Source organism: Homalodisca vitripennis, chromosome 2, assembly GCF_021130785.1.
Source record: "Homalodisca vitripennis isolate AUS2020 chromosome 2, UT_GWSS_2.1, whole genome shotgun sequence".
In the NCBI taxonomy this organism is placed as follows: domain Eukaryota; kingdom Metazoa; phylum Arthropoda; class Insecta; order Hemiptera; family Cicadellidae; genus Homalodisca; species Homalodisca vitripennis.
Window position 1 is genome coordinate 12,984,506 of NC_060208.1, and position 72,089 is coordinate 13,056,594.

At 33.7% G+C, this 72,089-nt stretch overlaps 1 protein-coding gene across 1 annotated transcript; it reads right to left on the bottom strand.

The window, feature by feature from the left end:
* Window positions 1-7,973: 7,973 nt before the first annotated feature.
* Window positions 7,974-57,148, bottom strand: LOC124353570. The gene is made up of 14 exons (XM_046803468.1): window positions 57,039-57,148; window positions 43,459-43,621; window positions 38,613-38,758; window positions 37,664-37,832; window positions 34,671-34,913; window positions 31,679-32,057; window positions 28,982-29,150; window positions 26,784-26,946; window positions 23,924-24,069; window positions 20,473-20,641; window positions 15,319-15,537; window positions 14,560-14,932; window positions 14,228-14,393; window positions 7,974-8,393 (listed from the first exon to the last, which is right to left on the bottom strand). Exons 1-14 carry the CDS (start codon window positions 57,088-57,090, stop codon window positions 8,032-8,034), a joined length of 2,919 nt encoding a protein of 972 aa, XP_046659424.1. The 5' UTR covers window positions 57,091-57,148; the 3' UTR covers window positions 7,974-8,031.
* Between the last annotated feature and the right edge of the window lie 14,941 nt (window positions 57,149-72,089).

Below are 72,089 nucleotides of genomic sequence, written 5' to 3' on the forward strand. Positions count from 1 at the left end.
GGCGAAGTTGAGCAGCTCGCACCTCGACGACAGAAAGAGGACCCACATGATGTTCTTGCCGGGCGGCTATGAGAGACGAACCGGAGGAGATACGCCAACACATGGAGCAGCTTGGTCCAGGTAGGAGAAACGAGTGAGTAGATCCCCAAGGAGGCTGGGAGGCTGCAACGAAGACGGACAGCGGAACGGGCTTCAACTCGTCCAAGGAAGAATCATCGAGCGGAGAAAAACTGGAAGTGGGCCAATCTGGAGGAGGTAGTTGCAGCCACAAGGGTCCGTGCCACCAAAGAGTGTGATGAACAAGTTTCCGAAGGGAGGATCCCACGAGAAGCACAGTCTGCCAGGGTTGTCAGCACTAGACACATGACGCCAAGAAGAGGGAGGAATTGAGCTCTTGGATTTGAGCTACACGATTCGCTACATAACGTTTTTGAGGCGGTAAGGGAGAGTATGTATCCAGGACAGAGTCACAGTCGAATCACACCACAAAGTTGTAGAGTCAATACTTAATACACTGGAATACTGAGACTGTACATAATGAACTAAATTAGCCAGGAGGTGAGCCGCGCACAACTCTAATCGCGGCAAAGTTACTCGTTTTAGCGGGGCAGCACGAGTTTTTGAAATTATTTGGGTCACACTCACTTCACTATCAGTGTTTATGCACCTTATATACACAACAGCGGCGTAACCGGTTCTCGGATGCGTCCGAGAAACCATGTAGTTCACATGAGCTAGAGGGGGTGGCCATTATCGGCCGAGGGATCGACACTTCAAACAATGTTTTTTAAGTCGATCACAAAGTCTCGCCATTTTAGCGCGAGGTCCGGAGACAAGGGTTCATCCCAAGATACACCGGAAGTCCACAACACTTGCATGAAGCGCTTTGCTATCATTATGCAAGGGGACAAAAAACCGCACGGGTCGTAAATCCGAGCGATCAGACTTAGCACTTTCCGCTTAGTCGGGGCATCACATGTGAAGTTGAGGTTATATTTAAAACAGTCTGTCACAGGTGACCAATGGATACCTAAGATGGAGAACAGAGGGTCCGACGAAGGTTGAAGAAACACAGGGGATTCTTGATGAGAGGCAGGCAATGGTTGAAGTAATTTTGGGCAATTAGAAACCCATTTCCTCAGTTCAAAGCCGCCTAAGCGGAGAAGCTCGATCAGCTGATGTTGATGTTGGAGAGCTTCGTCTTCAGTGGACGCTCCGGCTATCAAATCGTCCACATAGCTATGGTGTTTCAGAATGTGAGCTGCCTGAGGGAAATTGGAACCTTCATCTTGTGTCAATTGTCGGAGAGTTTTTATGGCGAGGTAGGGTGAACAGTTCATACCATACGTCACCGTGGTCAGCTGGTAAGTAGAGAGCGGAAGGGAGGGGTTTTCACGCCAAAGGATGAGCTGAAAACCTTTGGTCGTCTGGATGAATCTTAATTTGGCGGTACATCTGCCGGATGTCGCACGAAAAAACAAAAATTTTTCAGCCGGAAGTGGAGAAGGATATCACAAATATTATTTTGTAACTTTGGACCGGTGAGAAGTACGTCGTTGAGGGATAGGCCTGAGCCGGTCCTTGGCACTGGCGTCAAAAAACAACACGAAGCTTGGTAGTGCTACTATACTCTTTCACTACCCCATGATGTGGGAGGAAAATAATGCGGAGCAGATAAATCAGGATGGGGAAGACATTTCATGTGTCCGAGCGCCTCGTACTCGGTCATGAACTCGATATAGAGCGCTTCAGGGGGGAGTTATTTCTGGCGTGGATCCGCCTCTCCATAGACTCCAGGCGATGAGCGGCGGTTGACCTTGACGTTTCCCAATTTAGTGTGGGCGAGGTTGTCAACAAAGGGAAGCTTGACTACATAGCGACCTTCCGAGTCACGTGTATGCGATGTCTCAAACAGTTTATCACACGCGATTTCTTCTTCCGATTTTTTACTACAGATCGGAAGTTCTTCCTGTGTCCAAAATCGTTGAAGGGAGGAGTGGAGGTCAGTATCTGTGGTCGAGAGGAGAGAGATGGCGAGATTTAGAGGTTCTTTGCGCGGTAGAGAGACACGGCGCACTTCCAACAATCACATATCCAAAAATAGTGCCAAGAGCAGAAGGCATATTCGCCCCGAGAGAGTGTCGCTCATTGGTAAGCAGTTGAGGGAAGAGAGAGTTGCCGATGAGGACATCGATTGGACCAGGCTTGCCAAAAGGTCGGGTCCGCGAGAACAAAAGATTTTGTTCGCAATGAGTACTTCCGGGTTAAGTTCTACCCGCGGAAGTTCGAGAGAGATTTTTTCCAGTACATGGAAGGAATGGTTTTGGGCAATTAAGTGTCCCGATAATGTTTCAAGATTGAGATCTAGTGACCCTCTGGTGTTAGTCATGTTTTGGGCTAAACCCAATGACAGTGAGGTTAGAAGGCTGGCGACGTGAGCCTAACAGCTGAGCAGCACGCTCAGAAACAAAGTCGGACATACTGCCAGAATCCAATAAGGCGCGGAAAATATATGACTGGCCATTGTGGGCAGTGAGTTTGGACCAGTGCCTGTACAGAGCAGCACGGTGCTTGTTTCAGTGAGAGAGGTGGAGCGCGCGGCACAAGTCAGTGTTGTGTTGACAGCTAGCGGGGGGGGGGGGGGGGTAGAGGCGCAGTGGCGGAAGAGCTTAGGCCTATCGGCGCTGTTATTAAAGTGCAGAAGCGAATGGTGTTTCCTGTGGCAAGTCGAACATGTGTTCTTGGATCTGCACTCTTTAATCGGATGATTTCCCAAGCATGAAATGCACCGCTGGTTACCTTTAACGAGGTTGTACCGCTCATTAGGAGACTTGTCCTTAGACAGAGGACATTGGTAAATTTTGTGCCCAGATTTCCGGCAACAAAAAACAAAGAGCTTCGTAGTTTGAATTAATTTTAGCGTCAGTAGCTAACAAATTCATTTGCTTGGGGGAGGCGAACTGAACACGCTTTTCAACCCTCGGTCTGGAAGAGGTAGACAGTATTTTCGTCTCAGAGTGGGTGTGAAGGCTAGCGTCTTCAATCTGGGAGCATTCCAGATTTAAAAATGTTATAATCTCCGTGACCTTGGGGAGGGAATGCGGAGCGGCGCCAGGCTCTCTTTGGGACTCACGATACTGTTCCAATTTCTGGACAGTTTTGCTGTCAAGTTTGCGCAACAAGTGAGCTGACAATAGAGGATTATCAGAGGCGATATCACAGTCCAGGGCTTTCAAGGACTCTGAATGTTCATAAAATGTTGTTATGAACGCTCTAAGTTGTTTAGCATTGTTGCTAGCGACTGCGGGCATGTCAAGTATATTAATTTAGATGGAGAGTAGTGAGGCGGCGTATGTTATGATATCTGTCCCGCAACAACTGATAAGCAATGAGGTAATTGGCGGGGGTGAGATTGAGCGACTTCACTAAGTTCAGAGGTTCGCCTTCCAATATGCTCAGTAAATACTGGAACTTAGCGACGTTAGAGAGTGAAGCACTGCGGTGTACTGTAGTGTCAAACAGGTTGATAAATGAAATCCATTTCATAGGAGAACCATCAAACGTCTGTAAGTTTAATTTAGGCAACTTGACTCCAGTTACCGTCGTGGGGAACAACGCGGGATGATCAGAATGTGATGAGGACGCGGGAGTTGTGGGTCTCAGTGACAAGATGAACCTCGATCAAGCTAGAAATAGCGACATATAGGTCGTTAACCTCATCCTGATCTTTGGAAAGAGTATCTTGATCCGCTGCTTCACTGTCACCTTCGATGACACGTTGAAGGTTAAGTTCAAAGTCCGCGCGTTTCTCTTCTTTAGTTCCGCGAACACTGTGTTTAATTGTCTGATTTGAACTGGTGTCAAAGGTGGAGCGCTGGTAGTGATTTTCGTGACGGTTTCGTTAAGAGAAGCAAAACGAGATTTTGATAAGATCTGTTGATTTACGATAAGTTTCGTATTTGAATTCCTTGGGAGCCATTGTGATATCGAAAGGGGCAAAGCAGTTTTACAAATGAGAATTACCAAAGGTTTCCCGATAGTGCCACAAAACAATAAAAATGAGACAATTAACAAAGATAATTTTAAAAAAACAATGGAGGGATACCGTAATGTAAACAAATCAATGTAAGCGAAAGGGGGGAACAAGTTAAGTTGAGATAAGACAAAATTAGATTACATTAAGTGCCGGTATGTCCACCTAAGCTACCTTAATAGCTAATCTAAGTACCAATGTTATGTAACCCTAAGGCGAGAAAATATTTTAAATGGAGCAATTATTAGTAAAAATAATATAAGAGAGACAGTGATAATTGTTATTAAACAATTAAGTAACCCGTGAGAGATATCCTAAGTTAATCAGGTTGATTAAAGAGACACAATGTAGAGAACGGTGAATGAACCTTTTAAAATAAAATTGACAAAATACAATGGAGTGTAGAGAAATAAGTAGCTAATATGTAGGTTAGAGATAAGAAATGTTGCTTTCAATAATTTGGCAAGAGTACACCATAGAATTGACCTACAAATCACCAATACTATCGATCAGAGAGTTTAATCTAACACTTCTTAACATAATTTACGCTAGAACATGAAAACAACAATGATATAATTGAAATGAAAAGGAGAGCAAATCAGTTCAAGTTAAATCTTAAATTGACATGAGAACTTAGAATGGCAATTAATTGGTTGCTTATTTAACAAGTAAATTACAATGGAACAAAGCGAAATGTTATTCAATAGCAAATTGAATAGTGAGCAATATATTGCTTTAGAAAACAATTACAAGGAACAATTAAATTTCCACTAGCACAAAGTTACATTAATGGAATGGAGAATTATTGTGAGTTAATTAATACTATCAAAGAAAGAGTGGTCAATTAACTAAACCAGATATTGCCCTGTTGTTAACTAAATACATTACTAGTATATTACTAATGTGAGAGAGAGTATGGGTGGACTCGTGTCCGAGTCTCTATTCAGAGATATAAACAGAGTTCCGTTACGGCGAGAGAAATGCAGTATCAAAAACCGGTACAGCTGACTGCAGCGGAGGGCCGTGCATTCAAGTATCGATCGGGCCATCAGCTGTTGAGGGGCGGTCGTAAAATTAGACTGCCTACGGACAATTACGTAATAGTTGTTGACGTCAACGATCCAGTTGCGCGAGAGAAGAAACAATGTTACCAGTACAACACGTTCGCAGCGCCACCATACAAGCAGGTAGCGTCGGTACGGCAGATTTCAAAATGGCGTAACGACGCCTGTTACAATTAATTAATTACAAAACACAAATTACTGTAATCTACAGGACTGATTCACAATAATCCGGCCCGGAGGACCAAAAATGTACGGGGGCAGAAGTTAAAAATTAATAATCGGAGGACCAATTATGAAAATAAAAATAAAACAATGTGCAGAATGGCGGGAAAGTGGGCAGGTAACAAGAGGGTGAGAGGAGAATACAACACAAGTGATGGAGTTTTAACAGTACCTTGGAAAACTCGCTGTGTGTAGAGATCCACAGGGGGAAGCAGCAACGACAGGAGTGCTTAGGCGCGACGTAATTGGCGCGTAGCGAACGGGCGTCACCGCTGGCGGCCGCGGTTTAGAACGACGAATAATCCGCACTGGACACTGTCTTCTCCACTAATACCCTGAAATTACCTCCAAAGGAGTGTGGGAGGAGGATGGTAATGCACATTAAAGAAAAACACTTGAAAACAAAAGTCAATACGAAAGGGTCGAGCACAAAGAGTGACCCACGAACTGTAGAGCTACATGGTCTCCGGCCGATGATTCCACTCAGAATGCCGGGAAGCGGCTCGCTCCAGGGGACGCTATCGCCCTGGTTGGTTAGAGGGGTATCTGCTATTCGCCCGAACGGGCAGCAGTCGCAAAGCGGAAGAGCGCCCAGAATACTTCCAAGGACAGGACCCTTTAAGATATCAGGGGGTGTGGCGCTGATTGGAACAGCGGGACGACTGATTTTGGGACCACGCTCCCTCTCTTCTCTTATACCTAAATGCGTCTGGGCTAGATTATGCTTATCTATATTAAATTAAATATTGAACACATCCATTTTATTAATAAGTTATTGGGAAGGATTGGAACCATGAGGAAGGCAGTCAACTCTCAGGCAGTATCATTTTTTATTTGTGTTACTAGCATATTGAGAATACTCGGTTTTGGTGACTCCCACACATTTTATATGGAACCATCCCTGGCGGGCAGAGTCGCACTGGAGACCATCCTCGGTGTCCAACACTTTCTTCATACAGACTTTGCATGTTTTAGTGTCAACTGTGGTATAAGAGTTCATGTCACCAGGTTATATGATGTGTAAGAATGTGATATCTGTGACTGAACAGAAGAATATCTTATATTGTATGCAAGGTATAGTAAGTCCATGAATTCAAATCTGAGGCTACTCAATCCACCTCAAAGTTGAAACACCAACAACACCACCCACCAGACGAACATACACCGCGTATTTATATCGTACAAGCAGCAGTGACGAAGAGCGATACGGAAGGCCGTGCCAAAAAGGTTGCGCAAGTCTCGTCTGCAGTCTGTCTGTAGTGCTGACACAGGTGAGTGACAGAGACGTGACGTAGGTTATTTACAACACAGGTTGAATAATGGTGTTATTTATTCCGGTAGCAATTGGTTATTGAATTGTCCAGTATTTAACTATTCGTCCAAACAAAGTGGAACACATACATACATTCTACTCACAGATCAGTGTCAATAAAGAGTATCATGCAAATAAGAGTCCATGAGATTAATATAACTAGTGATAACGTAATTTCGCCAGAGCAACCAAAGACACAACCAAGCATTCAGCCATCGAACATACCAAAAAAAAGCAAAACATATTCAAATCATGTTTTGCCCAACCTATTTACAACCGAACAAACAAGTTCTGCAAGAAGTTTATCCATTTCTTTCTTTTTGGGGAGTTATGAGAGAGTAATTGAATGTCGATCATTTGTTACACCAATGTATGTTACAAAACTAAAGCACTATTTTAGAGGTTTATAAAATATTCTCATCAACAGGTGTCAAAAACGCATCGTGTATAAAGTTAAGCATGCACAAAACTTTAATATCTATAGGTAAACCGCTTACAAAAAAACACTGTGCGATTTTAGTTCACGCATGATGGGGTAAATAACCCTTCGCCTCCTAGTATCTCCCAGTATCCCCACCATTTCTCGGCACTCGCCCGCTCGCTCTATCCCCTGACCTGGCCACTACCACTTAGCGGCTAACCTCACCCAAAAACGCAATTTTACTGGATAAGTCTGTGGCTACATTAGTATGTTCAATTAATATTTTACCCTTGTATAGGCCCACAAAACATATACAATATACTTATAGAATAGGTAAGTAGCTGCAGTGTAACCAAAATGGCACAAGCACCCAGTTGATAAAACAAACGAGGAGATGTTTTTCCCACTCACCACCACTGGAGCGGGGCTCCTCCCCGACAGTTGCACAGTAAAAGTAAATACGTGCTTTAAACGTCGTTTAAAATTCTATGACATAACATAATCCTGCTTAAAAATTGTTCATCTGTGCCCATTTCAACTTTAAATGTAATCAATAAGTCAAATCTACTTAAATTATTACGTGATAAATCGTGTTGGAACAAAATTTCAAATTGTAAATCACTGATAAATTAATAATGTCTAAACACGTATGTAATATATTTAAAAACCCCATTTTTACATTTTCGTCCACCATTTTGAAAAGGTTATACGTTTTAGAAACAAAATTTTTACCAACATATTTTGGTGAACAAAAGGATGATAATAATAATAATATTATTATTATTATTGTGTCAGCTCTAATCGTTTGCCCATTATGTCTGGACCACATACCAAGGCACATTTGTCCTGGGTGACTAAATCTGAGAGCACCGTTTTCTATAGTTGAAATCTGGAGGACTGGGGATATAAAATGAACTATACTATTTCTGAACAATATTATTATTGTCGATGACTTCAGTTTACAATCACTTTTAACCTATTAATTAGAAACATTGTCAAATGCTGCTACATTCGAGTGAGTCAGTTCCAGCTGTGAATTCTGTGCGTAGCTATTCCCTAAGTTCGGGATTAATTCGTGTTTAGTTCTCCACACGACAAACAACAGCAAACAAACTACCGCCAAGATTCCTACCACACACGTTACAAAGACAGGCAGTCTATCGCTGGTCTCATTGCTTGTGTCGACGTTAGACGGTGGAGTAGCTTTGGTGTATTCCTGAGGAAGTTCTTCGTGCACAACTGCGGCGGAAGGAGTCGAAATCAAAAAGTGTGGGAAAGATGCTGTAACCTTGGAAGTCTCCGACTGCTCCACAGATGTTGGGTTGGTTGTAGATGTAATGTCTGAAAGCATCCAATGACAAATGAGTTATATTTACACCTTGACGTAAGAGAAACTAGATGAAGATACGAGAGGAAAGGAACAATTATAATGTATTACTAACTTACCTCGAGCAGCTACCTCAGCAAAAGTAAAAATTTATTCGTAAGCATGGTACGATGCAATTGAATTATAGTAAAAGTAATAAACAGTCCCACTTGCATGGTTTCGGAGATGCAAACGAACAGCTGGTTAATGGAAGACGCATGTTTCATACGATTGTATAGTGATTGGCAATTCTAGAGCTGCACTCTTTAAAACGTATTTAAATATATAAGATGTGTTGCTAATAGGTTTAATTTTTCCTACAAATGAATATTTTATTGCATTCCTACAGGTACTTAGGAAGATAAAAACGATAAAATAAGTAGAGTTTGCAATTTTATCATAATTTTTAATTAAATAACCAATAATCATTACTATTTCAAGACAGATATGAAAATTATATATTTAAAATGATAAATATCAGAAAATAATAAAATGTAACAATGTATTTATATACAGGGTGATTCATGAAGTTCTCCCCCCACTTCTACAGCACATTGTACTAGTAAAAATAATGAAAAAATGTTATATAAACATAGGTCCGAAAACGCTTCGTTAGCGAGTTACAGTTGGCGAAAAATTTCGCCTGAATTCCTGGGTAAAGAGTAAAATAAAAGCCGTACTGAACTTTTGGAAAGGTTAATTAAGTAAGAAATATCGTGGATTCTTATGTATTTTTACCTGATAAAAGCTAATAAAATAGGTTTCAGAACTGTACCTGTAGTAAGTTTTTGAGGGATTCAGGGTTAAATGCAAAAAATTGGGGCACGAAACAATGTTTTTTTTAAATTTGATGTACAATAACTTTGTTAAAATTGGTAATAAATACATAAAATCAACAAAACATTAATTGTAGAGAATTTAATTCTGAGAAAATTGATATAATCAAAGTCTAAAATAAAACAGAAATAAGTACCAAAAAATCGATTTTATTCAGTATAATACATTACTAGCTGTAAAGAAATACCGTAACGGTATTTAGTTAAAATAAAACAAAAAACAAAATGTTTGTTCCTTAATGATGAGATAAATTGAGAAAACAAGATTAACTGTTAAATAAATTTGTTTGTAAATAAAAATATCATGTTTTATTACGTTGTATTTTTTTTTAATAAAAATTTACATCAAATGTTCGAAAATAAATGAAGCAAACATTTTCCCATTATTGTTTACTAATCATCGAAATGCAGTTTTTTGTTTTATTAATTTCTAAGTTGGTAACGCACGAATAACAGCTGATCAACAGTGGTATTCTGTACTGTTACGTTAGAAACTGTGTATTAGTGGTGTTTTGCAAGTTACAGCAGGAGATCGGGTTCTGTGAATCGTGTTATTAAATGAAATGTTTCTGTGAGTTATAATTCGATTGTTTATTCAGCGAAAAAAATGCCTTACTTATTTACATCAGAGGAATACGCTGATATGGTTTTTATTTTGGGTTACTGTAATGGTAATGCTAGAGCTGCTGTAGAAGAATATGAACTACGTTACCCTAATAGGAGGATTCCAGATACCAAAACAATTTCAGGAACTTTTCGTACTCTTCGGGAAACAGGATCACTAACCAAGTACTAGAACCAATTATGAACGAGCTGTCCAACTTGATGATGATATTGTTATTAATGCTGTTCATCGCAGTCCAGGTGTAAGTACACGACGTATTTCTAGGCGGATAGGAGTTTCGCAGTCAAACGGTGTGGAGGTCACTTAATCGAAAACAAATTTTATCCGTTTCATAAACAAAAAAGGATCAACATCTAAAGCTAGGGGATGGTCCGCTTCGCTTGGAGTTTTGCAACTTTTTGAATATTAATAATCCACTCTACAAGCGTATTTTGTTTACGGATGAGGCACAATTCACTCGGGCGGGGTGTCAATAACGTGCACAATGAACACTCACGGGCAGAAGAAAATCCACATGAGGTAGTGGAACAGAACTTTCAACACCGATTTAGCGTCAATGTCTGGTGTGGCCTTTTTTGCACAATCGGCTGATTGGACCTTTCATATTACCTGGACGCCTAAATGCTGAGTTATATTTGCATTTCCTTCAAGAAGAGTTTGCCGCAGCTGTTAGAGAATGTTCCTTTTACATCTCAGACAAAATTTGTACTTTCCAGCATGACGGAGCACCTCCCCACTTTTCACGTGCCGTTTCTGCTTACTTAAAAAAATCAATTTCCTGGACACTGGATTGGTCGTGGAGGGCCTCACCCTTGGCCACCAAGATCACCAGATCTATCTCCATTGGATTATTGCATCTGGGGATGGATGAAAGACATTGTATACAAGACAAAAATGAATTCTCGTGATGAATTAATTGCCGTATTATGGATTCGGCTGTGCAGATACAGGGAAGTCCTGAAAAATTAAGAAACGCAACAAAAGCAATACACAAACGTGCTGCAAAATGTATTGATAATGATGGCCTCATTTTCGAACAACTATTATAAAAAGGTGCGTACGGTTGGCCCAAACCTGATTAATTTTTGCTTAAAACTAGTAATGTATTATACTGAATATAATCGATTTTTTGGTACTTATTTCTGTTTTATTTTTAAGACTTTGATTTATATCAATTTTCTCAGAATTAAATTCTCTACAATTAATGTTTGTTGATTTTATGTATTTATTACCAATTTAACAAAGTTATTGTACAAACAAATTTAAAAAAACATTGTTTCGTGCCCCCAATTTTTTTGCATTTAACCCTGAATCCCTCAAAAACTACTACAGGTACAGTTCTGAAACCTATTTTATTAGCTTTATCAGGTAAAAATACATAAGAATCCACGATATTTCTTACTTAATTAACCTTTCCAAAAGTTCAGTATGGCTTTATTTTACTCTTTACCCAGGAATTCAGGCGAAATCTTTCGCTAGCTGTAACTCGCTAAAGAAGCGTTTTCAGACCTATGTTTATATGACATTTTTTTCATTATTTTTTACTAGTACAATGTGCTGTAGAAGTGGGGGGAGAACTTCATGAATCACCCTGTATATCGTATATATGTATAACAAAAAAACAAAAACACATATATATATTTTTTTTATTTTAATTTGATATTTTTTGAATGTTTATATATGTATCAATATTATATTTCATTTCAATACACATTGAATCGCAAAAAGTACTTGCTCCGCCGGGACTCGAACCCGGATCTCTCAATTACCGGGTGAATGTGCTACCATTACGCCACAGAGCCCTCACTTTTTAAGATTCAGTTATCTTGTATTTTGCCGTATCTGTCCCATATGCGTTTAAATAACCAAACTAACATATGATCGGAAGACCAAATACCTGTCAAATGAGTTTTATTTTCATTCAATTTGTGTAAATGGCAATAGCGTCATTTAATTTTAATACACATTTAATCGCAAAAAGTACTATGTATATGTGTATAGAACACTTTTATGAAACGGAGTAAAAAGAGTCAAATTATATTTCTTACATTCACCAACACGTTGTACTCAAAATTTGTAATATTGATTGTAATATATTTAATAAATACGCATTATAATGTCTTTAAACTTAAGACAAATGGTTGCTGATTTTCATGCATCAATTATAATTTTCTTAAGCTCCACATTTTTGTTACAAGTATTTCTTTATCTATTACAATCCCTATTACGTAATTTAGTTCAAGATGGGATGCGTTATGTACCACATTAGATGTAGAATAAATTTTGTACTATTTTTCATCAGTTTTAAAAGCGAGTTTTATATTTTCGGTAAATTTTACCTATTAGTGTTTTAGATAAATTAGCATCAGATACATTACGAATTCTTTACTTGTGATGGAACAAAAAAATAGTTTTTCAAAACATTTTTCTACTGTGTTACATGTAGGCCAAGTACAGCTTATATCTTTCAAATTTATATATAAGAATTTAATATAAGAATTTTACCACAAAATCAAGAAATCATTATGGCAAAAATTCTTTAAATCTCAATAGTAACAAAACCTTATATTGAAATTAAACGGTTACAAGTCCGTTGGCTCTACAGACAATGGATAACAATGAATGTACGCCATGTTTACACAAATTATTGGTAAATTACTACTTTAACTTACAACATATATTTATATATTTTACAAAATATAGAAGTTCGATACATCTAATGCCAGTATTTCTCTCGTGTATAGAAAATTTATTTTCCATGTAGTAGAAGCAACAATTTAATGCGTGATTTTTATTCTTATAAACTAAATATCTTAAATCACCTTAAGATATACATACATGGAACTGATGGAATTCTGAGGTTTTCCAAATATTCACTTTCAAACCTTACACAAACTGACAATAATACTTAAAGAAGGTCGTAATAACAACGCAGTTATGCAGTTGCTACTTAGATAATGTATGAACAGTTTGTTCGCTCAGTAAGAATAGCCTGGATAAATTTTACGAGCAGCACATATCTTGCATCCAAATATAATATAAGTTTTCATAAACGTTGTAAACAAAAGGATTGTATCATTTTTTTAATAATTATGATAACGTTAAAATTAGACGATAGTGTAGGACATTCGCTATACAGGAAACCAATATACACAAACATCTGAAGTCTCAGACTCGTGCACGCCAACACATTAAGATATTCATAAATTAATGGAACGATGGAATGCAGATAAGTTAAAATAATTATTTTAAAAATGCGGTAAGAAAAAGGTGTATCTAAGTATGAATTCTTAATCGGAATTAACAAAATAATACACTGGCCCGAAGGATAAAATGGGCGAAGGATAAAACAGGTGGTATATTTAAGACAACACGTTACCGTAATACCAAAACGATTTCAAATTGCCTAAAGGTTTAAACCATTGTTTGAGATTAGTAAAGGCGCAAATTTTATTGAGTCAGTCAGTTGTCTACTGAACTGCAAAAAGTTGAGGGTCAGTTTACACTGAAGAAACATTTATTATCAAAACTAGTCAGTGAATCGCTAAACATGAAAATATGTAATAAAAACAAAAGTATATTTCATATTACTATCTGGGGATAATAAGAGAAACCTTAGATTACGAATGTTTAACCAAGATAGGAACTAAGTCCAACAAAGATTGTAGCGTTGAATTAATAAGCTGGTAACCTGTGAGAATGAAGCCGTATCACTCGCTGTTTGGTCATTGGATAGTTTCCACCAACCACGATACAGTTCCAGCCCCTTCCTTCCTGTATAACCAGATGTGTACTAATAGCAGTATTAATATTCTGTTCATTACTCTCATAGCAAGGCAATAAAATAATGAAAAGTTATATTTTTATAACAATCACCTTGGTGTGACAAACTTAACATCATAATACCGGTCGCATAATCCTACGGAATAAAAAGACAAGGAAAATGTAAGAAAGTTATCAAACCGAAGTGTTTTCAACGATGTAATAAAACCTAGCTTTGAAAAATCAATAATTCAGATGATACTTAAATATATGAACATCAGCGGTGTAATTAGCTTTGAGAAAACAATAATTGAGGTGATACTTAATTACGAACGTCAGTGGTGTAACTTAGTTTAGAGAAAATTATTCATACGATACCTTAATTTGTGAGCATCAGTTCAGGGATGTAAGTTACTCTAGCTTTGAGCAAACAATGAGTCAAATGAATTTCAGCTCAGCCACTAAATGTAACTGGATGACATACTAGAATAAATTATAACATCAGGATTATTTATTATAACAGCAAGTTGTGTTATAATAAATAATATTAATAAATGTTACACATATATTTAAAATGGAGTAATACCTTGGCAAGTGACGTTATCGGAAGACAGCGACATCCCATCTGGACAAGTACAGCTGACCTGATCCTGAGTTACAGAACAGTTGTGTGAACACTGGAGTCTTGAGCAGAGGTACATAGCATTGTGAGGCTGCTTATCTGGGTGGTATATTTTAATGTCATGGATGGACTGAAAATTAAGATGACATTAAAATATCCTGTTTTGTAAGTTAAAAACAATTAAATTATTTTGTTTGAATGTTAAAGAATTCCCAAGATGTTGATAAAAATTCATAACGTAATTAGAAAGCGGTTGTTTGTTTAGAGTAGTAAGTCACATGTGTTCCGGTATTTACCTCGCTGGACCGATAGAGACGCTGTATATTGTCTTTCAGACATCTCGGAGTAAGCTCGCATCTGTAGACGAAGAAACCATCATCGGAGTTTAATCCCCAAATCACATCTTGCTTTACGACATCCAGAGAAATCGGGTCAGTGAGAAGATCTCCGCAATATAACACTCTCATCTGTTTGAACTCGTAGTCGGTTCTGATCAAACAGTGATTTTCATCATTTTCAATCCCTATCAGGTAAACAAACTTGAGTTCTACGTCAAGAGAAATTTTCAGCACCTTTTTTAAATGCAGTTTTTCGTAATCATATTCAATACGCAGATCCTCATCAATCGAGCGACGACCCAGTCGTCCATTCTCCACAAAAAAGAGTTGTCTGAAATACAAAATACACGTTTTATGTAAAGGATGAGTATTTATTTGGTTTAATACCATGATCTACCTATTATTAAAACAAATCTAACATGGTTTACAAATGGTAATATCTATTTAATAATGCATGTTTATTTTATTCTTGCCGAATCATAAACATTAAATCACTATTAGTCATTAAACATTAATTATTAATCATTGTTATTGTGACTGCAACATCAAATGATACATTCAAATTGTTCATTACTATATCCAATTAAAATTGTTTCATATTTTGATCACAAAAAACGAACTATCCTACTAGACTTAAGCGTTCCTCAATACCGTATTTCTCAGTATTGATGCCACAACAGCTGTTACTCATTCATTTATTCTATATTAACAAAGTACCTTGCAAATGGATCCACTTCCAATTCCTGTAAATCGTAATGGAATGACATTACTTCTCTGGGTGGTTTTTGACGAGTCCAATCAATTTCATACAAATATGAATTTCCCTGTCTCCTGCAATAGATGTACTTGTTTATCCAATCTATAGCCATGGAGGAATCACATTCGAATACAAGAGTTGACTCAATGTACATGTCCGAGAAAGGGCTGTAGTAGAACCTACGTCAAAAGATACATATATACATTTCTAACAATATTCAAGCATGTACAATACCACTCTGTAGATTATGAATATGTTAACTGTGTTAGTGAGTAACTCTTACGGTGATAATAAGGTTTGTAAAATGATAGAGACGCGTTACATAGTTAAATAATTCTGTCATGTTTACACATTGTAATAGTTAAATACATTTTAGAAGTTGTATCAAGTGTTCCCCATGAAGTTTATACAAATTTACTATCTACAGACAATATATTTATCATACCAATCACGTTCCCCACATTTTTACTCCCGGGAATTTAAACATTTTAATAGATTTAATCATGACCACTTCTAATAAAGACGCCACCGATACAAAATGGTATTTTACTGTATTATTTTCTTTAAAGCCCAAGGCTTTTTTTAATACTAAACCAACAATTCAGTTTTCAAAAGTCATATAATTCGAATCTAACTCTCAAGTTATAAACTTGATTTAGTTACATGAGACGGAGTTAAAAGAAACTAAAATACGGAATGAAACTGTTATATAAACTTTGTGTATATAAACTATACGCGGACTGTCTAGTGACAAAACATCTCACAAGTTTATAAAATATAACCAAAAGGTCATCGTCTAAAATAACCTCTCAGTGAAACCAAATTGAAATGAAAAGGTCAACAAAAATAAGATTTATTGAATTATATAGTTTATTATTTTAAATGTTCAAAATTTATTTTTAATCAGCCATCAAACAGCAAAAATACTTAAATAAATACTTGGCAATGCATCTTTACTTATATGGTGTCAACTGTAAATTAGGTTTATGCCATGAGCAACCCCAAGATAAAACGTGAAATTTACAAACAATCAGTAAGTATCTAATTGTGTATACACATAAATAGTTGGCAATGAATCTTTAATTATATAGTGTCAACTGAGAAGTGAGTTTAGCCCATGAACAAAACTCTCAACCCTGAGATAAAAAGGAAAATTTACACACAATAAAAACGTATCTAATTGTTTATACACATAAATTATATGTTGTCAACTGAGAAGTGAGTTTTCTTGTTACGCTTGATGTCAAGAATGCCTTCAACTCGGCGAGATGGGTCGATATGTTGGATGCACTTCGTGACACCTTCCGAATTCCAACGTATCTGTTGCGGCTCATCGAGGACTACCTCCGTTCTAGGCGTCTGATATATGACACTCGAGACGGAGCGCGGACGGTGGAAGTCACCTCTGGTGCCGCGCAGGGTTCAATACTCGGCCCGGATCTCTGGAATATCGCTTATGACAGCCTCCTGAGATCCGAGATGCCAGAGGAAACCGTCTTGGTTGGGTACGCCGATGACGTTGCGGCTCTCATCGCCGCACGCAACGTTGAGCTGGCCCAGCTAAAGTTGAACCAGGTCATGCGAGTGGTCAACGCCTGGATGTCCGATCACGGTCTTTCGCTTGCTCTGAGCAAGACGGAGATCGTGATTCTCACAAAGAAAAGAATTGACACCGTCGTCCCGCTGCGAGTGGGAAGGGAAGTGGTCCAGTCAACGCGTGCCGCCAAGTACCTCGGAGTCATGGTGGACAATAAGTTTAGCTGGAGAGACCAGATCTTCCGTTCGGCGGACAAGGCTGCTAAGGTGGTCTCTTATCTTAGTAAGCTGATGGCCAATGTTGGGGGTCCTCGGTCCAGCAAAAGACGGTTATTGATGTCCGCAGTCCAGTCCGTACTCCTTTATGGGGCAGAGGTGTGGGCAGACGCTCTTACCAAGGAATGTTATAGGTTGCGACTCGCCCGGGTTCAGCGTCAAGCTGCGCTCCGGGTGTGTTCCGCCTATCGGACAGTATCCGAGCCTGCCGTCCTGGTGGTTGCCGGAGTCATCCCTGTCAAGCTCTTGGCAGGGGAGAGGAAGGCGATTTATCAGAGACAAGGCGAGATCGGCAAGGACGCAGCAAGATCCGAAGAGCGTGCCCGAACCTTCCAGCAGTGGCAACACAGCTGGGAGCACGAAACCCGAGGACGATGGACTGCGCGACTCATCGAGCAGGTTCAACCATGGGTCGAAAGGCGGCATGGCGAGGTGGATTACTACCTCACGCAGTTCCTGACAGGTCACGGCTATTTCAAGTCGTACCTGAACCGGATGGGCAAGACCGATTCACCGGATTGCATCTACTGCCCGGGCGTTCCCGTCCGCGTTGGGAAAGGCCCCGCCTGGAGGCCACAAGAAAACTCGGGGTTTTTTTCGGTGGATACGGTCTGCGAAAAGATAATGGAGGATGAGGGGAACTGGGATTGTTTGTCACAGTTCGTCCGGGGCATCCTCCTGGAAAAGAGACCCGATCTGGACCGCGAAGTGGCCCAGATCCCTTGACCGAGCGGCTGGATAAGGAGCGAGCCCCACGGGCTTAAGCCAAATTTAGGCCTAGCCTGAAGTAATGTGATAAACAATCCCAGGTTAGAATCCTAAAGAGTAGAGGAGGTTTTTTAGTGGGTAAACCCGTTTTTTAGGGGAGTCCCACACTACAGGCTGGCCACCTGTGTGCGTAATTGCATTTTGCCTGCCTCTCCCTCAAAAAAAAAAAAAAAAAAAAAAAAAAAACTGAGAAGTGAGTTTAGCCCATGAACAAAACTCTCAACCCCGAGATAAAAAGAGAAATTTACACACAGTAAAATGTATCTAATTATATACACATAAATATAAATACATACAAGTAGTGTATATAAATAAATAAATTTCTACAATAAACATAAGAAATTAATAATTAAACATTTCATTACTAAATGTGTTATTAAAGTTAAGTTTATGTCAATTGTAACACTAAGATTGAAAAGGTAGTAGAGCATCATAAGGTTGAACCTAAGAACTATACAAGACTTACAATGCAGCAGGTTGACAATAAAATGAGATACACGAATGATGGGTGGAGATGATTGTTAGCCTTTGCTCAGGCAAGAGCAATACAAGGCTCTGAGCTAAGAGACGAGAGTAGTGTGATTTCTAGTTCCAAGACGCCATTCGCTCTCCGCTAACCTCATAAAGTTGGTATGAGAAAGTGATGGCCGTTTTAACTGTAGGAAAGGTAATGTGTAAGAACTCACTAAAGCTCTGTTTCTTTGTACAAGGATAAAGTACATGAATTTGAGCTTCCAAAAGTATTGACCTACGTTATCTATGACCAATTTTAGTTGATGGCCTGTAAACGTTACTCAGGCCCTGGATTTAACGAACAATGACTCGTTTATGTTTCGTATACACGTTGCTTCTGAGCTTATGTCAGAGTTTATTATTAACATTGGAACTATGACTGCGTACCGATACCTCTGATACTTATTTTTTGTGTGTTTTTTTTATCTAAGGACAAGCTTATACATTGCACTTGGTCCTATATGGATCTTAGAGCTCCTTCCGGAGTGACAGGATAATCAGTATAGATTAGGTGATAGGGAGGCCACCTTCTATCGATATCCAGTAGTAAGATTTAGGGCACTAATCTCAAAGTAATTTCAACCCGAAAAACGGGGAGGCCACCTCTGAACCAACCTTTCCAGTCAAAGCAAACAGGGAGTGGCACACCTGTTAAGGCTAGCAAGAACCTGTCATACGGAACGAACCCCACCGACTCCCGCAGTAGACTAGACCTATCGAATTACTCTTGCATACCAGGATCTCGACATTTGCGGTTAGTGATGTGCCGCTCCTGGACATCCATAACTAGGAAAACTAGTTATTTGGAATGACAAAAGTTGTCATTTTAAGGCTAGAATAGTTATTTGTATAAACGGAGTAATGTACTATCTAAAACTACCAGACCCTCCGGTTAGAAACGTAAAGTTAAAACTGCTATCCTAGAGCGTACCCTTTGCAAGCCTGCGCATGTGCATGTATCGTATTACGACCTACAGTATCCAAGTGCTATGTAAAGTTAACGGATCAATTGGTTTATCATGAGAACTCCTATGAAGCACTGACTGCCAATTAACACGGGGACCAGAGTACTCAAATACTTTTAAATAATTATTATTAATGCGCTTAGTTGCAATAAAAATACTAAAAGAAAACTTGTGGCTTTCACACGTAACATTACGCAAATAGAATATAAATTATAAATGATCTTTGTAAGTCTGACCAAACGTAGTATTTGGTGATATATTTCTCACGTACACGTACAGTCTTTTTGGAAAACTGAGAAATTATTATCATGACTGGAGAACTTATTACCAAACGGTTATATAATACTAAGTAAAAAAAACCTGTCAGCTTCTCTCATCTCTCAGCCCCTGTGAGCTCCTGGCCTTTGGAAGGTTCTGAGATTTAGGGGGTCCTGCCTGTCAGATTCTCGCATCTTTCAGCCTCTATGAGTTCCTGATTTCTGCAAGATCCTCTCGGCCAATTGTAGGCTCCACCTGTAGCTGGCTCCGGCCTCAGCATCTGAGAGCTCTCATACTCTAGGAACTCCTGATCTCTGGCAAGACTCGAATTTCGGAAACCCTCGTCTACTCAGGCCTCTGGCACCTTTCCATCTCCGAGAGCTATCCCTCTGGGAGCTCTCAGCCTCTTCACAGGGCCTCTTCACCTCTGGCAAGTCTCGGAAGGCCTCATCACGGGCAGATCTCTACTTAGTTTCCAGCCTCTGGTCCCTCTCTGTGTGGGTGATACTAGCGTCTAGATCCTCCTTGTCTAGGGCAAATTCTGTTCCCTGTTAGCTGTATATATTTTATTGATTTCATCCTACAACTTGGCCCCCTTGTCTTAAAAGGTGTGGCTTAGCTTACCATGGTACGATTAGTTCCAACAACGATAATGAATTTGTATTCACTGTAGAACGTTCATACCTAGTTTCGTGAAGATGCGTGATCATACATATCATAGATAATGTTTGCATTTATACTCAGCATTCAGAATATTATAAATCTACCTAATACATCATACTTTTGCCTAAATATTACCTTGAAATACCTAGATGAGATAAGGAAAAGATATCGTCTTCCCAATAGGAAAAACCTACAGCTGTGGTAGGTGACGACGAACCCGTTAAAGCTTCTGTAGATAAAGATTCAGTCGAAAATATCTTCAGTCCACTTTCAGTTGCTAAATAAAGCACTAAGGGATTTGATTCTGTAAAAGAAACAAGAAAATTATCTCCAAATTTATTATTTTACACCTGAATAAGACAAATAAAGACATATTCTGTTGTTCTTCTTGGTATTCAAAAAGGTAGGATTATTCTAGACCGTGTGACTTCGTTGAAGTTTAATTATGAATTCAAGTTTTTAGTTCAATTTATTATCAATTACCCTGTGAAAGGTAATAAGGCACAGAAGGAGTATTTCGCCAGCCTTTAGAGTTGGAGGCTTCGTTAATACTTAGGCACTAACAACAACAACATGTAACTTTGCGAAAGTACACCGAGTGGGGCTGTGCGAAATAAAAAATTATGTCAATGAAGGTTCCTCGATTTCAAGGTCATTACAGGAAGCACAATCCCTCACCACACACTGCACCTTCTATTTGTCGTTGGTCATAGGGAATTTACACTGCACGATTTCCCTGATGGAAGGTAGAAAAAAATATAATCAGTTAATATTGATAATTTCTTAGTATATTGGACACCGTCTAAAACATAAATTAGGAAGAAAAACTTAACAAATGTACCAAAATAAAGTATAGTGCACAACAATAGAAATATATTTTTATATATATATATATATATATATATATATATATATATATATATATATATTTGATTATTCCTGTGTAGCCACAGACAGATTATGGCAGAAATTCGGTGTCTTATCCATGCTCAACAAAATCAGATAAGCTAATTAGTGCCAGGTTGACATAGACATATATTATCATTGATGTAAAAGGTTAGTATGTAATTAAACAATGACCTTATCATTAACCTCTAACTGTTACAGTGACAGCGTGTTTTGTCCCCCGCTGAGACGGGTGTTATTATCCATACAAGGTAACCAAAGAGATCTATTATTTATTTAGTTAAGTTTAATACGTAGACTACAAATAGCCTTAAGACTAACCTCTAAGCTGGTAAAGAGAAAGCGTGTTTTGTCCCCCGCAGAGGCGGGTGTTATTATCCATACAAGGTAACCAAAGAGATCTATTATTATTTATTTAGTTAAGTTTAATACGTAGACTACAAATAGCCTTAAGACTAACCTCTAAGCTGGTAAAGAGAAAGCGTGTTTTGTCCCCCGCAGAGGCGGGTGTTATTATCCATACAAGGTAACCAAAGAGATCTATTATTATTTGTTTAGTTAAGTTTAATACGTAGACTACAAATAGCCTTAAGACTAACCTCTAAGCTGGTAAAGAGAAAGCGTGTTTTGTCCCCCGCAGAGGCGGGTGTTATTATCCATACAAGGTAACCAAAGAGATCTATTATTATTTGTTTAGTTAAGTTTAATACGTAGGCTACAAATAGCCTTAAGACTAACCTCTAAGCTGGTAAAGAGAAAGCGTGTTTTGTCCCCCGCAGAGACGGGTCTTGTCATCCATAAAGGTAACCAAAGAGATCTATTATTATTTGTTTAGTTAAGTTTAATACGTAGGCTACAAATAGCCTTAAGACTAACCTCTAAGCTGGTAAAGAGAAAGCGTGTTTTGTCCCCCGCAGAGACGGGTCTTGTCATCCATACAAGGTAACCAAAGAGATCTATTATTATTTGTTTAGTTAAGTTTAATACGTAGGCTACAAATAGCCTTAAGACTAACCTCTAAGCTGGTAAAGAGAAAGCGTGTTTTGTCCCCCGCAGAGGCGGGTCTTGTCATCCATACAAGGTAACCAAAGAGATCTATTATTATTTGTTTAGTTAAGTTTAATACGTAGGCTACAAATAGCCTTAAGACTAACCTCTAAGCTGGTAAAGAGAAAGCGTGTTTTGTCCCCCGCAGAGGCGGGTGTTATTATCCATACAAGGTAACCAAAGAGATCTATTATTATTTGTTTAGTTAAGTTTAATACGTAGACTACAAATAGCCTTAAGACTAACCTCTAAGCTGGTAAAGAGAAAGCGTGTTTTGCCCCCCGCAGAGACGGGTCTTGTCATCCATAAAGGTAACCAAAGAGATCTATTATTATTTGTTTAGTTAAGTTTAATACGTAGGCTACAAATAGCCTTAAGACTAACCTCTAAGCTGGTAAAGAGAAAGCGTGTTTTGTCCCCCGCAGAGGCGGGTGTTATTATCCATACAAGGTAACCAAAGAGATCTATTATTATTTGTTTAGTTAAGTTTAATACGTAGACTACAAATAGCCTTAAGACTAACCTCTAAGCTGGTAAAGAGAAAGCGTGTTTTGCCCCCCGCAGAGACGGGTCTTGTCATCCATAAAGGTAACCAAAGAGATCTATTATTATTTGTTTAGTTAAGTTTAATACGTAGGCTACAAATAGCCTTAAGACTAACCTCTAAGCTGGTAAAGAGAAAGCGTGTTTTGTCCCCCGCAGAGGCGGGTGTTATTATCCATACAAGGTAACCAAAGAGATCTATTATTATTTGTTTAGTTAAGTTTAATACGTAGACTACAAATAGCCTTAAGACTAACCTCTAAGCTGGTAAAGAGAAAGCGTGTTTTGTCCCCCGCAGAGGCGGGTGTTATTATCCATACAAGGTAACCAAAGAGATCTATTATTATTTGTTTAGTTAAGTTTAATACGTAGACTACAAATAGCCTTAAGACTAACCTCTAAGCTGGTAAAGAGAAAGCGTGTTTTGTCCCCCGCAGAGGCGGGTGTTATTATCCATACAAGGTAACCAAAGAGATCTATTATTATTTGTTTAGTTAAGTTTAATACGTAGGCTACAAATAGCCTTAAGACTAACCTCTAAGCTGGTAAAGAGAAAGCGTGTTTTGTCCCCCGCAGAGGCGGGTGTTATTATCCATACAAGGTAACCAAAGAGATCTATTATTATTTGTTTAGTTAAGTTTAATACGTAGACTACAAATAGCCTTAAGACTAACCTCTAAGCTGGTAAAGAGAAAGCGTGTTTTGTCCCCCGCAGAGGCGGGTGTTATTATCCATACAAGGTAACCAAAGAGATCTATTATTATTTGTTTAGTTAAGTTTAATACGTAGGCTACAAATAGCCTTAAGACTAACCTCTAAGCTGGTAAAGAGAAAGCGTGTTTTGTCCCCCGCAGAGGCGGGTGTTATTATCCATACAAGGTAACCAAAGAGATCTATTATTATTTGTTTAGTTAAGTTTAATACGTAGGCTACAAATAGCCTTAAGACTAACCTCTAAGCTGGTAAAGAGAAAGCGTGTTTTGTCCCCCGCAGAGACGGGTCTTGTCATCCATAAAGGTAACCAAAGAGATCTATTATTATTTGTTGAGTTAAGTTTAATACGTAGGCTACAAATAGCCTTAACACTAACCTCTAAGCTGGTAAAGAGAAAGCGTGTTTTGTCCCCCGCAGAGACGGGTCTTGTCATCCATACAAGGTAGACAGAGAGAACTGTTAGCAGTTGTCGAGTGTTCTTTAATGTCGTTGCCACAGAACACAAAATTGTATGTGGGATACCTGAAAGAAAACTTTTTTTAAATAATCGTAAAAAACCGTAAATAATACAGGTTATAATTATAGATTTATACGCTTATTTCCCTCCGACTTGTACTAATTTAACGTAGTTCATTCGGGTATTGCATTGAATATTTCTTTACAAAAAGACTTTGTTTAATATTCTTTAATATACCTTTTCTAAAGGCAAACAAAATATAATTTTAGTATTTGTATGACATCCTAAAATATATCCTTGATATATGCACGTAACCTATACTGCATGACCTTAATGGTGAAATTAATCGGATTTACAGCAAATATCAGTCAAGTTTATGTAAATATATCACTCCAAAAGGCATTGAATAATAATTAAAATTTAATTACATAAATATTTTTCTACCAATATCTTCTAGATTGAACAAGAGAACATTTAAATGGTTATAAATTTAATAGATGAATTTTTTTAACTCTTTATGTATCAAATAATTACTTTGTTCTTGATTTAGAAATATACTGAAGAGATATTATCCGAAATAATCAAATTAAGGTCACATTTCTGATAACGGCTGCGATTTTTTTTACACCGAACAAGTTTGTTGATTTAGATATTTTATGCTTTCATGAACAAAATAAATGTTGTGAGGAGTGTAAAGCCCGCCAAAAACGTGGAAAAAGCAGGTAAAATGTTTTAACAAGATAAATATGCAAACATGACTCCAAAACATCATGCAAACAAACCCGCAAATATACGACAGCAAACAACTCTTCTTTTAAATGTTACATGAAAATATAGTGTTACGCCATAGTATGTTAACAATGCTGACGAGAGGTGTTACGTGTATTGAAATGTACAAAAGAAAATTTGTTTTAACTTTATTAGAATAAGAAAAACCGTTAAAGTTGACTGCTGGTTTAAGTTTAACCCAGATGCGCTGATGAAAGTAGTAACTATAAAGTTTTGTTACAATGTGAATGTTGAGTTCAGCTCCTTTCTACTTAGTGCAACGTTAGCGCTTTGAGTTCTTGTTTAAAACACAAAACTGCACTCAACTGGACACTTAGTGATACAATGTGAATACTTCTCCACCTAGATATACTATATCTTGCAGCCTAGGTGTCTCTGACGTCGAAACAATGTTAAGGAGTTTATATTGAATTTCGTCATCGACATCAGACGAACATGACTCCTGATTTCAGGAGTCAAGATACTGTGACACTGTCAGATTACAGACGCAGCACTAAGAGGAAGGTGAACTGAAGCTAAACTCAATATTCATACTTCCCATCATAGCTATTTTACTTATAATGGTTTTCTGTTGTGGTTGTCTTGCACCACTGAATTATGTGCAGCGATTTTATGCGAATGTATAAATTATGGTGATTAGTCTAATCTGAAGTATTGCTATTCGGTAAACACCGTCTTTAAGTGGGCTATTATACTTATGCAGTATAAGAATAAGTTTTTTCGCGTGCTCAATTTTTACGGTAAACTTAAAGTTTGTTAGAATTATATATTGCGTGAGAAGCAATTCAAGTTGTCTCACATAACATAACATGGTGTCGTAACGTAACTACAAACAGTAATTGGTTCTTATATCTAAAGTAAAAAAATGTGCATTTTCGGTATGGTTTGCAAATATGTCCTGATAAAAGTAAGTCTATCACAAGGCCATCAGTATGAGAGTAAAATTGCCTGTTGAAAGAAGAACAATTTTGATATGAAATTTTCTCTCAGTAGTGCTAAAACACTATTATAGTCACTGAGTTTACAGTTTTGAAATCTACAAATATTGCAGTTCACAATTTGAAGGGGGTCGTTGACTGGTATATTTGTGTGGATTGACAGTGGCAAGGAGTTTGTTGGATTTTGATTACAAACTTCAGGAACTTTCTGACGTTTTAGTGGATAAGGTAAAGGGTTTGCACTTTATGAAGTTTGCAGTTCACCATTTTATAAGGATCGTCAACTGGTATCGTAGTTATGTAAAGATTGGCAATGGCAAGGAGTTTGTTGTATTTGAGTGAAACATTCAGGAACCTTTGACGTTTTAGGGGATTAGGTAATTGGTTTGCACGTTATGAAGCTTTCAGTTCAAAACAGTGGCAAGGAGTTTGTTGAATTTTATTAAAAACTTCAGGAACATTTGACGTTTTGATGGATAAGGTAATGGTTTACACCAATTGAAGCTTGTAGTTCACAATTTAAAGAGGATGGTCGACTGGTATATTTGTGTAGAGATTGGCAGTGGCAAGGAGAACTTTTGACGTTTTAGTGGATCATATTCCTCAGGTACTTTCGTCTGTCGCTTGTATGTTCGTCAGTCTGCCAGCCCATCTGATAAATTTTGATGGCAAATGTCCTACACATGGAAGCCTAGTGCTTAGGTTCTCCTTGGTACGTGAAAAAACTCTGTAGGAATAAAAAGCAAAAGGGCTGTCCAAGTATATGCTATTTTTTATTTTATTTTTAATGTATCTTGAAACTCCCTTTTGGTAAAAAAACTCTCCTATGCATGTTCAGTATTTAATAATAAACCGTATGATTCACCAAAAAATTGAAGGATTAACACCTTCACTACGGAGTGACGCAGTCTCGGATTTTACGAGTGTTATCACACATCGCTTCTGTGTCCTTTGGAAGCGAATATGTTAAAAATGTTTCAGGTTTAGGTGTTATTGGAACACCTTCAATTTTAAATAAGGCTTTATTATTATTAAAATATTGTGGTATTTACCCTTGTTCTGCTTGTATCCCTGCGTATACGGAACTCCTTCTGTTGCACAAGTTTATACATTCTTCCCAAGACAGAGGGTGATGCACCTTGTACAGTCGGCTCTCAGAGTACGAAATCGTGTAGCAGCCAATGTCTTGAGGATCCTTCTTCGGTTTTGGTTTTTCTAAATTGCAAGCATACGATGTTTAACAATTTACAACATTCAAAATTAATCTAAAATTAATTTATTCTCACAATAATTTATGTTTAGGTAACAGATTTGATATTGATTGAAAATAATTTATAACATTATGACTCGAAACATATAATACATTGTTTCTTTTCACATTTATATTTAAGATATTTAATAATAATTCGAAAAATATTTCAATGAATTTAAAGAGATTTAAACTGTGTGACATTGAATCTCAACATACTGGTTACTGATCTCAACAGATTTTACATTAATATTCTGTTGATTTCCAAATTGTCCTGAAAACTGAATATTATTGCATATCATATACATAAGCACAAAGATCGAAGATGCCTGCTACCTCATCACGCCTGAAATGTTAAAAAAGGTGAGTTACAGTTTTTAATCCAGGCTTCATGTTTGTCAAGAAGTGCACGATAATCATTCCTAGCGTCTCATCTGAGTGAAATTGAGGTGAGATTTCAAATGTTCACCATTTAATTGCGTTATAAATTTATTCACATACAATGGTAGTTTATAAACCAATTCAAATTTTAATGAGCCACTAAATTTAATAAGGTAACATTAGAGACCTCTAGTTTGTGCCATTCTTGTTATTCTTTAATGTCTTTCAAATGGGGTGTCACTAATTATACAGGCGTACCGGACTAAGTGAAACAAACCAATCTGCTTTATACTGTTTTATCAGCTGATATTCTTATGGCATAGTGGTCCATGTGAGACTTGGGTCACTCTACACGAAACTTCTGTTTATTAGCGTGGTCTGTTTCTTTGAATTATATTGACCATTGTTACACCAGTTAGTTGTTAATTGTGTTTACTGCATTAATCCAGAAATGGCACCGTCACTGATTTTGACGGTATTAGTTCAGGTGAGAAAATTTCAAAACTATATCACCTAGCTAACCTACCTAAAGCCTGATTTAATCACTTAGCAATGTCAATTTATTTTTACAGTAATTATAAAAAAACATTAAATTTTTCTATATATATAATATTCTTTCTATAAAAACATAGAACAAATCCTAACTTAAAGATAACAATTAATGCAACCAAAAAGAGTTATAATTATCGAAGTTTATAGTTTTTTTAGCAAATGTTATAATGTTAACGATTGGTTTCTGATGATTCTCGGCATGGCCAAGCTCAGAAAGGCGAACCTGACGATGTGAAAGTAATAAATATGCCAAAAGAAGAATCTCCTGATCAAGAAATGCCATTAGGAGTAAAGAAAATAACAAGGAAGGTCCAAAAATATGGAAGTAAGAGAGAAGCTCTTAATCATTAAAAATAGTGGGGTTTTAGAGGATGTGCTCGATGAAAACTAAGTCAGTTTAAAAAAAAAAAAAACTGTCCCTCATTTTATAGATGAGCCGTTTTGAAAGCGGCCTGTTAAGTGAATAGGGAGGAGGAGAAGAGTGAGTAAGAAAGAAAGAAAAAGAGAGAGAGAGAGAGAGAAAGAGAACGAGAGAGAGAACGAGAGGGGGTGGCGTATCCGATCTCCTGCTCCTCCCTCCCCCTATGCGCAAGAATCTCCACGCAGGTCGCTTTCAAAGCGGCTCATATTTTGTTTTATTTTGCTGATATATTATGATTTAGTATCAGTTTTCCATTTTTATGGGCATAACCTAATAATTTTTCATACTGTACCTAAATATGATACTGAGTGTCAAGTTTATTACTGTTCGACCAAACCAATCCAAGACCAAAAAGTTACTTAATAAAAATAGTTATTGATTTATATTTATATTCGCAAAACATAAAATATCTCTAAGTGTTGTTTTGTGATTTTTACCACTTTGTTTTTTACCTATCCATATATTTTGTATAATTGCATATAGTATTGTTTTTATGGAAGCTGGAAAATTGTGTAATGTGATTTCAAATACTGAGAATTGTGTTCTTGGTAGTATGAACCACTTTAAACAAAAGTTAAAACATTATTTTAGAAATAGAAGGATTATATAGCTGTGGAAGAGTCAGAGTATTAAAAAGTGCACCATACCTAGGCAGGTTGTATTATCCGGGCCTAACACCAGACCGTCAGGACAAGTACAGGTAGCAATAAAGGGCGTAGTCATCTTACATCTGTGAGAGCAGAAGAGCTGCAAGCAGAGCATCTCTTTGTTGGGCATCTGCACTTCTGGACTGTACAACTTCACATCACGTATTACCTGGAATAAGGGTTACAGTTGTATTTGTACTCTCGGATAATTAGGTTTTTAAGAGGCAATATTCAAATTATATAATTAGTAGTTGTTCGCTGCCGACACGCGAGCTTAGCGCGAGGCGGGCAGGTCAGCTGTTCACTGGGATGTCCCAGCAGTATCTTTTTCCGTGGAGAAATTTGCTCGGTGTGTGTGACGAATTTGGACGGCAGTATTGAGTTTGGAGTTTCTGTCAATCAGAGCATATCTCAACTGTGCTAGAACTACCCGAGTACGTAACAGCTGAAAAATATTAATGGTTTTTACATATTTAATATTTTTAGGTGCCCCATTATTTTAAGCTGTTTAGTAAATACGATTACTTGTTGTAGTTGGTCGTTCTACAATATCTGCTTTAAATCGTGTGAGACTATAATTGTAGGTTTATGGTAATTTGTTGTTAAGTCCGAAGGTACGTTTAAGAAATTTCAGTCACTTAACTATTAAGATCTGAAAGTGAGAGAACCTTTTATTTGAATTTATAGTTTGTATTATTTTGGTTATTATATATATATATATATATATATATATATATATATATATATATATATATATATGTGTGTGTGTGTGTGTGTGTGTGTGTTTGTGTGTGTGTGTGTTATTTGATTATATTTTATACTATACAAGCTTTTGATAATGTCACTGAAACGTGACGAAATATTAAGCACTTCAAGTTGAACGTGTTTTGTTTTCTTTGATATATATATATATATATATATATATATATATATATATATATACTTATATATATATCAAAGAAAACAAAACACGTTTGTAAAGTTGTGGTGTTTGTAAAGTTAATCAACAAACTCTGTTCCTACGAATTTGTCAGTAGTGCTTGATTTTTTATGGAGTCAATTCCAGATCGTTTCTTATTACACATTACCGATAACTTTGGCAAAGAAAATTGACAATTTTTATGCCATATGTCTCGATTGTTGGTTTAAGACTTCGTTTGCGGTTATTTTCCAATATAAATTAGAAATATTTGTTTTCTGTTAAAAGAATAAAAAGAAAAAAGTTTCAACCTTGATTTTATTTAATTCTGTGAAAGCTTACCATTTTCAATAAAAATATGTTCCTTAAATGAAAAATTCTAATTGAACGAAGATGGTTTTAACGTCTTATGCCTAAAATTTCAGTTTTTAATAATTTACATCGTTCCAGCAACGGTTTTGAGGTCCTTAAAATAAAAAAGAATATTCAGCATTATCAAGAATTGTAGGATATACATTCGTACATACATGCACACACAATATATATATTGCTTGAATATTTTTTTGTTAAATTGGTAAAAAATTAATTCAGGACTGATTATGAATATAAAAAAGAAATATAGATACATATCAGTTACTTCTTTGTTTGAAGGTTATTTTTGACGAAATTGGTTAAGTTAGTGTACTTATTGTAGTATTAATTTCCATATATGGAGTTCTATACTTATCAATTATTTAAATTAATTAAATCACAATTCAAGAACAATTAATTCGTTCATAACACAAAATGTTTAATGCATTGTATTATTTTCTACGTCAGTTATTCATGAAGTCTGCAACACTGTTCATGCTAACATTACCGAAGAACTTGTACTTTACTGCTGTGGAACAAAGGACCGTAATATTGTTGAAACAGTTTTCGTTCTTGAAAAGATATTCGATTTTGTGATTCTGCATTGAATTTATAATGAACCAGATTTTCCAGAGGCAACTTGCGTCCAAAATACAAACTTGACCTCTCAAACTTTGAGGTCAGCTGCAAGGTAAAACACTAGTATGTTAAGTAATGTATAGCTTTATAAAATATATAAAGTTATCATACAAAAAGCGAACAATTGTCTCAAAAGTTTCTAAATTTTTTGAAATAATATTTCGCATCACTTTTATTTTTATGTCACTAACAGTAAAGTTTTCAGTAACTTTAACAATATGCACTTTAAACTTACTCGTATATGGCACGTTATAATATTAAACTATAGTGTATAGTTACTTTTCCATATGTAAAAGTTCAGTGTTGTTAAAACTGAATAGTCTGCAGTCTTGGAGTATATTTGATATGGAGTGGCAATCATTAAACTGTCCACGTACCTCGTTAGACTCGTAGAGAATTGTTACGTTGTTAGCCTGACAGATCGGTGATAAGTGGCACATATACAAAACTGCATAGTCTGCAGTCTTGGAGTATATTTGATATGTTTAAGGAGTGGCAATCATTAAACTGTCCACGTACCTCGCTAGACTCGTAGAGAATTGTAATGTTGTTAGCCTGACAGATCGCTGATAAGTGGCACATATACAAAACTGAATAGTCTGCAGTCTTGGAGTATATTTGATATGTTTAAGGAGTGGCAATCATTAAAGCTGTCCACGTACCTCCTTAGACTCGTAGATAATTGTTATGTTGTTAGCCTGACAGATCGCTGATAAGTGGCATAGTCTGCAGCCTTGGAGTATATTTGATATGTTTAAGGAGTGGCAATCATTAAACTGTCCACGTACCTCGCTAGACTCGTAGAGAATTGTTATGTTGTTAGCCTGACAGATCGGTGATAAGTGGCACATATACAAAACATCCATGCCGTTAGTATCATTGCAGGCTGCCCATACAACTTTGTTGTCCACCACTCCAAGCCCGCTAGGATTAATTAGCTCTGGGCCTTCATACAGCTTTTTCATATTAGACCCGTCGTAATTCATACTGAATAGATAATACAATAAGGTGTCTGCCTCTCCAATCGCATACAATGCTTTGTGCCTCGTATTTATTGAAATTCTGTGAATTTTATATATACTGGGTAAACTCAAATTTAAATTTCTCAAGGAATTTGTTCCAAGTTCAAGAAAGCTAAGATGGCCATTTCTTAGGAACATGATCAACCTGAAACAGAACAAGAATTATCAATTAGAACTAAGTTATTGCCATAAGCTGTTCAAAATTTCATGTTTTTAGAGAACAAAATTAAATATAACTCGTATATTTATATCTAACACAGGGTAAAAATACGCTACACCACATGTTACGATTAATGCTTTGCTGAGATATTGTGCACAGTTTCATGTCTATAGGTCATTTCATTCCCGTGATGTTCTGTGAACATATAGACAAACAGACAGAAAGATAAAGAAAAGATAATTTTTCATATCCCGGGAGACAAAAGATAATTGTGTCAGGCTACTAACTTTTAATTTTACTTTTGTTAAACAAATCAATATTCTGAAATTTCTTTACGTGTTTATTTCCTAAAATTTGTTTAATTTTCTCTTCATCAATCTTAAATTGAATGAGTGTTTACGAAATGAGTGACTGCTAAGGTAGGGCCCAGAGTCACATGTGAACATTTTCCAATTTCATCCTCAATCCTACTTTCTCACCGAAGACTGCATAACGTGTTGAAGTCTTTTCTCTTGGAAATCACCCCGGAACAAATTAAAGTGACTATAACCTGTTCTGAAACTCCTGCATCTTACTACGTACATATAATTCCACTCAGACACACACACAGTTAACATAAGGCAAAAAAAAACATTGTGGATAGCGTGCTCAGAATCATTTACTACTAGTCTGGATGACACTAACGCAGAGTAGAGAAAAAACATTTTCTTTGACCAAGATACCATCCCTTTCTATGAAGATAACAATATTGGCTATGCAAAATAAAACAAACTCATTACTACAGTCAACATAATATTTCAGTCATATGTCTCAGGAGCACATGGAAAATTAGAAATATCCATAATTTAAAACAAGAACTGCCAATTCCGCCCGGTATCCTTCGGCTAAGGGCGGGCTCCTAATGAAACCAAGAAATAAAACTAAATAGCATTTAAACTAAACTTAAAAACTAAGTAACAAAATATACGCTATAATAACTGGCAAAAATAACAAAATAAATAAATTAACAAATAAATAAATAAAAAATAGCAGGGTATCACAGATGTAGACTAGGGGTGTTCAGCTCATCATGGAGGTCAGCTTTCTATCAGAGCAGGAAAACCCTGGAAACTGTCTGCGACCACCGATGATGAGAAAGCAGCAGGAGGCAAGAGCTCCACTCCTGGACCTCGTCAGTGCGAAACAGCAACTTAAGCCAGCATGTTAGTGGTAAAATTAGAAAAAATAATTAATAAATATAATTTTAAAATACAAAATTGTATTACACGTTTCCACTAACATGTAAGAATTTAGAAGTTCCTTGCCACTCTGAAGATGATGTGCAGAGCGCTCTCAAACAGCACAGTTAGTGCCTCCTGCAGCCACAACGAACAACACTTACAATACTATATTTATAACTATAAAAATACATGAAAACTGAGCTCAAGACTTAGAAACTGCTCACGTAAAATCTTCTAAATTTCACCTACGGAAGTAAATGACACGTGACTTGGTAACGATCACTGTCCCACAAAGTACAAAGTACACGAACAAATTGAAGCTTTGCAAACCATTTCACTCCAATATGGCGGCCGTTCAAAAATAATCCCAGTTACGTAATTTATGTGTCCAGAGAATATTTTTCTACAAAAGTAGTTGGAATATTCATAATACAGTTTATAAAACAAAACATTTTACTAATTAATTAAATTGTCTCAAAATCTACCTACTTCTTCTGAGCCTTTAATAATATAAGTAATATTTAAAAAAATTCCTTCATACATCTGTTAAAGAAAATTCTACGAAAAATTATAATTAATTTTCTCTATTACACATAAACCCATCATACTTTATAATATAATATTATTAAAATGATATTTTATTTTATTCATGAATTACATGTATATGAGGATATTTAGAGCTTATCTACGTACTAACATCATAAAATTAACTTATATGTATGAAATAACGTTTAATACAAGGCATTTCTGCAAAAAATAAATTATGTTTATATGAACTCTACCTTCTACATTTAAAGTATACGAAAATATATGAGTATATGAGGTTGAGTGGTAGAGAGGGCTAAATAGCCCTAACTCCGCCTCTTGAATAAAGGCATATTTCATTTCATTTCAAATATAGGCAAATTTTTAATAACTAAAATATGTGTGTATATATATATATATATATATATATATATATATATATATATATATATATATATACAACGAAACTCTATACATAAGCATTTTTTGGCCTAATTTAAAAGACAGAATAATTTTTAAAGCTTTATCTAGATGGATAAACAACTAGTATTTATTGCCAATTTCACATAATGGAAAAAGGTTTAAATCACTTCTAGAACCTTTTGTAATTAAATTTTCTTTGGAACATAGTTTTATACAGTTCAACCATTGATTTGATACAATAGATTAATTGCATAATTTGTACATAAATACGATTATTACGACAAGGAATACATATACAAAAAATTACATAGATAAGAATGTATCAGATACAATTAAATGAATAAAGTAAAATGTACAAACAAATTTGTTTCTATTAATACTTTTCAACTCACTAAAGATGTATTAAAACGACCTTAAATATATATCATACCTGTGGTAGGGATCCATTATCATATATTCGTTTTGTCCAATTAGAGAAATTGCCTGCATATTAGTTCCGTCAATATCCACCTGATACAATTTGAAATGGGAATTATAATTATAACTACCCAACTTCACATCGTAGTAAACTGTATCTCTTTCCCAGTCAACAGTAAGAGAGTGGAATCTGTCACCTTTAGAATCAATAGTCGATACTGCAGAATACCTCATTGATAAAGGATTGTATGTAGACCTAAAAAAAGATTATAAAAGACAATATAAAGATCGTAAGATGGTTTATAGCTACAAATAAATGATAAATTTGATTTGCAGTTTACCACGTTACCACTTCTTAATGGTAGATGGAGATTAATACCTTTTATACAGACAAGAATTGTTTTTTACCGAAATGTATAACCTTTTCTTAACTACCTGTGATTTATCTGTGATGAGTTAACAAAAATGCAATATTTTAATACATTCTCTACATGTTTTAAGAGTAGTATTTTGCTAAAGGACTTCAAAGCTAATCACTGCACCGGTCGATGAAAAAATCTAAAAAATATGGAAATATATTTTTAAGATTTTACATAACATGTTTCAATTTTTTCTAATCAAACTTTCTGCCATAATTCATATAAATAATTCAATATTAACAGTAATTGTTTAATGTGAGTATAGTCTCCGTATTGACACTACGTAACTCAAACCTAGAGGACTTAATGTGAGTTATCAATACCAAGTCTTCGTATTTACACTACTTAACTCAGACCTAGAGGACTGAATGTGAGTAAACAATACCAAGTCTTCGTATTGACAGCACTTAACTCAGACCTAGAGGATTTAATGTGAGCGAATCAATACCAAGTCTTCGTATTGACACTATTTAACTGACACTAATTTATATATATATATATATATATATATATATATATATATATATATATATATATATCTACTTAAAACACGGGTGTTCCGCAGGGCTCGCTTCTAACACCATTATGTTCGCGCTCTTTATGAACGATGTTGGCACGGCAATATCCTTTCAATGCCTCCTATTCGCTGACAATCAAGATCTTCATTAGGATTGTCATGGCATATAATTTTATTCAGTTGTATTCGAGTTCTGGAGTGCTGTAAACTGTTCGGGACTCAATGCCTGGAAATATGCTGCCACGGTCACATTGTGACGCACGATTGTGTCCTATGCGATTTCAGCGTGGATAAGGTTGATGATATCAAGGATCTAGGTATTGTGGTGTCGTCATCTTGGAATTTTGACATACATTATGTCTCTAACAAAGCATACCAATAGCTGGTGTTCATATTCAGATTGATCGAAGACTTTACTTCACCTTCTACTCTGATCACACTCTACAAGACACGCCCATTATTGGACTACGCATCTGTTGCCTGGTGTCCCTACATGGGTATACACTGATCGTTTGGGTATAATTCAGTTTAGGTTGGTACGACAATCATGGGCTTCCGTTACTATGAAGTACTTGAGACTCTTGGTCAGCGGAGATTAACTCTTGACCAGTTATTCCTCTACACATTGCTACGAAATTTCGATTGCCCGAAGATTCTAGACTCCATTGAATAATTCCAAAAGGAAATCGATCCAAGAGTCTCTTCGCTAAAGTATTCCAGCCCACTACTTATGGTCAATACAGATGTGTTCGTCGTCTTGCCAACGACGCCAACGAGCTGGGGAGCAGTGCTGAAGATGGAGCCTGCAGGGAGTGCCTCAGACGCCTTAAATTTCTCTTGATCTCTTTCCCTCGATGTTTGTTTGCTAAATCGTTCTCTATTTTGTTAGAGCGACAGAATTATTCAACACTGTATTTTTACCTGTTGTTTTTGTGAAGTTTTTTGTTGTTGGTGACCAATTTATATTTACTGTTGCCGGTTTTTTTATGTTGATTTTTGTTCTTATGATAATTTTGCTTGTTCTTTAATTATTTCATTAAAATTATTTTAACCTGCTTTTCATTAAGTATTTTTGACGAAATTATAACGGCTCCAACCCCACTTTTTGTTTGTTATTTTAAACTTTCATTGTTATTATTTGTGCTTTAGCTTCCCTTCTGGTTGTTATGGATTGATTTTTTTGAAATGCATTTAATTTATTATTGTTTAGTTTAAACCTGGTTTTTTTAGTTTATAGTGGGGACCACTTGGCCATATCTCTGTAATGTTAACAAAAGTACCTTTTTCTCAGAAAGTATAACAGATAAATGGATAATTATGTTTTGTATTGTAAGGAATGTCTCTTTACATCAGAGGAAACTCCTAAATACTTAAATTTTTAATTATATATATAAGATTTATATACCAAATTAAAGTGGATATTCTAAGTAATAAGTATTATTAAAAAACAAAAATCACGAACAAATTATTTTTTTAGTCAAGTGGTCCCCTTAAGTTTATTTACTGGAAATGCTTCGCTCACTAAGCGTCGTTTAATTCTGCAGAAACTATTATCCTATTATCAGGAACTATAATCTTAGATAGGGTTTGAAGGCTGAAATCACATCCTGACCACAGTGTAACAAATCCGGCACATTAGTATCCTAGAGCTTATCCTAAAGAGAATTGGACTGTACTCTTCATTTTCACAATGTGTTGCTGTATGTAGGCATGGATCGGTCAGTTCTACAATAACGGGGTTTGCGGGGTAGTATTATTAGTACTATTAATAATACTAATATAGTACTACGTAATATGCCTATACTAACCATTGTGTTCTGCATGCTTGTGTGGAGATGTTTAAAGGGCATCCACATTTCAGATTCAGTGTATCATTATAAAATTGCTATAAGTTTCAGCCGGGATGTATGAAGGGAAAAAAGTATTTCTACTTCTTAGTAATAGGCACAAATACAAACACTGTAATAGTTGAAACACTAGGGATAATGTTGTTTTGTATGTATCAATGTATATCTGAACTAGTTTACAGAACTATATTTTTGCTAGAAATTCAGACGAACCATATAATACCTTGATATTTCTTGGTTTGTAGAGAAAATAATACTGTCGAGCTCGTAATTGAAGTCGACGGTTATTACATCATTTGTGATCCCTTCAATGTTGAACGCGGTATTGCTATTATCTGCGATCATCTTAATACCAGTTTCAGTGGCTAGTAGCACAATAAAGCTCGCAAGCTCTGAAAAATATAAAAGCATAATTGAAAAAAAAAACTGTTAATATTAATATTTTTAACCATTATTCTGAAGAGAAATATTTTACTATCGTTCTGACTCTGAGAAAATTGACAGAGAAATAATTATTATGAAACAAATAAATCGTTTCCTGTGCTAGATTTAGCGCGAATCGACATCTGAGGGTTTCAAATAAGAAATGGTAATTTTTGTCTTTGATTACATTTGTTAGTTTGCACACTTGCAATAAGCTAAATAGAAATTAAATATAAATAAGCCATCCACATAAAGACCGAATATTTGGCTGAAAATTGTTACTTTCAGATTCTTCATTTCGTTTACTTTTTCATAGATAATTTTTTACTGGAAAAATATTTACCATTTTTGTCAAATTATTTGTCACCGTTAATTTGGCTAGTTAGTAGGTGAATAGGCTGGTTGGAAGTTATTTTCAAAGGTGATGTTCAGGCGGTTTGCAGCTAAATATTGAATGCTATTTTCAAAGGTATTATTAACCGTTAATTCATCTGGTTAGAAGGTGAGTTTTTGTTGTTATTTGCCAATTAAAACATCTGTTGTTTGATATTTAAACCGTTTTGATGCACTGCCATTTTCACCCTTAAAACACTCTAGATTTTCTTACAATACAATAGGCTCTTCCAAATAGGCTCTCGGATCATAAATATTTGGAACTAGCGTATTATCGAAATGCACAGAAAAATAAAAGTAAAAAACATAGATTTTGGTTGGTGTTAACATTGAACCCCCTTAGTCTCGGAACTCACCAGATATTTTATAGACTGATATTGAGTTTTCTCCTCCACAGAACATGGTGGAATCGTCTACACATGGATGACAGCTGTTGGATTTTGTAGATCTTTCTGGGATGTCATCTCCACAATATGGTGACACATCAGCAGGATGAAATGAGCTGGAAGAGTGTTAGAAACAAACTTTAGTAAAGTTAATGGATGATATAGACATTAATGTGAATGTTGAGTTTAGATCCAGTTCCTCTTTGTGCAGCGTTCGGAGTCTGACGCTGTCACAGACTTGTCTCTTGGAATCCGGAGTCATGTTCATCTGAAGAGATCCGAAAAAAGCGGCGACGAAGAAGCTCATAACAAACTGTTTACATCTTTTCAACATCAGAGACACCTGGACTACAAAAGTAGTGTAATCTACCTGTATATCATTGAAGAAGAACTGGAGCTGAACTCAACAAGTACGCTGAACCAACCTTTTCCACCACAGCTACGTTTAATGTATTGTACATGGTGTTTCAGAACTCTGGTATGATATTTTAGGTAACCGTCATTCTAAGTATGGTTTTATTTTTAAGTTTTTGGTATTTTGCCTGTAGGCGTGTATGTGTATTTAATTGAAACTATATTTATAGTTATATTTTCCTCTACAACACGTACATGTTAAAAACATTTTGCATGGAAGGCAATATTCTATTTGGATGGAGGTTACTGATCTGTTATTTTTAACAGGGTTATAATTTGAAACATTTGACTTATAATTACTCACGTTTTGTACACGTTTTGCAAGAAAACTTGTTTTATGATGTTTAATTAGAAATCCATCGACATATATTTAAGCGAGTAAAGCGAGTGAAAAATAACTTAAATAAAGCAAAATTAGTGAAATTGGTGTGCGGAATCCCTAGTTCCACGAGTCGGTTCTTAGCACAACAATTAAAATTATTTAGCTGAATGTGCAGAGTGGTGACAGTATCCATATTGCAAAAGGAATAGGTGTGTTTAAAACTGAATTGAGTGTATTCATGGGAATATAAAATACCCAGAACTCGTTATAAGTTATTATTAAATTTGATGTATTGACGACTGATGTAGGATACATTTTGCAAAGTATTACAAAGACGTTGTGATACAAAGGTGCAGATTATGCAAAGAGGTTTAACGACAATTTTAACACATATTGTGTATAAACTATAAACTACAAATCAACGTGGTAAATTTTCGAAATAAATCAATGAAATCATTTAATAGATAAATCACATTTAAATAGTCCACTATGCAAATCGGAGGAAGTAAGTAGATTTTGTGATAACTCAAATATTAATAATTTATTACAATGGGATTCACATGTGTACCTCCAACTGACACCATGGTACTGACATGGTGACAGTTAGAGATATAAGAACATGTTTTTGAAAAAGTTTAGAAAATTTTATAAGGTAGAAAAGATACTTTAATAAATAATGGAGTTGTGAATCTTTTTAAGTTGAAACGGTCGCCATAATAGGAAGAGATTGCGTACTACAGCCAGACAACAATAATATAGTTAATATATTTAAAAGGTAAATTTATATACTAAGTTTGAACTCTTTCAGCATCCCTATCACCAGTCCTTAAAGGATCTATATGTAATCGGTATATCGAATACAGTGCTAGGTACCAAACAATTGCTTATTACAAAACGTTTAGTAAATCTTATAAGCATTATAAAGAACACGTTTTCCCTTTTCATAGTTTCATAAATAACGTACTTATGAATGTTTTAAAAGTTAAAACGGGCGCCATATTTATTTTATTTTATTTATTTATTTTCCAACGGCAGCAGCCAATTTACAAATACAAACATAGATAGTAGATACAGCGGAAAATAAAATACGAAAATATTGATACGAAAATGCACATCAAGGTGACCAACGAGCTCAACTAAGTCATGTTAAGATCGTTTTTGTACCAAGTTTTAAACTTTCGTGATTTTTTAGACATTTATCATTTCAATAGGCCGTATTACATACCAATGATAAATTATAATAATTTGAACGGGAGGTGGAGGTCGTATTCGGTGAAGTAACTCAGAAACTGTCCTAAGTCCTACCATCAGAGCGATTGCAATAGGCTGATTTTGTATACAGAATCTACAGAAAACGAGATCATTATTACCATACGAACGACGCCCTAAAATATTTGAAAAGAGTTCTGAAACCTTGTAAAATAAAAAAAAACAATCAAACTTAGAGTTTCTGTGCATCTGTCAAGCAATAAAATAAATAATAAAATAAAATGTAATCAATCGTTATTTTTATGAACAAAATGATTTTATTCTGTAATTGCATTTATGTGTTTTTGACGTTGATCGTAATTATGGAGGGTTACTTAATTAGGCTAGTTAGAAAGTGATTATTGACTATTATTTTCAAAGTTATTTGTCACCGTTAATTCGGCTAGTTAGTTGAAAATTATTGTCAAAGGTATTATACACTGTAATTAGGCCGGTTAGAAGGCGGTTAGAAGGTGAATAGGCTGGTTGGACGTTATTTTCAAAGGTATTGTTCATTGTTAATTAGGCTGCTTAGAGCTAAATATTGAACAATATTTTCGAAGGTTTTATTAACAGTTAATTCATCTGGTTAGAAGGTGAGTTTTGGACGATATTGTCAAAGGTATCATTCAACGTAACTATTCTGCCTAATTAATTTTGTCATTTTAGAATATATACTTGCACAAGTAACGCCAAGAATTTCCATAAATAATTCTAACTGTAATTTTTAGTTTTTGAAGTATGTAATTTCATAAATGAGTTCGATCATCCCCATATAATTCCAGCTTATGATAATTTTGAACTATTTGTGCATGATAAGTTATCAGCAAGATCAGCAAGAATGTTTGCGACACGTCATATACTACCCTCACCCAACTACAGCCCTCAAACATATATATATATATATAAAATGTAAAATGATTTATAGGGGGAGAAGGTAACCAAACGATGTCAGCCTATAATATAAATGAAAATATAGCAGGTTTATTTCCATCAGATCTGTATATTATGAATCTGACATTTTAATTTAATACTATTTTACAAAGCATTCTACATTAGACTATAATTCCATCACTACGACGTGTGTGGAACACTCGGTTGCCCCATAGTCCTTTAAGGTGGTCTAAAACAGCGTAGTGCACTCAATTATGCCCCTGATGAGTGTCAATGAATACGTCTTTACCACAGATTACACTATATTTTGTGTCTATGATGTTGAGATTATGTCAAAAGCTTATTTTTAGCTTGTCGCCGTCTATTTTAGTCTCTTCAGACGAACATGACAGGGTTCCACGAGCGTCGGATTCCAGATGCACTGAATGAAGTTGAACTGGAACTTAACTCAAAATTCCAAATTTTAGTTGAATCATATTCATTTTACATTGTTGTATTATTGAAAAACTTTAAAAGTTCAGAGGAAATTAGATGAACGTCTTTTGCTGTATAATAATATCTATTAAAATATATCGTATCCATCCCATTAAAGTAATCCAAGATAACGCAAAATGTTATTATTTTAGGACATTAAACGAAAATGTGTTTTTTATTTTTACACCTTTAAGTGAATAAATGAGCAGGAACCAAGGTAGACTCAATGGAAAATGTCTAATCGTAGTTCCAACATCCAACTTAGCCTATAATTTATATCTACACTGATCTCAAGTAAATCATATTTTAAAGTCTATAATGTGTACATTGTAGATTCTGTAATGTGTACAACACTTAGTATAGTCTGCGATGTGTACATAATTTTGTATAGTCTGAAATGCGTATAGAATTTTTAATGTAATTTTGTTTTTTCATCAGATAATATGTTCCTACCCTTCATACCCCTACAATGTCAGACATTTCCGAAATCCTAATAATTTTATAAGTATGAAAACTTTAACTTTCATCCCAATAAGTATTACAGTTTAGGTTAGTGGATTATTCCATGTATTATGCCTTCATACCTTATTCAACGAGTGCTGGATAATATTCCTTATCATATTTAGATTACAGTAAATAATCTAAATTATTTCAATGAGATTTTATACCAAGAACTATTTTTAAAGTGGTAAATATTTGAATTTTTGCCTCTCTATAAAGTTTTAATGGGATAATTTTGTAATACAAGCCGGCTTAGTTCTCTACAAAAACCCTTTAATCTTAAATATTTCAATAATAATGTACCTAATTGTAGCCCAGCTGAGATTATTCGAATATATTCGAATATATGTTATTCGCTCATATTGCATGCAAAATTTAAATATGGAGCCTGTGTCATTCTCGAAATGTTCTACAAACAGGCATATATCATGCAGAAAAGAATTTTTCTCGTTGTTATCATGGCTATCCATAAGGCCGATATAAAGATATTTGATAACGCTCAGCCAAATCCCATAGAGTGCACCACATCAGGCTCAGACTAAATTAATAAATTAAACTTCATGCAAAATTCCAGTCAATAGATCAGTTCGTTTATTATATGTCGTTCAGAGGTACAGACAAACAAACTGTCAGAGATAAAAGTTTCCAGCCCTTAGATACATAGGCTTCACTAAAGCTCAACCAATTAAGATTTTGAATGAATAATTTATGTAATATATAATTTAAAAACGTACCTGTATTAATGTAACTAAAAATTCTATAAATTAAAAATCATATAAAACAAATTTTGATTTTTAGTGTATATAAACATTATCCGACATACGATGGTGCCTAGATACATACGATATTGTTGTATACCAAACTACATATTTACACGACATTGTTGTTATCAAATGTTACAAATTTCCTCAATTAGTTGAAACTAGCATATACAGTATATCAGAGGAAGAATTTACTTCTTACCTTAGGTTTGTCTGTATTCCAACATACTTTAATAGTCTATGGTTACAAAAGTTAACACTTTGGATAACACTCAGCGGCATGTGAATTTTATAGAAACTGTTTTTAGCGAATTCATCATTGTAGCAACCAACATGTTCCACATCATCTAAAGAGATTGGAAACCCTGTAACAAACGGGTCATGATATCAATCCACTTAGGGTGTAAAATGCAAAGTAAAAGCTATCTTTAGAGTACATGCATCAAAATAAGGTGTAGTTCATTCCAATTTTAAGTACGATAAAACATTTCAATTACTCAAAATTTTCTTGATTATAACCAGTGTCAAAAAAGGTGTACAATGATTGTCCACCAGGCTAGGCAAGCCTTACTTAAATAAGATATTGAATATGGCCATTAATTAAGACTTCGAGATATTAGGCTAGGCTAGGATCTTGAGTATGGCCTGTCATTGTATATCTTCCTAGACGCTGCTATAAAGAAGAGGCTAGAACTTTAACCCTTCGAGATATTACAAGCTTAGCTAGTCTTAGGTAAATGGGATCTTGAGTATGGCCTGTCATTGTATCTCTTCATAGACGCTGCTATAAAGAAGAAGAGGCTAGATCTTTAACCCTTCGAGATATTACAAACTTAGCTAGTCTTAGGTAAATGGGATCTTGAGTATGGCCTGTCATTGTATCTCTTCATAGACGCTGCTATAAAGAAGAAGATGCTAGATCTTTAACCCTTCGAGATATTACAAACTTAGCTAGTCTTAGGTAAATGGGATCTTGAGTATGGCCTGTCATTGTATCTCTTCATAGACGCTGCTATAAAGAAGAAGATGCTAGATCTTTAACCCTTCGAGATATTACAAACTTAGCTAGTCTTAGGTAAATGGGATCTTGAGTATGGCCTGTCATTGTATCTCTTCATAGACGCTGCTATAAAGAAGAAGAGGCTAGATCTTTAACCCTTCGAGATATTACAAACTTAGCTAGTCTTAGGTAAATGGGATCTTGAGTATGGCCTGTCATTGTATCTCTTCATAGACGCTGCTATAAAGAAGAAGAGGCTAGATCTTTAACCCTTCGAGATATTACAAACTTAGCTAGTCTTAGGTAAATGGGATCTTGAGTATGGCCTGTCATTGTATCTCTTCATAGACGCTGCTATAAAGAAGAAGAGGCTAGATCTTTAACCCTTCGAGATATTACAAACTTAGCTAGTCTTAGGTAAATGGGATCTTGAGTATGGCCTGTCATTGTATCTCTTCATAGACGCTGCTATAAAGAAGAAGATGCTAGATCTTTAACCCTTCGAGATATTACAAACTTAGCTAGTCTTAGGTAAATGGGATCTTGAGTATGGCCTGTCATTGTATCTCTTCATAGACGCTGCTATAAAGAAGAAGATTCTAGATCTTTAACCCTTCGGATATTACAAACTTAGCTAGTCTTAGGTAAATGGGATCTTGAGTATGGCCTGTCATTGTATCTCTTCATAGACGCTGCTATAAAGAAGAAGAGGCTAGATCTTTAACCCTGCGAGATATTACAAACTTAGCTAGTCTTAGGTAAATGGGATCTTGAGTATGGCCTGTCATTGTATCTCTTCATAGACGCTGCTATAAAGAAGAAGAGGCTAGATCTTTAACCCTGCTAGATATTACAGGCTAGGTTTCGCTTAAATAAATGCGACCTTGACATGCTGAATAGTCATTGTATCTCTTCTTAGATGTCCCTATGGAAAAAGAAGAGGAGAGATCGTTAACCTTCCGTAATATTATATGATAGGATGTGTTCGAAGAAATTCAATCATGAATTTCCACAGTCATTTATCTCGTCATAGCCGCTGCTATAAAAAAGAAGCGGAGGTTTCGTTAGTCTAAGGTGTTAAAATGGCTGTCCAAATTCATGATCGCATTTACCTAAGACTAGCCTAGCCTGTAGTAAATGGAAGTGTTAAAGAACTCGTGTTTTCTTCTTTATAGCAATGTCTAGAAATAGTTACAATGACTGTAAAATTTTTAAATGGCAATTTATTTTGTTTTATTAATGTATTGTACTGGATACAAAATTAAGAGCATCTGTGACTGATTTATCAATTCGGCTACCAAAGATGAGAAAATCAGCCCTTTATATAACGTAGATATCTATTAAAATATCATAATTTTACGTCATTCTGCAGCTATAATTTAAAACGTGAATAAAAATAAAATTTTGGTTAGAGAACAGGTATTATATATTTATACCCGCAATTTATAATATCGGTTGCAGATAACAGAAAATGGGCCAATTAAACTGATACAATTAGTTTACTATGGTTGAATAAGTAGGATAACACTTACTGTTATTAGACTGCTCCTTGGTTGGACAAATTTGTATATTTTAAGTATTCATTCTATTACAAACTCATTATTAAAAATATATTTAACTTGTATTCATATCTTTTCTTGTTGTCTTTATAAGGATAGGACACATTTTATTTTATTTTTTTAATTTGTTTTGTTTTCGTTACCCTGACCAGCTACTGGCTTTTTGGTCAGTGTATTTCTAAAGAATGTAAATTGTTTTGTATTTATTTGTAAATGGTGGAAATATTTTAGTATTTTCTTCAAAATGAATTGAAATGCTCTCGCAGGTATAAAAGAACCATTTAATCTAACTTTATAGTTAATAACTAATAACTAACCAATAGTTAACTGGTGAGATCGATATGCATTTCTGTAGCATTTATTAGTGTAAAGAACCACGCGGTCACACACTTGCGTCACTATAAAATTTTACGTATAAAAGAACATCAAAATACTCTGTCGAAAAGTTCTTAAAATAATCCCACTTGCTGTGAATATTTCTAAATAACGGAGCGGTTATGGCAGAAACTGTTGCAAGAGAACAGTTATATTTTAAAGATAGACATTGGACGGCGATTGGATTGAAAGCCATATCAGGCACATGGTTGCGGAAACGGATGAGATAGTCTCGACCCTGTATATATTACTTGATCATAAAAGCGTGCTTATCTAAAATTTATCGTAATACCACAGACAAAGGTCATGTTAAATTGCAACGTTTCAGCATTAAACATTGATTGGTTGACTATTTACAACTCGGTTGTGAATATTGCGATACCACTCATACGCAAGCAAAGCTTTAATTTAAATAATTCAGTAACAACTCAGAGAAACTGACATGGTTGGAACGAATTAGCAAATATGTCCCCCCCTCCCCCAATCAAAGTTTCTCCACCACAATAAAGACGTTTACACCTTAATTCCTTTAAATTCGGACCACTCCTTACATTTAGTTTTTAATATTTAATTGCCATATTCAAATTCATCAAATCTATTTCTGTTATAGTAAATTTACGCTATATAAATATTATTCAATTTATATTTTAAAATAATTGAAGAATAGTTATTTATTGACAAACCGATTTCTATAAATTGGATTTCACCAAAGAACAAAATATAGCTATTTAGTAAGTTTCTGTAGCAATTTTATAAAATGGGTATCTCTCTGGTCAAAGAGTAGGAGTAAATAGATAGACACTTATAACTTTAGTTTAAGATAATAATTTCGTTTTATACTGTCACAGTTTCAGAAACATTAAAAAAATAACGATTTCATTGTAATTTGGAGTGAATTGCAGATATTTTAAATTTTGTATGATTTATTACTAATATAATAACGTTCATGTCTAATGTATACAGATCTAATTTAAATATAGATAGATTACCTAATTAGATGACAAAATTTTTGAAATGATTTAAAATTATAATTTCAATACCGAGTTTTGAACAAATATATTTACCAAACTCTGACACCATATGTTTATTTAATTGTAAAGTTACCTTTAGAATTTAACTATAGTCATCATCAGCTATCGATATCACGAGGATCAACCTTAACTTAATTTATGTTGAATTAAACTTTGAAACTAGGATTAGGTTTAAAGAAAGCATATTTTATAACAAGACATTTCACATTGTCAATAAATTTTATTACAAAATACACTGTTATAAATTGAGAGGTATATCTATGAAAGAATAAGGGCAGGTTGCAAAGTTGTCATATTTGTATGATAACCTGTTAATCTTGCATAAAAATTATATCCCTGAATTTTCCTGATTTTGTGAACAATCCATGTTCATGGAATAGTATTTAGCTCAAGGAATTACTGAAAAAATGTAGTTCCCTATAGAAGGACCGTTAGAAAGAATAACTCAGGTTCGTCCAATGACATGTATTATACTTGGTAGGGGAAAGAAAAATTAGGCAGTGGTGCTGGAATTAAAAGATTTTTATTGCATATTAACACAGATTGGCCAGTGTGCTATTGCAGAAAGTAGAAAATGACATATATCGTCTTATGCTTTTGTATTTGTACTCTAATATAGGAGGACTGAATACCCAAGACACAAAGTAATACTACCGTAGGCTACACATTCCAGCTACAGAATAATGTTTGCAATATATTTTCCTTTACATTATAAAAAGTAATTAGACATTGCATTGTATCTATCATTCTAAATATTTTATTGAATAGTTCTAACGATTTAGCAATCCTGGAACTATTTTACACCAATGTTTAGAAACAAAAAACTTGTAGATTGTAGCTTTTTAGTGACATCGTTTATGATGAAATACGATGGATTGAAATATAGATGGAATGTCCTACGACGATTTATGTCATTCAAAATTGCATTAAATGCCTGGTGCTTTGTGATTCCATTATCAGTTACTCGCGGTTGCAATAAATTCGTAGGATTTGCATGGGCGTGACGACTTCCGGTTCGAGTGAATTGTATTTTTAACACCAATGTCGAGTTTCCCCTTTTGCCACGATTAAGAAAATCTGTCAAAATATTTGTATTTAAGGCCATTGTAATTTACTCCGGTCTTAGTATACTTTTGTTCCATAATCGATTTTGCATTGTTTCCAAAAAATAAATACACGTGTACATACACAGGTCTGTAAAACCTACTTCTGTCAAAAGATAACTAAGATGGGATTTACAACAGTCTTTAAATTTACAGTAAAAGATAGATAGAAAGTTAGTCTTCAATATCTGCATTTCAGTAATAAGCACTGCATACTTAATAAATAAAACTGTATAGTTAAAAGGTACTCCTATATTTTTACTACAACTTGTTATTTTGTTATCCGGATACTTTCTTACTCTGTGCTCAACAGCGGTTGCAAAAGAGGTTGAAATAAGAAGTGTTTAAATTAATAATTACTGTCATAAAACAATGTTTAGTTAACATATTTGATTACTTTTAAGAGGCTCTTTTCATCCATAATATGTGTATGCTTCAAAGCAACTTTAGAAACCAAGATAGTATTTTTCGAAAATTTTGAGATCAGTGGGGAGTAGCTTGAAGAGTTTTTGAGACAAGAATGGGTGCTTGAAATTCTCGAGTGTAATTATACAGATTAAAATGATAAAAATATTAAATGCCAACACATACAGTATTGTTAGTGATGGATAAATACAAAACATTAAATTGAAAATCATTTGAAATTCAATATTTTAATTTAATATTCACTACTACGTAAATGGATAGTGTATAAGTATAAAATGTTTTCATTTTCATTTGTAAAACTCGAAATCGACTGTAATAATATGTTGTATGTATACCAAAATGTCTATTAGCGTGTCTAAAATATTTCATACTGATTTTTATAATCATTACTTCCGAACACAATTTTGGTGATTTAAACTGTAGATATCCATTGAATGAAACATAATTATTGATATTTACTTCCCATAATAACCAAATAGTACACGTCATGCTCACATATTCCTGTATTCGATTTGAGTACTTAAATACACTAAAATTCATGTAATCCAATTGAAAAGTGCAAATTATGGAAAGAAATATATAACAACTAGGACTAAAAGTTAAATTTAAACCAAAAATGCATTTAAGGATCTATTTCTTATTGCAAGATGACAATCTGTATCATATGACACGTGGTCCAGTCCTAATTTAAATTGTAAAGTCTGCGTTATAAAAATAGACTGTTGTGTAGCCGTCTACGTTTTAAATTATTTCATTTCACTTGTTGAAAGTCATACAATCTATTACAAATTGGTTCTGCTTCAGATTTATGCCCTTGTGTCGGCCATATTAAATAAAATGTGTATAATTTAAAAACACAGTGCATTCTAGTAACCGAACAGTGCAAAAGATTCCAAGAGAGCTCCAGGAATCTATCCAGCTTGCCACTTCCGTACTCTACAACAGGATAGCAGTTTATTTTTGACTATGGAAGGAAACAGGATTTTTCCGGACATTTGCCATCGTTCAGTGAAACAAAAAATCAGTAACACTACGTTTCGAGATCTGCAATCTGATCTCTTCTTCAGGTTAGCAGGTTACCAAACCATGAGCGGAGAGCAGTTTGAGTATCTGCCGAGAACACTGGGATTATTAGTAAGCCGATTAGGCATTTAACACATTTGCAATAACCTACTTGTTTCACTGTTATGATGAAAAACCATTTATTCAAACTAGTGTAAAAGTCGTTCAGTTGTCGATAAATTGTTATAGAAGAGGGTCAATAATACGGATTTTTGAAATATCCGCATTTTTGCAATGAACAAAAAAATGGAATGAAATTAAATTAAATGAAAAATGTCTTTATTGAATACAACGTAAAACATATTCAATTGGCGAGGTTAGGAATATGAAGTCCTCTCTTACACCTAACCATAAATTAATAAACTCTACTATTACTGTAAAACAAGAGCCACCATACAGTTTACATTACTATTTTACAATCGAAAATTATAATCTCTATTCATATAAAGTAATAAAATGAAACAAAGGTTTTCTATGAAACTAAAAATAAATACATAGAATAAAACTTACAAGGAAATTAACAGACATTCATCCATCACCATTCATACAAAGCCATCGTCCCATACCCTATGCCACGATATCGTCAACCCGACGAGGCCCCAAAACAGATGGTCCCTAAGCACCCCCCGAAACCGTTCCCGACTACGAATACCTCTAATATGATCCGGGAGATTATTCCAAAGTCGACAAGCAGAGACTGTGAATGATTTACTGTAAATAGAGGATCTATGAACAGGAATAGATAACAGAGAGGCTCCACATCGAGTATTCCAATTGCTTGTTTTAGGAATGTTAAAGAGAAAATGGAAAGTTATGTGCAAACTTGCATCAATCAAGATGTTGTTTACGCGAAGCGGATAATTAAAATTATTAATTACAGACGTTATTAATAAAAGGTTTAAATATTTAACTTGCAGAACAAATACTGTAGTCATAGTTTCTGTAGTGTACATCTAAGTTATATAGCAATAACATAGTGCACCTTTGTAACACTGTGATTAATAATAACTTAAATTAAGATATATCTGAAGATTTTTAAAATCTTTACATACATAAACGAAATATTTTCGCCAGAATTGAATCCGAATTATGGACGGTCCGGATTTTTGACGTCCGAAGTTTTGACGCTCTACTGCACTTTTAGCAATTTTAGGCATTAGGATATTAATTATTTGTATTTGCCACCATTTCGTATTTGATTGACATAAGTTAAGTTTCAATGTTCATTTTCTGTCAAAAGTTCCAGTAAAAAATGGTGTAACTTGTAAGGTTTTTACATTTAACACTTTTAAATAGCCCCAAATGTGGCATTTTAGAACAGAAGCAATCATGAGATAGTAGACGTAAAAAGTGCAGTTTTGTATCCTACAGAGGCACACTCAGATTGGATATTCAGTAATAACGAACATATGTTTGATTGAATATATGTCTATTAATATTTATATTATTGAATTAATATATTTTTTCCAAAATTCTTGTCAATATGTTGCAAATCTAGAAAATTGAACGTAACATTGTGAGTTTCTTAAATTTCATAAATCAAAAGGATTTACATTTGGTTATATAATCAGTCATTGGAACTCTAATGAGCAATTCTTTAATTGTAATTTTACCTGTTTTAAAATAAAGTTGATACTTGGTTATAATTCCCAGTTTTTGTTTTCAATATCGCGTCATCATCAGCTTTTATAAAACTAAATCCATCCTTGTAAAATCCATCTTACGGATACGCAAATTTACATTTTCATTTTAAAATTCTAATGCGAAATAAATAAATAACCAACCACTTCAAATTGTGTACATTTAAAATTCGATTCAAATCCATATGAATTTTGAGAAATCACGTCACTTTTATTGTATGTAATAGTTTCTTTATTGTAACTCACTGAGCACAATTTTATATTTCTTCTGTCAATTTATTGCATTTTCTTACGTAAATTTTTGTAAATAAAAATGGTATAAGACAACACATTTTCCAAGATATGATTAAACATCTTGTCTTCTTGAAAGTTCAAGAAATAAATAATTGACATTAAGGTAGGCAAATATCTCCAAAATAAATATTAAACTTTGTTTTTTATTTAAATGTTGTCCGAAGATTTAAATTGAGTTATCATAACCGTCTAATCCAATTAATCTACTGTCAGTATTTTCAAAGGTTTTATCGACATTATCTTTACATTTATTAACGTTTTTCTCTAATTTATTCATTTTATTTACATAATCTTTAAATTAATAAAATTATATTATTGATAAAATTTGGTAAATATTTAATTATATTAACTAAACTCATCTACTGTCTTTTATTTATATTTTTTAAATTTGTTTTATATTTCTATTCTGAAATCTTCAGCATGATACTTATCATTCTTATGATATTTTTAAAGAATCAATCTAAAATTTAATTATAAAGTATTATTATTGATTACAATTACATCAATCGAATAGTAAGAAATTAATCTATGAAGATAAAATTAAATAATAAAGTATTCTTATTGGTTGATCAGTCTCTTTTTACTTAAAAGTTTGTAGTTTTATTTGAAACTTTTTTATTTTTTATATGTCTCCATTTAAATAGCGAAAATAAAAGTATTCAAGTTAAACTCTGATAACTATAGATTAGTTTTAAAATTATATCGAATCAATTTAGTAGAAAATTCTATTATTTTGTAGGTTTAAGCGGATTTTATTCTGATAATTTAAATGATTAGATGTGAAGATGCACCACATTGTATGAGATTTAGTTAAAATAGTATAACAAAAATAGTATAGTTTCAACAACTAATCTTATACTTTCAATATAATAAAAATTATCTTAATAATTACTTGAAAGAAATGAAAAATAAGATAATTCTTAAACTTTCATGTAAAAGCCATTGGAATGAAAACAGTTGTTAGTAAAATCCGCATTAAATCTACTGTGATAGTAATTTTAACAGCAATTATGATAGATTTATTAAGAATAGTTCATGTATTTTAGAACCAACTCGAGAACACTTAGAAGATCTAAAATTTGGCACATTCGATGTTATTGAAGTTCACTATAATCTTAGTGAACCGAATTTTTAAAATATTCTGAACATTTGTACAGAGAATCTAGAATCTTATATACTTTCTTATAAATGTTGCTTTTAATGAAAAGATTATTGAAAACCCAAAATGAAATCGATTATATACCAATTAGAAAAAAATCTTTAAAATTTAAAAAACTGTTCTATCTGTTCAAGATCAGAAGGATATTTGTTCAAACAAATTCAAGTAAAACAAGTGTTTATTTAGACATAAGAAAGAATAAAAATAAGTAAGAGTTATTAAAGTGAATTACAAACACATTTTTCAAAGAAATACTATAATTATTAACAAATCTGGTGTTTTATATTAAAATGGAAAAGTATTAGTATTAGTATAAAAAATATTGTTCTAAATAAGTATATTCAGTTGCAGACTTATTTAACAATAAACTCAAATTTAATTACAAAAATAATTTCACAGGTGTAAATGAATATGAGAGATTTTCTTTTCAAGCTGTGGATGTTGTAGACATTTTAAAATATCATAATACAAAGAAAGCAGTTAGAGATCATGTTGATAAGTACGATAAAATCCAATATCTTACAATAAACAATCGTAGACCATTAATCTACTACAAAAAATAAAAAAATAAATTTATAAATGAATCAGGTCTGTATGCTTTAGTTTTAAAAATTAATAAATAAAATGCATAAATCTGTGATAAAATTACAAAAGAGATTTTACCTTCAGTTAAAAATATTTGGTAAATATAAACTACAAAACAAAATTAAACATTAAAAAATTCAATTTAGAAATAAAAATACAATCATTACAAATCAACATTTAAAACTTTGAAATACAATTTTAACGATTAAACTTTTGAAAATATATCCTTTTTAAGATTTTGGTTGAAGAAGGTTATAGTTAAGAAATTACTGTAATTAAGAAAAATTATATTTTTGAATATGATTATTATGTTCTAAGAAGACAGAATATTATCGTTGAAAGATGATTATAAGAATGAAAAAAATTATTTGATTTGTAAAATTTTTGACAGGATTAAAGATTCAAACTCAATAAACCTTTACAATGAAATTATAAAATATTTACAACTAGAAGCTTGGAAATAATTTTTAAAGTAACTTACATGCTAATGAACTCAAAAAATCTATTAATAAAATTATTAATGATGAACCTAAATGAACCTAAAACAAAATTGTTTTTAAATGTCATTAGAGATTATAAAAATTTTAAAAGTCCCTTCCACATTAATAATTTACTGGATTTTTTAAAAACTTCTTATACGTTCTTTACTATATGTGTTCTTTGATAATGCTTTCTCCATAAATTTATCTACATTTATTGGGTTCGTTAAAGTTTACTGTAAAATATATGGTTATAAATTTAAAATATCTTTTTAGATTATCGATCCATTGAAAGTTTTTATAAAAAACAGTAGTAGACAGTAATATAAAAAAAACATCGTTCTTCATTTTGTTTTTGTTTCTCTTACACCTACAATACCAGATTTTTTCATTTTCAGCGTGATATATTTTGATGTTTTATTTTATGAAAATTGCATTCAATTTCATATTTTTTAACTCTAAACCTGCATTTGTATATAAAATATTTAAAGGTTACTGTTGTTTTTTTTATTACATTTATTCTAACTACTAACACTTTTGAAACATATATATTTCGATTTTATTAATTACCCTAGATCTGACATATGAAAAAGTATCTATAAAATTTAATATGTATCTACATCCTTTATTTTGACCTGAATAATTTGGCATTATGACTAAATGTGCTGTCCATAATTCATAAATTTCTACAGTTATTATTTTTATAATTTCAAATTTCTTTTACAACTGCATGAATCCTTAGCTTCAATCACTATTAATTTAATCTTTATTCTGTAACAATTTTTTAAATAATTATTGGTTTATGATTAGTATTTTTTATAAATTGACATTTACAGTACTTGATATTCGTTTTAACATTTTACTGCAATTCCATATCCTCCATTTTGAGATACAAATTTTAAAATCTGTACTTTTAGTTTTTTCATTACATTTGTGATCGTGTATTGATGATTCATAAATTATTTATAACCAATAATTTTCTAAACTTTCACTTTTGTTTAATAGTCTGAAATATCAGATTTTTATTCATTTTTATAACCAGATGGTGCTGTATTTATTTAATCTACTAAGGCAATTTGTTTATCATATTTGGAACACAATGCTAATTTGTTGATTATTTCGTATACTATTCGCGTTTCTAGCTTTTTATCACATTCATTTCTCTAAATTCTTCTTGATCTTGGAATAATTTCACTTCATATTTTCTATAGTTACAGCTTTATTTACTACACTTCTTTTAATTCCTTTCCTTTTTGCTGGATATTTATCTAGTTATTTATATGAGTACATTTTTTAATCTGAATCCGCAAAAAGGTTCTAACATTTCTCTATTTAACTTATATTTAAATTATCAAGACGATAAAAACAAAACACTTTTTTAATAATTGTTTATGTTTACTACTGAAACACTTATGATCTTTAGGATAATCGCTTGTATCAAACTCATTCAAAATTTATTTCTTAAACGGATATGGATCTTTCGTCATTTCAACATTTTACTGTCAGTAGTATATTTTAAAAATCTAGATCAAGTTTCTTGAGTTTATTACCATACTCGTAACAGATACTCGTAAATTACCAATTTGTAAATACTGTAAATCCTATGTAGATCGATATAATAAACTTAACTCTTTGCTTTCAAATGTGAGACATAATGTAATTTTCATTGAATATATTAAAGTATTTAAAGTCGACATAATATTTCTTCAAAAGTTTCTGATCAAATGCAATCACTTGATTAAAACTTTTTTAAATTATTCTTTGTTACAGATAACATTTTTAATTTCTAGAATGAACAACGTAATATGTTTTATTTCAAAGAGTCGTGCAAAGTTTATTATTTTAATGTACTGGAGCAAGCCTAAAATCTCTGTGGTTGGAATTTAAATTCTTGATATTCTATTTCAACTTCGAGAATATAACCTTAAGATTCGACTCCAGTAGGCTCTAAATTCTTCTTTCCAATATTCAGTTGTATAAGTCTTAGGATCCATCCAATATAAATATATTGTTATATGGTAAACCTTTTGAGGGCGTACAACCATAGATTGTTCGCGTCAACATATAATAAGACATTTTATGTTTTAGAATAGTTAAAATATTTGTTTAAATATTATTATTTCCATATGCAAACATAATAATTTATAAAAAGAGAAATTTTGCCTGCAACTCCCTTTTCTACTATCAAATACATTTTGCTATCGTATATCAATTACAACTCAATTTTGATCAAATTTAGCATCTTATCACAAACTTAGATCATTTAGATAATGTACTGGGTCTAGTGTGTAACAATTTAAGCAAATAGGTCTAAAATTTACAAATGTATGTGCAAGCAATAGATCATGTTGAATGTTGTTTGAATCAGAATATTTTCCTAGATTTTTCGTTCCTAATTTAATCCAAATCTTTAAATAATATTGATAATCTTTTCCTGAAACCATAGGAAATATGCTTTTGAATTTGGTCGTAGATTTTTAGTGTTGTTTTTACATGTCAGATTTAAAAAATACTTTCAAAATCTATATAAATTACAAAAGGATGAAAAAATTCTTTTCATAATTAAAAAATACTGTCCTTTTGGCTGTAATTGGCATGTTTGGCTTAAAAACCTCATATTACTTACAATTTTTTAATTTATCTACTACATCTCCAGTCTTATAAAATTGACTTGATAATCTCCTACATAACTATTTTTTTATTTTTACCTTTTTATAATTGAGAGAAAAAAAACTTGTTTAAATCTGTTATATAAACATAACAATTTATAATAACATAATCTATCTTTTGGTTTTACACATATTAAATTAATTTCACACTCTGCATCAATAATATCAGAAATTTGCAACGGAACAACAGATATTAAGTGTTTAACATCGAAACTTTAGAGATATCAATCTGGATAGATTCTGCTAAGGCAGAAACTTCACTGATAGTAGTAGCATACTTTACCCTATGTTAATACGGGACGATTCGTTTCATACTAAAATTATTCGTCTGTTCTAGTGATGTATTTCTTATTATTTACATCATTGTATGTATTTGAAAACAATTTAATATAGTACTCACCTTTAACAGTGGCAATGAGAAGTAGGAGCAACAGCGCAACACCACTGGCCATGGCGATGGAGAAGACAACACTATAGTACAGCAGTTGTGGCTCAGTAGAGACAGTGAGCCACTGCTAGGCAGATAGTGATATCCGTCCGCTGATACGGGGTTAACCTCTCCCAGAACTAGTACTGAACTTCGCGGTTCAGCTTTAGGTTCAATACGTGGTCAAGTGTTAGGTTCAATAAACGGTTCAAGTTTTTTTTGTCCAGAGTATTATCTGAGCTGTATACAATGACCTCTAAAGTCAGCCCAATCTCTAAAAATATACTTTTCTCGAATTAGAATTTGTACAATTAGAGAACAACTGCAATTATGAAAATAGTTCACCCATTTCTGAATCCATTCCAGGATCTGAATGAGGATGTATTTAAATCTTATCTCTGTAAATGATGTGCTCAAAGCCAGCTCCAAAACATTGTTGCATTTTCCATTGTATAATGACTCTACTGAGAAGGGTCTATCAAATATAAGGTCAAAATAAATTACATAAAAGTGAACTACCAACAATCTTGGTGTTAACCGATCATAATGGTTTTGTATAAAATATCGAATTTTTGATTTTTTTTATTTCAAAAGAACTAAAGTATTGCAAAAAAAACTCCAAAAATACCCCATCACGAAAGGGGAATGGGAATATGTAAGGAAAAATTTTACTGCAATACTTTTTCTTTTAGAACTTTTTAGAACATATTTTTATTGTCCAGATACAATGTATTCTGTATTCGATTCATTATATTAACTGAAGCGCAATGAATATCCATTAGGTTGAGAATTCACTGTTATAGAAAATACTTTTAATACATCCGTCACACAGCCATCGCATTTTATGCAGTAAATTCCATCCCAGAATGGTTTAAAGCACAAGATATGTCCATGGAAGATTTGTAAACAAACAATTCCTAAATAATGAAAAGGTGGCACGTGATATGTTTTAGTAAATAGTAGAGTCATATGTTTAACTATTCACCATAAAATACTATAATATAATATATATTACCATAATATATAGCCTATTAGTATAGGGTGAAGTAACAGTAACATAATTTACTTAGTAATTATAATATAATTATTATTATTACACCTTTAAACTGATTGAACACCTTAATAATTGAAATTTAATGTTGCAAAGCATTTCAATAACAAATTAAGTGGTAATATGTTCTTCATGATTCATAAGAAATCGTTTCAGGTTACATACAGTAAAGGACAACTTGTATAAAATATATATATATATATATATATATATATATATATATATATATATATATATATATATGACTATTACTTACATGGGTAATTAACTCAATTCCAGCATCAGTCGTAAATTTTCATTATTTCACTGCGTAGCACTGCACCGAAACTCAATTGTCTTGAAAATGTTTGACGTGACAACGTCTTAAATTAGGTTGCGGCTCGGAGTCACTCATGAAAAAGTGTCACGCCCGGTAACGTTACGATGCCCGTCCAGTGGGTCCGCCGCACGGGATCCGCACGGGATAAAGCAGATAACTGTGGGTCCGCCGCACGGGATAAAGCAGATAACTATGTTTATTCGTGAAAATGTGGAGTGCTTAGATTCGTCATTTACAACAACTACAACAATAAAGGTAAATAATTGTACACTGATATTTCACTATCGTAAACTATGATTGATTGATTAATTGTTAGATTGACACAAAAGTTGAGAAACTGAGTTTATAGGTTATGTCATACTATTGACAAATGTTGATAGTGTTAAGTAAATTATTAGTTTAAATCACTCTGCAATCAATCGTAATTCAGTCGATTGAGAAGAAACAGCGCGTATTGCTAGTCAAACATTTAAAATAACAAATTATAACCTCTAACCTGTCATAACAGTGCGACCAAACAAACGAACTAAACCGACCAATCACCACGCGCGGAGTTAGAATTTAACTGTGTTTAGCAAGAATTTCAAATTCCAATTTTAGTAAATGTTTTATTCAACTTTACCATTTACAATAACAAATTTTAATTAATTTCAAATTATGTACAATGTTTTAGTAAACAAAATATATTTCTATAGTTAAAATTTGTGCAATTCTTATTTTCATTCAATTCCTTGTTCCTATTGTGCAATTTAATAATATTCATATCAATAAATATTCTACCGAGAAAAAGAAGTTGTCACGTAAAATCTTCGCCCATAAAACCGACTTTACAGGCAACCATAATTTTTTATTACCTAAAAATATGTGTTTAATACAGAGTTTGATGATTAGTTTTTGTTTGGTTATGAACCACTTAGAAATATGAAGAACTCACAGAAAACAAAAGTTTCTAATTTTTATTGAATAAATCCAATAGTATATTAAACTATAATACTGTAATTTATTTAATGGTATTTAAGGCTGGAAAAATTCCTTTTCTGTTTGCATGTGACCACAATTTCTCGGAAACGACCTAATGGCCTAATGAAATTCTTATTGAATTTCTCAGGAACCCTGAGTTTTATAATGGTTAGCGAATATTGTTGCATCGCCTTTACCACAATGGCGGAAAATAGCAGAATGTATAAATATCGGTACACTAAAAAGAAATAAGAATTTAATACACGTAATTGAACTAGCCTGACATCCTTTTATAGTAAGTTGGTGTGTACTTTGGTGTAGACGTCTATTATTTAAACTGATAAGAAACAACCTAACGACCTAAAATGTGAATGAATTATAGATATTTTCAGAAATATTTCATCTTTGGACATAAATGTTGCATGAAACTTCATTTCTACTTAGACAAGAATGAGTTCATTGATGGCGCATGTCCAACCATGAAAATTTTCTGAGAGTCGTTGAAGCACTTCACTCAGTAGGCTGACACAAAATCTCTTGTTTGCCGGGGATGTAGGTTTATTTTCCGTACGATTGCCTGGCCTTCTATCTGTCAATAATGAAACCAGTTATAGAGTTGAAAATTTTGCATTGAACATTAATGAAGCCTCCTGCACAACACGTGACATAACCTACTACTACCTTGTAATACTAGAAGAAACAGATTCCTGGTTCTGTACCTCTGCCTAACAGACAATGTATTATTTTTGTACGAATTTATCACTACCAAAAACCAGAAATATTTTAAATATATTTGTATAGGTATAGGCGCATAACAATTAGGTAAAGTAAAAAATAACAAAGGAACTGAATTTGGAACACATATAACGTACCATGACACTGAATTTAGTAAATTTAATTTCCCGACAGTAAGTACTGTACAACGTGGCTTTATCGTGAAGGATGATGGGGAAACCAGTTTTTCTCATTGTTATATCTTCTTATGAACTACCAGAAAGCCTGCTTTGTGAACGCCTCATTGTATGTACACCAAAACAATCAAATAAATCTTGTAGTTTATAATTTTTATTCGGTAAATACATAATTTTGGCGTGTTAAAATATCTCATTACTTAATCCATCTCAAATTATAATTCTGTGTTCTATATATTCAGAAATTAGGTAATAAAATTCATTATCATAACAATTTTAATACATTAGATTTTCCTGATCCGTTAAGCATTTTAATTATTCTTATATAAATTAAAACTGTATTATTTTATAATAATAGATAATTTATCAGTGATCTATTATTATAAAATAATAGTTAATAATTATTAATATTGAGTAGGTAACACTTTTTGAGCAAAATGTTTTTTCGTAAATATAAGAATCACTGTTCTGAACAAGTAACTGTAAGAATAGCGCAGAGTCTAAATTAATGAATACATCAAAATCCATGGCAGATTTCATTTCTACAAGTTTGCACATTCCAATAAAACTACACCAGGTACAAATTCGATGTGCGATCTGGGACACCTGGTTATATAGTTACATTCTTATTCAGGAGCGGTACATTAATAACCGTAGATGTCGAGATGTTGGGGTAAAGAGGTAATTTTATCGAAATGTCTTCGGAAGATAACTATAGGGATGAGAGTGGCCGAATTCTCCATCCATACCCATCCTAAATATTCAGGCTCTCCTAAAACCATGCAGGTAACGGAAGACAACTGTTGGAGTGGGTAGGGCTGAATCCTCCATCCGTACCCATCCTAAATATTTCGGCTCTCCTGAAACCATGCAGAGGTAACGGAAGACAACTGTTGGAGTGGTTGGGGCTGATCCCACTCCATCCCTACCCATCCTGAATAATCCGGCTCTTCAGAAGCCGGATGCAGAGGTTAACTGGAAGATGTTGGAGTGGTGTGGGCTGAATCCTCCATCCCTACCTATTCTGAATATTCCGGCTCTTCAGAAAGCCAAGTAGAGGTAACGGAAGATTTTGGAGTGGGTGGGGCTGAATCCTCCATCCGTACCCATCCTGAATAGTCCCGGCTCATCCCCTGAAGCCATTCAGAGTAAGTATTTCCACCATAAGTGTACTTTTTTATTAAGCACACATAAACATAAATTTATACAAATCAACCGATACAGCGGAGTATATCAAAGAAAACCCATCATAATATAATGAAATTCTTACAAATGCATCTAACAATGCAACTTCAATGAGAAGTACTCTCCAGTCACCATCAAACAAGTTACTATTTATCCATGTAATAAAAGCTATTAAAACCAAAATAAAACTTGTAATAAATTAGCCTCCCAAATTGATTTTATTCTGGTTTATTTCTGGAGTCAACATGAATCTCTCCTCTCTCCTCTCTCGTCTATCTCTCCTCCTCTTCATTCTCGTCTCTCTCAACCTCCTCTCTCACCACACTCACTCTCTAATCACAAAATTTTTTTGAAATTAGTTTATAATGAAATTAAAAGCATGTTACTATAATGTTTTGGTTTATTATTTCTTACTCAACCAGTGGTATAATATCCGAGTCGTTTGGAAGAGATACATTTGATTTATAACCTCTGCCCTATAGATTCCAAAAATCCCTTTCGAATGTAAACACATCTACAGGTCCATAAATAGTTTTGATGCATCGTTTTTAAGCAAAAGTAAAAGTACATGAACAAGATAGTTTATAAGCAGGCCATTGCATATGTTGGTGGTCAAATAATATTTTGTATAAATTACCAGTCAGGTTACAGACCCCATTCATACAGTAATCAGACTGCCTTGTTGAGAGTAACAGATGATATTAATAGACACGCCATAGAATCAGAGAAAATTAAAACAATTAATGATGCTTCTGGATTGTAGTAGAGCTTTTGAGAGTGTAAAACCATAAACACTATAATATCTGTACTCGAATCATTACAACTTTGGTTGGAGACATTGTAATTAGTTGTGTTTAGTTCTTATTGACTAATAGACCTTCAACCAAAGTAAAAACTTTGCAGTGGAGGGCTATCTGAATTGCAACATAACCCTGGTTGGGGTGCCTCAGGGTCAACTATGACTATCATCTTTGGTTTGTTTACGCCTGTATATCAAACCGAATTGATGGACCTGGATATTTTTTGTAGGACAATGCTCTCATGCCGAAGACAAAAATGCAAATGTACATTTCACTGCTCCCTTAGATACTATCTATTGATAACGCTGTGAACCAGATAAATTGGCAGAACTTAGTTTATGTTATGTAAGTGGTGCAAAGATCATGGGCTAAGTCCTGTAACGCAACTAAAATGCAAACCATTAGTATATTAGGAACAATCAAGGATGTTATCTAAATGTGAATTTGAATGTTATTTTACCTGTAACAATAAATGGTAATGGTACTTGAAATTATGAGCAAATCAGTTGTGTTAATTTAGGTATAAGAATGTGTAGCACACATGGCATAGACAGACAAGATCAATTTACATCCATAAAAAGGTTTAACCAAAGTATTATAATCGACTTAAAAGGCTGTGTTTTTAAACCTAATGTATATATATAAAAAAATTGGTTAGTATCTTCTACGGCTTTATTGTGTTCCCTTTTTTGATTTATTCAAATGCTTGTATATTGTGATTGATATTAATGATGAATTTGGTTGCAAAAAATTGCAAAGGGCACAAGAATGCATGTAATAAGATATATTTTTAATGAACCAAAAGATGCACACAATACCAGAATTTTTATAAAGAGTTAGGTTGGTATAAAAATTAATGAAAGAATGGAAATACAATATTTAAAATACAAATGCACAAGATTATTATGTTTGGACAACCCTGATTACCTATTTAATCAATATATCCTTATGATGAAACCATGTTACATGCAAGTAAACAAGGTTTTTGGGTAATGTGGTACCTTACAATTTCCACTACATAGAACAGTTGATATATAATAAATCATTTTCAATGTGAAGAGTTATGAAGTTTCGTTACAATGGGCCCTTTCATAACACAATTAAAACATGCACCAAGTATAAATTTATTTAAATAAAACTGTTAAAAACTGATTTGTTGAAAAGAATATGATTAATGTTTGATTTTTGCTTGTAATAAGTGTTTAATGGTTTGTGTCGTGGTTGTTATATTTTTAAATGAAAGATATTATGTTAGAGTGTGATAAAAATTATTGTATTGTGATATGTGGTTGGATTTTTTATTAGTTTGTTAACTCAGAATTGTTGATTAGATTTTTATAGGTTTAAATTGATGCTTAATTTTTTCAAAGTGTAAATTGTAGTAAAAAAAAAACAAGATATGTATATATAATATATATATAAATAAAAAAAAAAAAAAAATTGATAAAATTATGTATAAATTTGCTTAAAAAGTACTAAAGAACACAAAAAAAAAAAAAATTTTTTTTTTAAATTTTATTGTAATGGTCTATCTTTAATAGAGATTTTGGAAGATACAAAAAAAAATGTTACCAAAACTAGATGTTTAAGTAAAACAAAAAAGTGTATTAGTTTGTTTGCTCATATTGTTGTTCAATTTTTTATAGTTTTATTCATGTAATGAATTTAAGTTTAGTTTAATGAATGTTTAAACTTCAAAGTTTAATTGACATGTAATATCTGATATAAATGTAAATTTTAATAGTTATTGAGTAAACGTAAACAATGATTTCTGTAAACATATAGGTTAAAGCCACAACTGCAATATTTGGTAGTTAAAACTTTGTATAAAATTTCTGGGAGCCTGTCCTGGTGTAAGAGTGGACCATTGGTCCTAAACCAGGGCAGGAAAAATAAAGAAATTAATCAAAATTAATCTTCTCTCTCTCTCTCATCCACTCCGTCTCTCCTCTCTTCCTCTCTCAAGATGCAACCTGTGGTGTACGAAGTTGCAAGTCTCTAGAGCCTCATTATTTTAAAATCATACATCGACAATCCATTTGGAAAAAACGCTCTCCAAATAAAATAATAAGGAGGAATTTCTCTTTCACAAGTAACGTGTATTCATTATTTTCCATTTTGTGTTTTTAAAACCTTTAAGTACCCTTAAAACATTTTCGGAAAACCAATTAACGTTGTTGTTCAACTCTAGATGTGTTAAAAATAAAACATTTTAACACAAAACTAGAGAACTTGAAAACCCTTTGACATAATCCCACCAATAAATTTCTAACCACGCACAAATAATTACTTTTTGATGGGAAATAAAATCTTTTTGTATTCATATAAAAATATGACTATACAACCAACTAGAATATTTATACCTATCCAAACTGGTAATAATTATTAAGGGGGTCAGTCTCCCAGCAGCGATTACTAAAAAGTCTAGTTGGAGCAAAAGAAAGTAAATAACGAATCGTCTTACTTTTTTTGCTCAGTGGGGCTGACGTGTTTGGAATGCAATCCTGAATATAATCTAATTAGCAACACTAAATAAACTCTAACCCACGCCGAGAGCACTGAGTTTTGTTTTGCCGTTGAACAGGGCATCTATTCTAAATCCAATTAAATAGTTAATAAATACTTAAACAGAAATTTTAACTATTTGAGACACCGACTACTTGGAACGTAAAATCTTAATACTGATTTAAAGTGTAATTTTCTTAAGATCTTTAAGCCACTATTACAATTTTTCATGTTTAACAAGTTGAAATACATCAAAAACATAAATAATATAAGAACTACAATATTTCAAATTGTTAAACATTCCCTAAGGTCCCCCCTTTGAGGCATCATAATAGGCCAATAACGTTATGTAAAATTAGCATTTTGTTCTCCGTTCGATCGTTTGTTTGCTTTTGTAGAAAATATTTTATTACTTGTCAATGTTTTCAGACAAATTTTATGGTTGTACATTACTAGTTTTGTATATTCAAATAAGTTTATCATAATAATTTGGTACATCCACTGGATACGTCTATTATATAGTATAAAATCTAAAATAAAGACAATAATACTTAAACACTCACTGTGAATAACTCTAACGACTAGTTAGCATATTTAAATAATGGTACAAAAACTGTAAACTTTGGCCTACTTATCTTTATGCCATAACAATAAGTATCGTATAATAATATTGAGGCCAATGTTTTATACACGTATTATGTGTATAAACATTGGCCTCAATATTTTATACACAGACTGTCACCTCAAAGACACACAAAACATAAATTTGATTACACATTGATTAACATTTTTCATAGAGACAATACAGGCATCTTATATTAAGAAGTAAAAACACATAATTTATATGACACCTTTACACAGTACTGACACAAAATACATCGACCACGTCACAAAAAATGGTAGATTTTACACGTGAATAGAATTTTTAAATGACATTATTTTGGTACATTGTTTTCGCAACTAAAGTAAAACTCTACATAACGTGGGCATACATCCGGTGTGGCCATTCTCTATTACTGAAATGTAGGGGCCGTTGTCTCCTTTCCTTCACAATCCTTTCTGTTCGATGGGGGAGGGTTGAAGGTATACGTATCTATGACAGATTAGTCTAACTTTGGTTATAATACTCAATAAACCGACTATTATAGCCTCGAAGGAATGAACTTTTGACTATGCAGTAGTTTTCTCGTTAGTTTTGTTTTCATATTTTGTTCCTTTTTTAATATTTTGTTGAGTATTCTATTTTTATTCAACTGTAAAACAAAGTACGGCTGACTTACACGCTAGGATCAAAATTGGATATCATTACCATTTTTATACGCATTGAATATACAGTGAAACAATAATAATAATAATATTGTTTATTTTTAAAAGACAATATGAACATTGTATCATTTCGCCTTCAGTGCACGTACTCATGAGGACGTTTTTTTAAACGCGCGTTAGCCAAGTATCTAGGAACAAAATGGGATCGTTCACATGCAAAAGCGCGTTTTAAACCAACGTCGCCAAAACTCGACGCTTGTAGTTTTCACTTCGACCGTTGCGTTGGCAGCGCGCTTCGAGTTACTAGACTGGGCATTGGAGCCTACATACGTGTTCCGTCGAGCGCGCTTTTTTGCCCGATTCACGTGGTGTCATCTTTGCGTGTTGTATACAATGGACGCGGAAGCGTTTGAGACAGAACTGTTTATTGGTGAGTTGGAATAAAGAAGATGCATCTGGCACGAGGAGTGTCCAAATTATAAAAATAGACTTTTTAATAAGTTAGCTTCGCAGCAGATTTTGGACATACTTGCAGAAGAAAACAGTACAAAGCAACAGAAGACAGCTTTAGGTAAATTTACGTAGCATAAGTGTTAACAATTTATTTAAATTGCGATACCTTAACATAATAAAATTAAGACAATGTCTTTGTACTAGTGCACAAAATAGTAACACATTTTGCCAAAAACAAATTTGAGCGAGTCTTTAGACTCCAAAAAAAGGCTGGCAGAATAATTGGAAAGTTAAATTACAGGGTCATGCAGGGAATCTTTTAGGGAGCTTGAAATTCTGACATTGCCCTGCCTCTATATATACGACGTGATCATGTATTGCAAATCAAAATGCACTATGGTCCGCGGTGTGGACATTCACCAATATGAAACCAGAGGCAGGGACAACTATCGAGCCCAACAGCACAGGCTGACGCTTACGCAGCATCTGCCACAACAAGTTGGTGTCGGATTAATCAATAAGCTCCCGGAAAGTATAAAGAACTCCAACAATAAAAACCAATTCAAAACTCGTATAAAACGCCTATTGGTGTCTAGAGCGTTCTACTCTGTCGATGAATTCATGATGAGCCGCTGGGATTTATGAGAGGCATAGGATCTAGAGTCAGTGAGAGTGTGCTTGGGTGAATGTGTGGAAGTGTAGGTTTGGATGCATGTGTGAATTGTGAATGATTTAACTTTGGCATGTGTGAAACTATTTACAAACTGATTTACAATGATTTACTGACATTTGCAATGCAATGTCAAATTGTAAAAATGCAATAAAATGTGATTTGATTTGATTTGATCTGTGAAATACTCCCCACTTGTTTTTAATGATTCCAAACGTGCATTATATGTACCAGCGAGCCCTTCAAAGTCTATAGTAGTTAATGATTCTTTAACTTGGGGAAGCTGCTTTTCTACGTAAGGATATATGATGTTTTTAGAAAGGCCTAAATCATCGTCACCAACAAATACGTGAGGTGAACTAGTGTTATCTAAGTCTGTTACTGGTTTGGGTGCTGGGACGTTAAGTTTTTCTTCAGATACGTGTTTGTAAAACAAAGATTCTTTAAAAATTATGGAGTCATTACTTTTGCCTTAAGATTCAACGTTTACATATAAAAATCAACAGTTTGCATCACACACAGCTAGAAGGACGGTTAAAAGAAATGTTTGTAGTTGTGGTAAAGAGATCCAATACCAGAAGGTTGCACAATCCTGATATGCTTTCCGTCCACTGCTCCCAAGCAGTTAGGGAAGTTTGCATATTTAAGGAATTCATTGATGATTTCCTTCCATCTTTCTTCTGAGATAGGAAGCATACATTAAACTCTCCTGTGGAGAGTTTAAGAACTCTCCACAGAGCTGAGCGTACTTGTCGCACTATATTTGAGATTGTTGATTTTCCCAACTTGTAGATGTAATGGAGGTCAGCAAAGGATATTCCCGTTGCCAAATACCTGGAAAAGTACAAACTACCTGTAGTTTTATATTTTTTAGTATGCGAAGTGCAGATTCCTGTAGTCACACACCTGAATAATAAAAAATAGCCTCTAATATGTGCGTTAACATTTTTTTATTTTTAGGAAATACGTTGAAGAAACAATGGAAACATGTTCGAGAGAACTGTGCAAGAGAATTAAAGAAACAAAAAACGTTGAAATCTGGTTCTGGGACAAGTAAGTCAAATCCATAAATATTCTTTCAACGTCTTCAGTTTCTGCAACCTACTATAACAAACAAAACTGTCACTGATAACCTGGAAAACAGCAATCAATTAGCAGAAGAAACGGTATTGCAGGATTTCCACTTACTTTCAGATGAGCCCAGACGAGTGCTGTTGATAGGAACGTTAATAGTAACAACAGGTTTAAGATGAACCCTGTCGACAAGCAATTAATAGATATCTTAAATAAAAGTGTTGCTGTTAGGGAACAAAGACTTACAAAAATTCCATAGAAAGATGATGAGAAAATATTTTGTTTGTCTTTGTATAAGAAAGTGCAAAAAGTACCTGGACATGGACGGCTCCGTACAAGATATAAGTATTGTTTGGGCAGCTGTCAGTTGTAATGGGGTGCTATATTACGACATTTCAGACGGCACAATGATTTGGAATACGTACAAACGTTTTAAACCTCTTCGTATGACACGCGGTATATTCATAAAACCACCGTTGTTGAATTTAACGTGTGTTTAATTTGTGTGTGTGTTCTTTTTAAATGGTAGTAGACAACCATCACATCTTACTCTTTATGTTTAATATAAAGATATATACTACATTGAAGTTATATATATTTAAACGGAAACCGTATTTCATATATTTCTATGTGATAAGCTATAAATATAGCTTGATATAGCATACTCACTTAAAATATGTATTTGAAACCAAATATGACAATAAGTCACTATTGAAAATCCTAATAATATTATAAATGCGAAAGTATCTTTGTTTGTGAAATTTTATGTGGACATTCTTGCGGTTCCCGAGACGAATATATGCCTATTATTATTTCGAAAATCCTCCGGGCTCACCTCACTGGCCTTTAAACTAGAGAAAAATCGCATCTTAGTCTCTAAAGTTGTGTTATATTAATTAAATGAGCCTGTTATACTTAATCAACTGTTCTGTGTAAAACATTGTTTATTATTTTTAATTTGTTTACATATATTGTGAGTTTTTTACATTTCTTTTAAATAACCATAATTTTTAACCCCTTATTTTAGATTTCAGCGGTTACGTAAGTAATAATGTACTTTAGGAAATTGTCTAAAACATTTGCAGGTCAGAATTTGATTCCGAATACTTCATTTGAAGCAGTCGACAAGAACTACGCTAGATGAAATCTCGCTGGACAAACCGTACGCTGGTACATGGAATGTACCAGTACCAATTCCAGCTCTAAATGTTCTAAAAGGTTTAAAAACTTTTACTATCAATTTAAAGACTGATATAAAACCCACCATAGTTCTCTTTTGGAAAAGTAGGCTTCTCCGATCTGTGTTATATATTTTGTTTTGATCGGGAAACAAAACAAAATCATCTATGAAACTAAACATACCAAGAACGAAGAAAATTGCAATGGTCATAATTATAAACTTTTTGACGTATTTTCTTGATCGTGGCTACAAGGGAAACCGAAAATTGGTGTCGGAAATATAATTCATTCGAACTAGAAGTGGTCATACACATGCAACGCCTAATAAATTCCGTGCAAAGCAGCGGGTAACTGGTAGAAGTGCAGATATAAGAGACAATGTAATCTAACTTTTGCTATACATTTTAAGATTTTCCCTCTCTCAAGATCAAGTATATATATATCCCTCAAAACTGGCGTTAGAAATATAACTAACCCGAACCAGAAGTGCTCATATAGAATCAAGACCTCAAAATTGCGTGCGATGCGGCGGATAACTGCTAACAATGTGATAGTTGTTATTTTTATTGCATTAAAAACTTAAACTTAAATTACTATTAAATTATAAATTATTATACATTAAGTTATTATTCTGGATGATCCACCGTACAAGCAATGGCTTTTTAAGTATTACATACTTATATTCCGGAATGAGTTAAAACAATAAAGTTTCTCTGTAGTGAACTTCTTCACTTTCCTTAAAATTAGAAAACGGGCCTTAATTCGAATCAGCGCTTCAAATAAAGTACTTCACAACTTCGATACATTTCACAGCTAATTTTCGCCTAGAATGGTGGCTGACGTCAGAGTGAGCATGATTTTCAAATCAGCAACGTGTCTGAGTTGAAAAAATGTATTTTGGTGGTATAAAAGTCCACCGGTATTAAAATATATTTTGATGGATTGGGCTGACTTTAGAGCTCATTGTATAAAACTTCAGATAATACTCTGGACAAAAAAAAAACTTGAACCGTTTATTGAACCTAACACTTGACCACGTATTGAACCTAAAACTGAACCGCGAAGTTCAGTACTAGTTCTGGGAGAGGTTAACCCCGTATCAGCGGACGGATATCGCTATCTGCCTAGCAGTGGCTCACTGTCTCTACTGAGCCACAACTGCTGTACTATAGTGTTGTCTTCTCCATCGCCATGGCCAGTGGTGTTACGCTCTCCCTACTCTCACAAATAAACCAATGTGAATCACTACATTTGTTTCTTTTATTATAATAAAGTTCATAACAAAATTTCAGCGATGCTACTAACATTACAAAAGTATTGTAACTTGGAAAAATCTAACTTAGTACTATTAAATATGAAAAAGTGAGTGTAACGGGAATTCTATTTGTTGTGAATGCAAGAATAAATAAACAGTGTAAAGCAGTTCACACACTTAGCTCGGCTAATTGTAACCACGGCGTAGATAAATGCAAGCACTCTCACTGTCAGTGTGAAAAATTATTTCTATTATTATTATTATTATTCAAATATTATGTTTGTAATGTTTTTTTAATTGTTAATGTCATCGTGTAGTTTCCAACCCACAGTAAACCCAATGATAAGATTACGACCAAACTCTTAGACGCTGTCTTCAAGTAATTCATTATCATTATTTTATTGGCAATACCTACACATGAGAGTCTTCAATATATCGAATTTATACGGTGATTATTTCATGTAAATTTTATTTAATTTAATAAATAAGTTTCATAAATGAAACAAAATGATTACAAAAATAATAAAAGTTATTATAATTCCGATTTATAACTCACAGCAACGCACTATTAATTGAGAATATATTGAAGATTTTCCGTCAGCAACATAATTTACCTTTATTTATTAGTAACACGTCTTGATAGAATCCGCTTACTTATTTAACTCTTATATAGAGTACCGGCAAATGTACGACGTTTTATGTGAGGAACTCATTGGAGAAAATAATAAAATTTAAATATGTTTTCTTACTTATTTGTTATAAAAATAACTCTGCTGAATATAAAATAATTTATTTTGAAGAACCCGTTATAAAATATACCATATCATAGCGGACAAGTCGGTTTAGGTCAAGGGGAGCAGCGATATTGATGCCCCTAGTATATTAGACTACAGAGCTGTTAAGAAGGCTCATACAATTTAAGATTCATAATTTTCAGAGATCTCTCTAAATTTAATGCAAATTAAGCAGTTAGGATTTCAGAGACAAACTAGCATGAGGTATATCACTTCAACAATATGACCATTAAAAATATATCCACGAAAATGAAAAGGCTCTATGATTAGTTTGCTCACATTGTCTGTACATAAATAACAAAGAAAAATTCCCTCTGGAAATACATATAAATATCACGACTCACGAAAAAAAAAGAAACTTAGAGCTATATACGAGCTTGTATTATAAGATTCGAAAACTTACAGATTGGGAAATTCATAGAGCATTTCGATAAAATAATTTGATTCAGGAAACAAAGAGCAGTTTTAAACAAATCATCCTCTACAGTATCCTCTAAAGATTTCTAAAGTTTCTTGAGAAGATGTGATGTATTTGGAGGGAGAGAGAATTAAAACCTTCCGCATAATTTTAAATATTATCCGATGTGAACAAATACTTTGCT

Bases quoted from the DNA above. Each gene is read 5' to 3' on its own strand.
- LOC124353570 (XM_046803468.1), bottom strand. From the start codon at position 57,090: ATGGCCAGTGGTGTTGCGCTGTTGCTCCTACTTCTCATTGCCACTGTT. The intron at 20,642-23,923 runs GTTAGTGTTAAG...TTTCTTTTACAG, and splicing joins TTCTCTTTACCAGCTTAGAG to AATCAAATCCCTTAGTGCTT. The intron at 14,933-15,318 runs GTACTTTGTTAA...TTTGTATTTCAG, and splicing joins GAAGTGGATCCATTTGCAAG to ACAACTCTTTTTTGTGGAGA.